Below are 72,089 nucleotides of genomic sequence, written 5' to 3' on the forward strand. Positions count from 1 at the left end.
TTTTCTTTAATATTATCCCAAGTGACATATATAGTTTTAAGTTTCTGTAGTGAATAACATATCTTTCTTTATTGTAAAGCGTTGTTAATAATTTTGAATGTTTCGATCCTGGTGGACACATATTTTCTGGAGCTAATGGTAGATCTGTATGTTTATCATGTAAGTATTCTTGGTATTCTAAATCAACTTCTAATATGTAGCCAGTTTCTGAATCATCTGGAATATTCATTATGTTTATGTAAGGTTGAACCCATTTAAAGTCTTTGTAAGGCATGTACTGACTCATAGCCCATCCATATAAATTATTTGCATCTAGATAATCTAAATACTTTGAAGGTTCGTCTTTGTTATAATTTTTCATATATTTATTATTTGCTTTTACATATCTCTTACTACATTGTGAAATTCCACCTCTTATAACTTTTTCTATCATTAATATTTTGTCATAGTCAGTTAACATTTCTAGTTTGATCTTAGTCATCTTTAACATTGAATCCCACGATAAACCAGGAGCAGTGAAATACCAAGCAGGATCTAAACCATATGCTTTTAAACACACATCTCTAAAACTTTCAAATACATCAGCTAATATTAATACATCTGTCTTGTTATAAAATTCTGTATATTCACCTAGATTTTTAATATTGAATAACTTCCAAACATTTTTCGCATGCTCATAATCTTCATCACTGATGTGGGTTTTAGTAAGTTTATTAAAGAACATTTCTTTTGAAGGTAGTTTTGTTTCTTCTAATCTTTCAATTGAGTCAATATAATCATATGGGTACACACCTTTTTTAATTACTAAATCTAATAAATCATTAGGGAAATACTTTGACGTTTCTCTATATTGTTCTTTTGTAAGGTTATTTTCTAGTTCTGCTAAACTCTTTGACATAAACCTAAATGAATCTAGAAATCGTAAATTAATTCCATTCTTTTTATCAACCTTCACATATTTTGAGTATGTTATATATTTTTCCTCATTATTTGCAATTAGTTTTATTTCATTCTTATCATAAGCAAGTTCTTTAACAAACAGGTGAGTATCATAACCACTTAAGTTGTGAATAAATACTGGAAAAAAATTAGGATTTCGATAGCTTAAGTTACAATAACTGTGAGCTGCACCTCTAAACTTTCCAGTTAAATGATCATGATCTCTTACTTTTGCTTTATTTTTATTTATATTCTTTAAACATTTTCCTAATTCATGTTTCCATTCTTCTAACTTTTCAATCATGCTATCATTATCTTTAGCGAATTGTATTTTCTTATTTAACATATTTATTTGTTTTTCAATTGCTGGTGGTAAATCATTCAAGTTTGTCTCACATATATGACAACTATTGGAATTATTATATATCTCGTTCTCATCTTTAGTTAGGTTATTCATTTCAACTTTTTTGTTATATATTTTCTTTATTTCTATTGCTTCTTGTTTTAACTTCTCCACAAACACCTTTGCAGCATCTAAACCAATATAACTAACAGGACGTTTATACACACCATTTGAGTATTTGATGTAATAACAGAAACTCATTGGTAAATGCTTCTGATACTTCACAGTTTTAGAACAATTATGGTCTACTTCTATTTTACATAACAAACATTCAAAATCGGCATATATCACAAATGGTACTCTAAATGATCTATTATAATTTTGGAACTGTATTTGATTATCATATGGTTTTCGAAGTTCTATTCTAACAGATTCATGCTCCTTACAATATAGCTCATGTTCTTGTAATTGCATCTCATTTCTAAAACGTCTTGTTAAACACCTATCACAGAAGTATAATTTTTCAGTATGTTTTGTTACTTGACTTCTTATTAATCTCGATAAATCCTTTATCCAACAAAAATGACTATTATTTTCATCTTTTACATATAATAAATTAACGTGTTTGTCCTGCTTATTTTTTGTAATTTGAAGTGGGTATATATTATATTCATCATCATAACTTTTTACGTTAATGGATATGCTACTTCTCTTTTCAAACTTTACTATATCTTTTAATTGTACAGGAAATACAATACCATTAAAATATTTATTTTGTAATTCATCCACGATTTCTGTATAGTGTGAAGGTCGTTGAGGATCTTTTTCTGCTGGTTTTAAATAACTTGCAATAGAATATAAAAAACATTTATTACCTTTATTTTGAACATTAATTACTGCTTTCTTGTCTTTAATTGGTTTAGGAAGGTCAATGTAGGAAGAAGCTCGTAATGGTACATATTTATTTAGTCTGATTTCTAAATGTTTAATTTGATGTAATGTCCATCCTGATCCCCTACCTTGAAATTCCTCCATCTCTCTACATAGTTTTTGTTTAGCATGGGTTATATATTCATCTAAGTCAGTTGATTGTAATATTCTTTCATTCATAGTTTTAAAATTGCGTTCTTGTACTTCTTTATCTTTAATATAATCACAAATGAATACAAGGTTGACTTTTAATGGGTGGTGCTTTAATTCTTCCTTGATTTTGTTAATAACTACTTTCCCACTTATATTTAAAAACTTCACTGGATCATTATATCCTCCTACGTTTTCAATTGTGATAGTTTGTAATCGTTTCTGCATTGCTGTTTCCTTTGTTTCTACTTTAATTGGTATTCGTTGAGGTTTCGATTCTTCAAAAACATCTTGTTTAAATGGGAATATGTTTCTAATTTGTGATCTGTTTTGTTCATCTTCATATTTTTAATACGGTCAATAAGTTCAGCCTTTCTTAATTTAGAATAACCTTTTATTCCTTTCCTTTTACAATGGTTTTTTAATTCATCAACTTTCATTGTGTATATAACTTTCAATTCATCTGGTTCATTTTGATATTGTTCGATTTTTTGATTAATTCACTCTTATTTAAAGAACTATAGTTACGGATTTTCTTGACTTTACATATTAGTTTTAGTTTTGTAATCGACATCTCCCTCATCTCCTCACCAGTAAAATTAACATTATTTATACTCATCTTATATGAAAAAATACTTTATCGTTTATTTATATATTTACCAAATTTTTTAGTTCATTTTCATAATATTTTTTCATGTTATATATACCAACATTAGAATGCTTATTTTTCCTAACACAACTGCTAATACTTGTACACTCCTGCCATTGTCTACATATATTAGTGTGTTGTGTTAGTATAGGGCTTTTATGGGATTACCCCTTCAAAGTCATTATTAATATGATAAAAATTAAATCATTTTCATAAACTCACTCATCATCATAATTATCATTCACCTTCTTATACTATTTACCTTTTATGAAATAATCATAAAAGATAACATTTATAATATTATATTACTTTTATTTATTTAATTATTATGCAAATTATTAAACCATAACCATTTAACGAACACTTTATTACCTTTTATGAAATAACATTTATAATATTATATTACTTTTATTTATTTTTTTAATTACTATGCAATTATTAAACCCTAACCATTTAATAAACACTTTATTACCTTTTATGAAATAACATTTATAATATTATATTACTTTTATTTATTTAATTATTATGCAATTATTAAACCCTAACCATTTAATAAACAATTTATACCTTTTATGAAATAATCATAAAATATAACATTTATAATATTACATTACTCTTATTTATCCAACTATTATGTGAATTATCAAACCCTAACCATTTAACAAACAGTTTATTACCTTTCTTTCTCAATATTTTTTCAACCAAATACTCATCCTTATATTTAGTTTTCAATAATTCTGGTTCATAAAATCTTCCTCTAACTTCTTCATTGTTTAAATCTTTAATTTTATATGTTGGTGGATTAGATGGTATAACCTCATTAATAACAAACACTTCTGCTGACCAATTTGGTGTATAACCTTTTTCAAACAAACCTTTAATTTTACTTATACGAACATAATCACCAATCTTATACTTTAACTTAACAGACTTATATTCTTTCTTATACACTTTTTTCAATATCACATGCTCATTTTTCTTATTCACTTCTACAGGTTTCACACCAATTGTTCTATGTACTTTGTTATTAGATTCATCAACTATACCTTGCAATATTTTTAACCACTTATAATTACCTTGAACAGAAAATTTTTTCCACATATTTTGTTTAAGTGTTTTGTTAAATCTTTCAACAACAGAAGCTTTTTTACCACTATATGTTGAGTAATGATTGATATTGTTTTTTCCCATCAAATCTTCAAATTCTTTATTATAAAACTCTTTACCTTGATCAGTTTGTAAATTATTAGGTTTTCTTACTTTTAACACTGATTCAAATACTTCTGTAACATTCTTCCCACTCTTATCTTTAACAGGAACAGCAAATGCATATTTTGAAAACACATCTATAATCGTTAGCAAATACTTATAACCTTTATTTAATTTTGAAACACCTTTTAACACACCACTATCCATTTCCACAAGATCTGCTTGCCATAAATCATCTATACCTTTAACAATAACACTTAACCTAGGATAATTTTTTCTAGATGGTTTATGAATTTCTTCTATAATGTCTTCTCTAATACCTTCACCTTCATATAGTCAATCGGGGTTTTTAATGACTTGAGATTTATTAGTACCACATACAACACATATACCTTTCTTAACATATCTCCCATTCTTTGTTTGTTCTATTCTAATGTTATCTATTTTTGTATCTGTTGATTTCTTACACTTAACACAATACATCATACTATTTATTATATGGGAAATTATTAACCTCAATCTATAATTCAAACACTATATCAACTAACAACATAATTCTAAAGATCGGCCTAATTCAAACTATAATTCAAGCGTATGTTTGTTTGATGCTGTTGTCGATATTTGATGATTAATACTATAATTAACGGGTGTCGATATTTGATGATTAATACTATAATTAACGGGTGTCGGTATTTGATGATTAATACTATAATTAATGCTGTTGTTGATTAATACTATAATTAATGCTGTTGTTGGTATTTGTTGATTAATACTATAATTGATCATGAACTTCAATCTATAATTCAATCTATAATCAATCTATATAATAACTTCTACAATTCAAACACTGTTCATCTATATAATTTAATCAATATAACATTCTATAACTTAGTCTATAATTCAAACAATAATTCAATCTATATAACAATTTATAATTCATCTGTATAATTCAATTTAGAATGTTGTTATATAGATTGAATTAAAATGTTGTTATATAGATTGAATTAGAATGTTGTTATATAGATTGAATTAAAATGTTGTTATATATATTGAATTAGAATGTTGTTATATAGATTGAATATAGCAAATGGTTTTATGAAAGCTCTCTTTCTATATACATAATAACTTGCAATGGTTGCTTTTCTTCCATAGCTGAATTCTTATTTGCTTGAAACATAATTATATCACCCTTTTTAATGTTTACAGGTAAATTTTCAATCAAAGTATCACCTAAATATATCTCTAGAAAGTATTTATCCAAACTTAATTCCATGTGCATTATTTTCCCATTATAGAGAAATTTGTAACCATTAGAGATTAAATATTCTAAAGATTGGTTCCTTAACATTTTTAACTCTCAATCGACATATTAGAGGTATAGTTTCTTTCTGCATAATCAATTTAGTAGTATCCATCCTAATCTTTTGAAAATCATCTTTCTTTATATACGTGTCTTGTAATGTTTTTAATACATCTTCAAATTTGTTTCTATCACCTTCCAATTGACTATTAACATTACTATTTATTAAATCTAGCTGTTGTAAAGTTACAACATCATGTTGGTCAATTGCATCACCTACATTAACAAGTCTTTTGTTTTTGAAATCAACCCATGCCATATTATTTGATATAAAAACTTCACTTACATGATTGAGGTTTGTAGTCCTCCTTTTAGTATTACCAAAGATGTCCATATTTATTATATAACAATTCAAATTATTTAACAGCAAGTAAAACAGTTATACGAACTCCACCAAAATCAATCAAATCACCATTCTCATCTTTAATTGAAACTTTGAAATTATTAAATTTATTGTGATGTATTGGGAAAAATATCTTTTCATTAGGTTCATATATAATTGGTTCTCTAAACTCTGCATTTGTTCTAAATGTTGCAATTAAGTCTGTTTTGTTGTGTGTTGTATCATTGTGTTTTAAATCATACCTTCTGCTAAATCACGGTGAATATTTATAGTATCAAACGGATGAAACTTTGGTGGCTTATCTCCAACATGTTCTATATTATTAGTTAACTTTTTCTCACTAAAACCTAATACAGTATTAATGGTATCTAAGGTTATATCACAAACCTCACTAAATATTTTAACTCTCTTTCTCTTCCTGTCTTCCGTAATTTCAAAAGTATCTTTGAATTCATCAGTGTAGAATGGAAGGTTTGGTTTAATATATTCTTCTAATTCTTTTAAACTATATTGACCAGGTTGAACTATGGCTTGTCTTGTAACTTCAGGTTCTTCAGTGCAAAACGTTAATTTATTATTTTTTCTGTAATGTTTGGAGTTAAGTATGTTGTGTAAAATCCTGCAGCAGCTACTTCTAAATCGTTTTCAAATGGATAATGCAATGACATGTTTCATACAGATGAATAACCATTTAAATTAAATACCTTCATTTATTATATAATAAATAACTAATATGGATAATTGGGATATTAAAGTAAGGTTAACAGAAGAAACAGCGAAGAGAGAGAGGAATGGAGAGTTGTTACCTGATGATATAAGATGTTTAATAGTTGGGCCTAGTGGTTGTGGTAAAACGACGTTAATGATTGATAATTTTTTTTAGCACCTAAATGGTTAAAATATGCAAATGTTTATATCTATTCTAAAAGTTTAAATCAACCTAAATACCAACACTTAATACAACTTTTTCGAGATATAGAACGTAATATTAAAGACACAATAGCAATAATAAAAGGAAACAATGAATAGATTATTCCATTAGATGAATGTGAGGACTATTCTGTGGTAGTATTTGATGATTTCATATTAGAAGAACAAAACCACGTTAGAGAATATTTTACTCGAGATCGCCATAAGGGTTTGAACTGTTTCTATCTTGGACAAACATATTCTAAAGTGCCAAAACAATTAATTAGGGACAACTTAAACTTTCTTTGTATATTTAGACAGGACAATGTAAATTTAAAACATATATATGATGAATTTGTTGCATCTGATATGTCGTTTGAAAAATTACAATTATTATGTAGCAAGTGTTGGAGTGAAGAACATGGTTTCTTAACAATAGATATGACTAGGAAGGTGAATAATGGTAAATATAGAAATAAAATTAAAGAATTTCTAAAAGTGTAAACTAAACGTATATGAATGCAGGTGAACGTATATACTATGTTATGTTATGTTATGTTATGTTATGTTATGTTATGTTATGTTATGTTATGTTTTTATTTTTTCTTTATATAATAAATGGATGTTAATAAAGCTAAGAAGTATATTAAGTTAAAAGAAGAACTTATTAAAAGATTTAAGGAAATTAAACAAAGTAATCGAAGTAAGTATGAAAAATTTAAAGAACAAGATCAGCCTGTTATTGATGCAATTAAAGATTTAGGGCAAGATATATCAAAAGTAGCAGAAGAAAATAAAAATCTAATTCAAGAGTTAGTTCCAGTTGTGTATAAAAGTGTGAGAGTGGATTCAAGCTTATTAGAAACACCACGTATGTATGATAGTCCTATAAATGAAAGTGATACGCCTATAAAAGAAGAAATAAAACACATGAAAAAACAAATTAAATATAAAGTAGAAGGAATAGAATCTTTAGCAACAACTCATTTTGGTCAGATTGCTTCAAGATATTATGCAACTAGAGATGATAAAAGTTTTGGAATACAACCATATGATGAAGATGGGAAAATTATACATATGATAGGAAATGCGGAAGTTAAAATTCATGGTGATGATTTAGTTATTAATAATCGACATTATACAGGAACAGAAGGTTTATGGGAATTATTGACAAAACATAATCCAACAAATTATAATGATGATGATCTAGAAAAATATAAACAAATAGTAATTGATTCTAGTGTTGCATTTCATAATAATGATCCAAGTACAAGAAAACAAAAATCTAGTAAAGGTAAAAAATATAAAGAAATTATCAAACCTATTTGGGATGAATATATAAAACCAACAACACCTTCAAAAAGACACCAAAATCTGGAGAAGGAATAAAGGTATATAACGAATTATCAAAAGAATATATATGGATGGATGATGTGAGAAAATTGATTGATCGCTTGATTGTTATTGATGGGGAAGAAAAATCTGGAAATGATAACTTTTAAAATGAAAAAGTAGGTATTATGGATATGATTAATTCAAAAACTCATACAATTTATACCTAATGATCCAAAAGGTATAGGTTATTTGATAAAGATATTGAATACGCTGCCACCAAAATTTTGGAATAGTGAAAAGTATGGAAAAGGATTAGTAAATGATTTGATTAATAAACTTCCATTTGAGTTGCATATTCCAGGATTTAGATTTTGCGGGCCTGGGACTAAGTTACAGGAAAGATTAGAAAGAGGTGATGAAGGTATTAACAAATTAGATGAGGCTTGTAAAGAACATGATATATACTATAGGGATAATAAAGATACAGAATCAAGACATATTGCAGATAAGGAATTAGAAAATAAAGCTTGGGAAAGAGTTTTTGCTAAAGATGCTAATTTAATAACTGAAAAACTACCTGCTCTTGGAACTGCTTTAGTGATGAATACAAAAGTAAGATTTGGCTTAGGTTTATAAGTAACAAAAGTAAGATTTGGTTTAGGTTTATAAGTATTTTTAGATTTAGTTTTATATGTACTTTTTATGGAAATTTTTCATAATAAGCTTTTAATTATATAATAAATATGCAGTTAAAAGGTTTTACATTTACGATTCCTAATCAGGAACTTAAACAATTAAATATAGATCACATTTTAACTAACAAACAACTCAAACAAAAGGAAGCAAAACTAAGTAAAGGACAATGTATGTCTCTATCTCTTTCTATACCACAACTTAAGAAAATAAACAAAGAAATGAAGGTAAATGATAATAAAGTTCATTATGGTGGTTTTATATTTACTATTCCAACGATTTTAGCTTTAATAGGTGCTCTAGGTTCTGTTGCTGGAGGTGCGGCTGCTATTGCTAAGACAGTAGATGATGCAAAAAAGAATAAAATGGAATTAGAGGAACAAAAGCAACATAACTTAGCAATGGAAGAAAAACAAGGTGGTAAGATTTCAAAAAACGTAAACTCCAAAACAGTAAAGAAAAAGAAGAAATTAAACCTTTAAGTAATTTAGATCTAATACAACTTGTTAAAAAACTTAAGATAAGAAACTTTAGAGGTGTATTTATGAGTGACGAATTGCCTAAACAACCAAGGAAGAATGAGTGTGGTATTGTTAATTTTGATACGTCTAAAAATATAGGAACGCATTGGATTTGTTATTGGAAAAAAGGAAATAGAAAGTATGTGTTTGATTCATTTGGAGGTAATCCGCCAAAAACACTCGTAAAATTTCTTGGTCATAATATAGAATACAATAGCAACCGTATACAACATTTTAACGAGGTAATTTGTGGACATTTATGCATTGCAGTGTTAAAAATTTTTACAGATGGGTATAGTTTTTCAGAAATTATTAGTCGGGTGAATAGGAATGAGGATATTTGGACAAGTTATATTTGAGTTTTTATGGGTTTATTTTATGGGCTTAATTCATAAAACGATTACAAATATTTTTTTATAATAAATATGGATAAGATAGAATCATATGAATTACAATCCTTTAAACCTAATCAAAAAACAATCGAGAATTTAAATAAGCCAAACAGGTCTATTGAATTTGATATTGACGTGGGTGATGGCTTTATACATCCTTATTATGCTGATATTTATGTAACTTTTGAAATTAGAGGTAGAGACGCTGATGGAGAATATACTACTGGTCAAAATATTAGACTTATTAATAATTTCTTCCCACGTTTGTTTTCTCAAATTCAAGTTAGTAAGCATAGATAGATATTAGATATTATAGATTATCCTGGTTTAACTTCAACAGCTGTAAACACATGTACAATTTCAAAACCAGAGGCAAATCACTATGATGAATGTGGATGGGAAGGAATTACGTGGGCAAGAACAGATGAAGAAATAGTGTTTTTGCTAAGACTTTTGCCAGGATTTTGTTCAGATTTTAAAGATATTATGTGGAAAGGAGGTTTGAAATATACATTTAAAAGAAGTGGTTCTGATGATAACGCATTTGCTATTTGGAAAACAAAAAAGCAGGATGGAACATATGAGAATGATCAACCACATCCAGGTAAAATTAAGATTACAAATATGGAGTTAAGAATGCCTATTGTTAATTATGAACCTAACTATGCCACCTTGTTAAGATCTAATATGTTAAAAGAAGGTAAGATTCCTATTTCATTCAACACGTATCAATGTTTGCAGAAATCAGTTAGTGGAAAGTATTTAGAATTCGATTTAACCACACAATTTAACTCAAGTGAATTTGATATGCCTAATTTTGTGATTGCCTTTTTCCAAACTGATAGAAATGATAATCAAGAAAGAGATTCAAGCTATTTTGATCATTGTAAAGTTCAGAATATCCATTTTCGTAATTCTAGAAATGAATCTTTCCCATTAGAATCTTTAAACTTAGATTTTGCAAAACATAAGTATTTGAAAGTTTATGAAATGTATACGGTATATAAGCGAGCTACAATTGGAAATACTGAGATGTTTTATTACCCGAAGGAGTTTTTAAAAAATAGGCAATGTTCGTAATTAACACAAGCAAGCATAAATCAGTAACTGTAAGTGATAGAACTAATTTGAAACTGACTGTTAATTTTGAAAGCGATGTACCAGATAAAAACAATTTGCTATGTTGTTATGATTGGTAAGAAAAATTTAGAGTATGATGTTGAGAAAGAAAAAATAATTGAGAAGATATAAATCAATTAAATGTTTATTAGATTTGTTTAGTTTGTAAGTGTTTTTATGATAATATCATAAAAACTTATTTAATAATATGACTATTCCGGATAACATTCCACGTGAGAATTTAATTGTGTTAATTGAAGATACTATATTAAATCTTGAGAAGTTATTAATGAAAAACAAAAAGAAGTTTAAGAGAATAAAATGTGTTTATACTACTCTTATTACGTTATCAATTCTATTATCAGCTTCTACAGGGTTCATCAATGTATTTATTCCTGTTACAGTGTATTCAATTATTACAACTGCATTTGCTTCGGCTTCTGCTGTTATCACTGGTCTATCAACACGGTTTAATATAGCTTCAAAGAAAGAATATTATAAAAATGTGGTGAATCGAATTGGGCTATTTAAAGATGAGCTTAATGTAATTAAGCTCATGAATGGTGAATTAACAGATGAAAATGTAAGAGATATTGTTAACAGAATCAATGACATACTTAACGAAATTCGAGAATATTAGAAACTGATTTTTAAAAAGTTTTAATATAATAAATACGATGGCGAGTCATATTGAACTTTTAAATAAACTTAGAAGTCTTGAACAAAAACAGGTTATTGGATTAAGAGAATTAGAATTAAATACAGAATATAAGATTGTGAAAATGGAAAAGATTAAAACTAAGTTTGGAAAGAGCATTTTAGTTGAATGTGAAGAGTTTAAGGTATTTCTTCCACCTAGATTTACAAAACACTTAACAGATAAAATGATTGATGAGATCGTTAAAGATGGAATAAAAATCAAATATACTGGTTTAAAAGATAATTATCCAACTGTTGAGTTCTGTATGTAAATTTCAAATGATGATCGGTTTTGTGAATCCAAAAAATGATCAAAAATATGTTGTCAGAAGTAAAAAATGGAGTGAATAGAATGGATCCTCAAAAGAAATTTATACTTACTAATAACTTTAATGTAATTGTGAAAAATGTGCAAACCGAAGTTCAAGTTGTTTTTGATATTAACGGCTGTCTATTCAGTTTGAATTATGATCAGTGGACAGAGTTTAAGAAGTCATTGTTTCCTATAGAGAACGAGGTTAGCAGAAGATTCCATTATCAATATCCGAACTTGTAACAATCAATATACAAATTTGTAAGTATTATGTAATTATGTAGAATTTAGTTAACTTTTATGGTAAAATTATAAAAGTGTTTTGTAATTTTATTTCACTAAATTTAGTGATTTTTATAACTAGATTTAGTGATTTTTTTGCTTTTGTAACCAAATTTAGTGATTTTGTAACTAGATTTAGTGATTTTTTGTAACTAGATTTAGTGATTTTTTTGTAACTAGATTTAGTGATAGAATGCATTAGAAGTTATTATGAGTAAGATAGAAGTTATTTGAGATGTGATAGAAGTTATTTGGGGGATAAAAAGTGTTAAAAATTATTAGGGGGTAGATTAGAAGATATTTGGAAGCAGGGGTGTGCTATGTTATTGAGGGGTGGGGGTGAAATTGCGCTAGAACATACATTTATCCCCTACTATCGAGGATTGAGCAATATAATATTATACTACAATAATAGATCTATATTATAAAATTGAAAGTGACTATTTTTGTGACTACTAATCTCTTGAACCACCTGACCGATCTCGATCAAATTTTCAAAATAGATGAAGTTTGAGCCTGGGAGTGTTTTCATCATTTCACTTTGACGGAGCATCGTAGGGGAGGAGGAGGGAGGAAGATATACAAAAATCAATATAAATAGAAATGAAAGTGATAAGTTTGTGACTAAACAATTTTTGAAGCGATCTCAATCAAATTTTTAACATGTATAAGGTTCGGCATAATATATAATATATAAGAAAACTTAATTACTTTTGAAACACCTGATCAATCTTGATCAAATGTTCAACATAGATGAAGTTAAGGCCTGGAGAGATTTTTATAATTTTACTTTGATGGTGCAACGTAGGGGAGGGGCAGGAGGGGGATACATGTAAAAAATAAAAACATCCCAGACAACACGTACGTGTACGACACATGTGCCCTATCCATGCATAAGCCGTACATGTGCACATGTGCATTTGTGTGGATGATAAATACATACATAACCCGTGCATAAGCCGTACATGTGAATTTGCGTGGATGAAGCACACATGCATAACTCGTGTATGTGCACATGTGCATTTGCGTGGGTTATGCACACGTACATATCAGTGACTAAGTCGTGCATGTGCACATGTGCATTTGCATGGATAAAGCTCACATTTATATAACCCGTGCCTAAGCCGTTACGTGCACATGTGCATTTGCGTGGATGAAGCACACGTACAAAACCCGTGCTTAAGCCGTTATGTTCACATGTGCATTTGCATGGATGAAGCACACATTTATATAACCCGTGCTTAAGCCGTTATGAACACATGTGCATTTGCATGGATGCAGCGCACGTACGTAACCCGTGCTTAAGCCGTTATGTGCACATGTGCATATGCATGGATGAAGCACACATTTATATAACCCGTGTTCAAGCCGTTATGTACGCATGTGCATTTGAATGGATACAGCGCACGTACGTAACCCGTGCTTAAGCCGTTATGTGCACATGTGCATTTGCATGGATGAAGCACACATTTATATAATCCGTGCTTAAGCCGTCATGAACACATGTGCATTTGCATGGATGCAGCGCACGTACGTAACCCGTGCTTAAACCGTTATGTGCACATGTGCATATGCATGGGTGAAGCACACATTTATATAACCCGTGTTCAAGCCGTTATGTACGCATGTGCATTTGAATGGATGCAGCGCACGTACATAACCCATGCTTGAGCCGTGTATGTACATATGTGCATTTGCGTAGATGAAGCACATTTAAATTACCGGTGCTTAAGCCGTTGTGTGCACATGTGCATTTGCACGGCTAGCGCACGTGTGTTTGAGACGTCCATAATACCGTGCAAGTGTATACTTTTACTTTCATTCTTTTACTCTCACTCTCATCAACAATATAAAGTAACCTCCACTTTTGGTAGGTGTCATTTTCCTTCAAGCGGTGTTATAGAGACTTTTCGACGAGTGACAGCTGAATGACTTTATAAACTTCATAACGTCCTCTGAGCTAAGATACAAGATGAACAGGTGGCAGCACTGTACCGTTGTAACTACTGTCAGACAGTTCATAGGTATATAAAATTATTTTCGTGACCGATTACAGCAGAATATGTTGCGTTATTTGTTACTTGGCAAACATGTCAAAGATACTACTTAAAGCTTTGCTCGTTGCAAATAATAGACTCCAAAAGTAAAATTCTCACTGACAATTATTAGTTACTTGTGAAATACTTTGAAGGTGATGTCTTTGGTGTTATAGATGGTGTTACTGCGTAAGGCACCATATATATATAAACTCTTTTCTCCGTTGCATCTCGAATATGCTTTTACATCACCTCTGCACTACGAGGAAATCACATGTGTCCTACATGTAAGTAATCTGGATACTGCGTGTAAATCATCTGTCCTACATGTAAATCCCCTTTTTACTGCGTGTAAATCATCTTTGTCCTACATGTAAATCACCTGGGTACTGCGTGTCAATCACCTGTGTGCTACGTGTAAATCACCTCTGTCGTACATGTAAATCATCTGGGTACTGCGTGTAAATCACCTATGTGCTACGTGTAAATCACCTCTGTTCTACATGTAAATCACCTGGTTACTGCGTGTAAATCACCTGTGTGCTACATGTAAATCACCGCTATCCTACATGTAAATCACCTGTGTGCTACGTGTAAATCGAATATGTGGTACTTATAAATCACCTGCGCAGTAGGTGTAAATCACTTGTGCAGGACGTGTACGTGTGCATTGAACATGTCCTGTGGACGTGAAGATGTTGAATAGGACTTGTGACGTATATGTGCATCACATGTACAGGCGTGCATTTATACAGATGATGCACATGTTGCATCCGTGCAATTGTACATGTACTATACAGGTACTGTACGTGCATTGTGCTGTTTGGGATGTGACTGTCTTTGTAACTTCATCACTCTTGAGCAAGCAGATCGATCTCAATCAAATTTTCAACATAAGTGAGGTTCGGACTTAGGGTGTTTTTTGTCATATTACTTTCACGGTAGAACTTAGAGGAGGAGGAGTGGAGGGGAAGTGAAAAAAAATGAAACTTAATAACTCTTGAACCACCCAACCGATCTCGATCAAATTTTCAACATAGATGAGGTTCGGAGCTCAGATTGGTTTCTGCTATATCACTTTGATAGTGTAGCTTAGGGGAGGGGGAGGGGAGAGATATCTAAAATGATCGAAAATGGCCGATATTAGAGTGGAATCTATAGTTTAGGGGGTCGATGAGATAAGGAGTGACACTTCCGATGCTGTTTAAATCCAAATTCAGCCCCGTAGCTTCGGGAGAAGGAGAGTAGAGAAATATAAAAATAATCGAAAATGATTGATTCTCAGAGAGCGATATACTAATAGTAAAAAGTAACTGACTAACGAAATATATATATTAGTTTAACCCAACGAAGTGGGTAATTGATGCTAGTAATCCATATTGGAGTATGACTTGGAGTATGATGCCATTATTTTGTATTTCTAATACAGGTCGAAAGTATTCATATAAATTGAGTTTATACCAGACATAGACAGTTGAGTGATTTTCAGTTTTCATTAAGAGGTTTGATTATAATTATTATTATTTTTTTTAATTTTCTCTCTTTTTGGTCAGTATTGCTAAACACATCATCATCATCATCATAGCCATTCTGCCATTATTGGCAGGTTACTTGCTGTAACAGAGAAAGTTCGACGTTCGGTAGGCCTCAGCTAGTCTCCGTCTTGACGTAACAATTTTCTGTTTTAATACCTTCTTTCAACTACAGTCTCCTTCGCTCCCATTCCATCTACAATACCCGCCAGCACGTCCCTCATAATACAGTTGTTCCTCAGCCAATATCCTAACCAGTTTCTCTTCCTCCTCTTTAACAATATCTAAAATTCTTCTTTTTTCCCTACTGTGTGAGCGTGTGGCCCCCCTCACTACCATTCCATTTTAATTTTCCCAGTTCTTCTTGGCTGAATTGGAATAAGGCTCCATGCACTGTACGCCGACGCAAACTGTGTTATAGTTTTATCTTTTTCTATGAGTTGGCAGTCTTGTGAGTGGTGACTTGTACTTCCTGTTCACCGAACAAAAGGGATGTGATGTGGTCGTGACGTTATCAAATATAGTACGATCGAATCAAACTTAATCGAAGAATATTTTTATTATTTTTAATATTTTAATTGTTACATGTTAATGGTGAACTCATTTAACGCCTTACGATATATATATATTCCTTGTAAAGAATACTTCTTATGGATATTTTTAATATAATCTTCTGTCGTGACTGGCGCAGACTTACTGACGCTTAGTCTGAAAGGCGCGAGGGTGTGCTTGGTGATGATGGCTGCATAGACTGTCCTGCATATGTTGCGTCCATCGAAAAATCTAAGATTTCCTTAACCATCGTTGAAAATGTCCTGAATTTAGTTGTGTGAAAACGAAGTAAATTTTCACGAAACCAATGAACGTATGCTAAAACATCGCCTGATATCGAAAACAATGAAAACCCACGATTTATGAGCAAGGAATCCATGCAGGTAAAGTTGATTACGTTCACAGTTGAGGAGCAATAACCAGAACGGAGCCTAAATCATGACCATTGGACGGACAACGATAATCAATAAGAAATTTCGTTACTGGGAATTACTACATGACCCCCTCCAAATCCATCAATTTACAGTGCAGTAAAGTGTAGTGCGAATAAATAGCATGTGTTGAATGTTAATGCATCGTGTAATGTAAATTCTAGCCGGCATCTACAGTGCGTTATTTTCTTCAAAGAAAGAAAGAAATCAATCATTCATTATTACTTCTTCGTATAAATTCTAAATGAGTATAAATATGGGCTTATAGTGTGTTAGTACATGTTGAGTAAATTTCTCAATAAAATGTAATGTTATACACGTAAGTATTATACATTACCTGTGTTAATTGAATAAAAGTTACATATTGTACATGTTTTGTTTGCAATTATCTTTACTGTATTTACTACTCGAATCACTACTGGAATGGTGGATATTATATCTGACCACTTGTGTCTATACTGTTGATGTCAGCAGGCGTGGCGAGGACGGTGGGCACCCGAAGTCGCAACCTCAATTGAAAGTTATATTGTTTCGAGATCCAACTTGGAGGTTTGCGCATTCTTCACTTTGGTATTGTCAGCTGTGGAGCGAATGTCCTTTTCCCACCAACTACTAGAATCCACCATAAGTAAGGTGTACCGAACAAGAGTCAAACCCAGTGGGGTCATAAGAACTACTTATCCCGAACAGGAATACAAACCCTACCGGTTATAAAAATGGCGCTCCGAAACAGAGACAGAACTCCTGCACCGTACATGCAAAAAGTAGTGATTCGTGTATAGAAACGTAAAGGTACAAGGTAAGTTTCTGACTCGTATTTAGAATTTTTACATAATTGTGAAAAATGGATGCAAGTAACGTTAAGTCATTGTTAGATGCAATTAAAGCTGAAATGCAAATGTTGCATGAGTCAATAGAAACTAAAAGTGCTGCTTCTAATAAAGAAATGCACAATTTACGCGAATCTTTAGAAAATAAAATAGCAAAAAGTACTGCATCTTTAGAAAACAAAATAGAAAAAAGTAATGAGTCTCTAGAAAATAAAATACTTGAAGTGAATCTTTAGAAAATAAGATAGCTGAAGTCAGCGACCAAACCAATAAAGTGCGTGAGTCTTTAGAAAATAAGATGTTAGAAATATCAGAGGTAACAAAAAAGCAGATCGACGATAAACTTGAGGTGCAATTAGAAATAATCAGAAAAACATGTGTAGGTAGATATGAACAAATATCCAAAGAAATTGACGAGAAATGTGAAAAGGTAAATGATAAATGTGAGAAAATATGGGGGAAAACAGTACAGAATTATCAAGGAGTCGAGAACATTACGGTCGATTTAGGTAAATGTGAAGAAAAGGTGGACCGAGCATTCGAGAAATTTGAAGCAATTGTGGAATCGGTAAATAAAATTGAAGGTAATTTAGAAAACAAAGAAAAAATGATAGTGGGATTAAATGTTACAACTCATAAGTTAGAAAGAAATGTTGCAATATTGCACAGTAGGGTTGATACTCTGACACAGAACACTATCCCTCCCGGTATTGATGTAATCAATATGAATCAGAACATTGCTTTAATAAGCGATAGGTTGTCAGGTTTAGAAATAAAGGTAGATGAAACCCAAACGAAGTTAACCTCATTAACTGAACATGCTAGCAGAGAGGGGAGTGAACGTAGTTTGCGTAGATCAAGTATATCCGGTGACGATAGGAGTAGCCATAAGTTAAAATACAGTAGTAAGGAAGAATTTAGTAATGCCAACCAAACGGATTGTAGTTCTTCGACAGCAAGTAAGACAACAAAATTAAAGAAGCGAATTAAAGTAAGAAAATCAGACAGGGATGTCGTAAAAAGGGCTAAACGACGAATTTTGCGTCATGGTGACATCGAAATGTTCCCAAAGTTTTCAGGTTTAGAAGATGATGAGTCACCAACTTCTTTTTTAGAGCAGTTTAAGATTGCAGCGCACGCTGTAGATGTACCTGAATCCCAATATTTAGATATATTAGGGTTTGTTTTTACCGGTAACACTCGCGAGTGGTACAACTCAAAATTAGGTACATTTCGTTCATTTAAAGATTTCACTAAAGAATTTAAAGCTCAATTTGCTTCTGAGCAAGTCACTGCAAGTAAACGTAGGGTGTTGCAATCGCAAGCGTTTAACCCAAAAACTGATGGTACTGTCACCGACTTTGTTCACAAAAGATTCAATAAGATACGTGGTTTGTCACCTGATATACCGGATACTTTCATTGTGAACACGATTAAAAAGTTGATCCCTATCTCTTACCGAGGACAATTAGCATTGTTTCCAAATTTAGATTTCAGTTCATTTTTAACCGCTATACAAAATCTTGAAGCACTGTATTATGATAACCGAAATATTAATGATAGGAACAACTTTCATGGTAGAACTGTACGTGTCAATCAGGTAGATGAAGTGCCTGGGAATTATGAAAATTTTAATAAAAGGTGAAATTATGGCAATTAAAACCGCAAAAATTCAGGTAAAGGTAAGTTTGACGGACCCAAAAGGAAGGGAAGTCCGAATAAGAGAAAGTTCCATTGGAACAAAGGTAAGAATAGGTATGCTAGAAATAATGATCGCAGCGAGGGCCAAGGTAATAATCGTACTAATTACGAAGATGATCACGAGTATGAAAATTCAAATCAAAACGAAAGAGTGAACTTTGTAAATAGTAACCATGATGAACGTATGAACCGAATACAGCCAATGCCCACATATACTCAATCTGCACCACAATTTCCGTATTATAGTCCAAGGGTTATGTTTCCACAAAATAAAGATCAAAATTTAAACTAAAAGTGCTCTCCAACGCGAGTGCGGTTGGCAGAGTTGGTAATGTAAATGGTAATTTTGGTACTGAAAGTCAAAATGCACTCAAAAATGATTCGCAATGCGAGCTTGTTGTAATTGGAAAGAACGTAGTTAATGTTGTAAGCTGGGACACCGATTCATCTGAAAGCAGTGATGAAGAACAAAAATTTAATAGTCAATCTAGGTCAGCTGAGATAAAGGTACAGATTTTAAATCAACCAATAGTAACCTTGTGTGACTCTGGAGCATCAGTTAGCCTTTTGTCTTTAGAGACATGGAAACGAGTAGCGTCTATTATTTCCCATCCTCACTTGCGACCAGCTCCACATATTTTGTTGGTGGATTTTTCAGGTAAGAAAAAGAAACAGGTGCAAGGTGAAACAATAATGTATATTGAAATAGGGAAAGTTAGTTTTGACGTACGTGTGTTAGTTGTCTCTGACTTAAATACTGAGTGCTTGTTGGGTAGAAATTTCCTTACTCAATCCAAGGCAAAGATAGATTTTGGTGATAACTCTATTACGGTTGAAAAGGAAGGAGAAATCGTTAACGTATCTATGCTACGTTGTCAAGTTGACAATACTAAGGTTACGAAAATTCTGACTAAAGATGATGTACAGAAAAAGGTAAATTTTGTGTCTCAGTTTGGTATTGAAACTAAAATGAATGTTACTAGCGACAGTGATGATGAATCGGAAATTTTATTTGAGATTGGAAAAGTGAATGTAGAATGTCCCATAGTAAATAATTTGGTAAGTGAAAAGCAAAAATTAGAAAAAAGAACGGGTTAATCATGTTGTTCTTTCCGATCAAGCTTATAATAAAATTCGTAATTCTTGTAGTAATGAAAAGGAAATGAAAGTGTTAAATTTAGAAGTTGCTAATGAAGATAAATTTTTGTTTGATTACTATTCACAACAAATGTCAGAAATTGATTGTGAGATCAAAAAATCGCATTACAAATCGTTAAATAGAGCTGCAGTCTGTAATACATTTGATAGTAAAATAGAAAGTGAATTTGTTTCGATTGCAGAAATACGGGAAAAGGTTAGGGAAGCTCAATTGTCTGATTTTGAGAAAGAGAAATTGTTCAAATTGTTGTTGAAACATAGGAAAATCTTTAAAAATATTCCCGGACGTTGTACCAAATTTGAGTATGAAATTGAGGTAGACACTGACCAACCTTTAGTTAAAAAGCAGTATACATTACCATATAAATTCAAAGAACATATTGATTCGCAAATTGATTAGTGGTTACAATGTGGTGTAATAGAATCTTGTGTATCAATCCATTCACACCCAATCTTCTGCGTGCCGAAGAAAAATACTAGTAAAATGCGAGTAGTAGTGGATCTGACAGTTTTGAACAAGCACGTAAAAATAAAACAATTAAAGGTAAACAAAATTGATGATTTGTGGTTAAAGTTTCAGGGTGCAAAGTACGTATCAAATATTGATTTAGTAGGAAGTTATACACAAGTTCCAATTTCTGAAAATATTAGAGATTACACAGCATTCTCGTGGAATGGTAAAATGTATAGATTTACATCTATCCCTTTTGGATACGCAAACGGAGGCGTAGGATTAATGGCTTGTCTTTTGGTTGTGTTAGGTCATGCATTGTTTGATAAATTAGTTACGTATATTGATGACATTTCTGTACCAACTTTTTCTTTTGATGAACAGTTAGAAATTTTGAATTTATTGTTTACGAAATTAGAAGAAGCTAATATGACTGTAAATTTAAAGAAATCCTCATTTTGCAATACGAGCTTTCAATTTCTTGGTTTCGTAGTCACACCTGAAGGCGTGAAAAAGGATCCGTCGTATGTAGAAACAATTCGAACATTGCCTCGTCCCAAAAATGTAAAGGAACTTAAGCGAGTGCTAGGTTTGTTCGAGTGGTGTTCTAAATTCGTATATCATTTCGCTCATCAAGCCAATCCATTGTTTGAACCTCTGAAAAAGAATAAAAGGTGGATTTGGACTGACGAATGTGAGCAAAGTTTTGTTAAGTGGAAAGAATCATTATCAGAAGAGGTGCTGTTAAATCATCCGCTGTTAGATCACGATTTTTGTTTAGTGACAGATAGTTCCTTGGTAGCAGTGGGAAGTATATTATTCCAAGAAGTTTATGGTGAAAAACACATAATTGGTTTTTACAGTAAAACTCTGAATAGTGCACAGCGAAATTTTACTATCACGGAGTTAGAGGCGTATGCAATCGTTACAGCCATACGTAAATTGGGACATTATTATACGGCCATCACGTGAAAGTTTACACAGATCATAACTCACTAGTGTTTTTGAATAAAATTCGCCATTGGAACTCTCGTTTGGCTCGGTGGAGTCTCGAACTACATGGGTTAATTTAGAAATAAAGCACATTTCAGGGAGTGAAAATGTTGCCAGTGATGCATTGTCCAGGATAGTTTTAGCCCATCCTAGTGAAATTTTGAACACAAACAACTTAGAAGTTCTCCCATCATTTTTCAGAAACCTCACATCAGTAGAGTTAACCGAAAAACAAAAAGAGCATCCTCAGTACAGTAAAATTATTAAATTTTTAGAGAAACCAAACGATCCCTATAGTAAGATGCAAAATAGAAATGTAGAGAAATTCTACAAACTAGAAAACGGTATATTGTTGTATAAGAACTTCCATTTCCCTAATAGTTGGAGAATTTGCATCCCACCATCTTTAGTAAATCTGGTAATTGAAGAAATGCATAACAACCGTGGACATTTGGAGGAAGCATATGTAAGTCGAACGCTTTAGTATGGTACTAATCACAAGCCAGAAGAACTCTGCATATGGCCCAGTTTTCTTTATCATCTCTGACGAGTATGATCATTTCTAATTCATTTTCGTACTCATTGATAACTAAATTGCATCAAAGTGTTGCAAATCACTCATTTTCTGCTCCAAATGATATTTGATTCTTAAATCTGCGCCTTAGCTTGTCTTTTAACAATTCACTTACATGAAGGAGGTTAATGCCAGCAGCCCGCCCCATTTTTCCCACACTGACCTAACAATAACTCGAGCTTACTACGACACACTGGCCCGCCAGACTGATCATCACTCAGCACCTATAACGAGGAATTTAACTGCTAGTTGCAAATCACTCATCTTCTGCTCCAACTGATATTGATTCTTAAATCTGCGCCTTAGTTTGTCTTTTAAAAATTCACTTACATGAAGGAGGTTGATGCAAGCAGCCCGCCCCATTTTTCCCACACTGACCTAAAAATAACTCGAGCTTACTACGACACACTGGCCCGCCAGACTGATCATCACTCAGCACCTATAACGAGGAATTTAACTGCTAGTGTTTCGAAGGATAGATGGCGTTGTCGGCGGAAAACGAGTTTTACACGGGAATGACTTCTCATACAGTGTTCAGTACTTAGTCCTATATATGTATACCAAGTTTTATACCGATTATCGCGTTCTAACCGAAACATGTCCCTTGTTAGAAAAAATCATATGACTAGTTATATAAAATACAGTCAACGAATTTTAATTTTTGTAACCTGCAAATTGTTTAAAACCTAGAAGTATATCATAATAAATGAAAATAAAGTAATTTCTCATACTCTTCTTATAATTTGGAAAATAAAATAAAGAAATGGAAATAAATTCCTTCTCGGAAATTGATATGCAAGAGAACAACCCGGGAATATTCCCGTTTTTTATTTTCCTTTCCACCCTAAATATTCCCTCTGCCTATCACTACTCTTGAATGAGTTGACATTGGTAAAAGTTAACATTTTACAAATAGAATAAACGAAAAAAATTACTAGTGCAATTTAATTTACGGTGGAAAACAAAAATGATATCAAAACAAAAGTACAAAGAAAACACACCAAACACTTTTCGTTCATTGCAATGCATATCATTATTATTATTATTATTATTATTATTATAGTAATAATAATAATTAATAATAATAATAATAATAATAATAATAATAATAATAATATATAAAGTCAGCGGTAGCTCATGCCTTCAAAATGTATACAACAGTGGCTTAAAACACATTATAAATTTCCAATGGTCTTTGTCAGGTCGGGCTTTTTCTTTGTGAAGAAGAAGAAGAAGAAGAAGAAGAAGAACTAATTCTTTCAATAAGCAAGTATTCTGTATCATATTAAACCCTGATCGTATATTTGATTGCAACTACCGTCTATAATTGCCGGGAGAGTATCCATGAAATATCGAGTAGAGTGGCCGTTATGGCGAGTGCATCGTGCTTTGTGTGTCCTTTGATGACGAGTGTGTGAGAGTTGTGTGGGGTTTTCTATACATATTTACTAAACTTACACACTTTTTCTTTCCTTTACACGTTCATACATTCCCTTCTTTTTTTACACTTTTTCCCAGTCATTTTACACTCCTCCATTTTCTCTACCTCTTGTTCTGTTGAACTTGGTCTTCAGCCCCCTTTATCTGTTCGAAATTCTCTCCTTATTCTGATCTTTTCCTATTGTACCATTCTGATTCTTTCCAAAAAATCACAGAAGAAACAATTAAAGAGAAAGCGCAGGAAAAGTGGTATGAAGAAGTAGTCAAGAAGAGAAGTTTGAAAGAAATATACACATATAAAAGGCGTTATGAGAAAATAAATTATATGAACAATGATTTGCGAAGCATTTTTATTTTCAAAGCCAGGTCAGGGAGCTTTGAAACAGGGGTAAGATTGAAAAAATTTAAAGAAGTGAAAGAAAAATGTCAATTATGTTTTAAAGAAGATGAAACTTATTGTTAAAATGTGAAGAAACCCTAAAAATCAGGGAAAAATGGAAATGGGTCGATGAAATGAAAAAGGAAGGAAATTTGGTTAAATTAACTTGGAGGCTACGCTTTAATGTAAATGAAAGGGAACTAAATGAGAAAGAAATAAAAAGAAAACAAAGAACTTCTTGAATTTTGGTGGAAAAAGAAAATGGGAAACTTTAAATGAAAAAAGGGCAGTACTTACTTTCTCTTTTTTTTTCTTTTTTTCAAGAACTAAACTTCCGAAGAGAAGGAAGGAAAATACCTTGAACCTGAACGTGAGCCTGAAATTTGACTTTTTCCCGATTGCGACACTTCTTTTTTCACATATTTTCGCTTTATCATACTTACTACTTTCTATCTGTTTTATGACTTTGTACACATCTTGTTACTTTTTTTATCATTTTTCAACTGTTCTAATCTTTACATTTTACACGTTTAATTACCTTTCAAAATTGCCGATATTCTTGTTCAATACAGTGATAATGATATTATGCAAAACTTTTGTAATGCTTACTACAAACCAACAATCAATTGCAGAGAGAGCAATTGTGGTTGATGAAGAAGAATAAGAGGAAGAAGAAGAAGATTGGAAATATAAACTTGCTTTTGTGAACGTACTTGTAAATCATTTCATTAACACTGGCAACGTGTAAATCATTTCATTAACCAAAAAAATATAAGGGGAGTATAAGAATAGTGTTAAATTCTTATTATATTTCAATTCACAATGGCTGGTAAGGCGTCTGTTAAGTTGGAATTGATGTGCAAAGAAGAAATTGCTTATGACTTATCTAGTGATGATCCGCTCGAAGGGAGAGGGTGGACATACGAACTAATGAATGACAACAAAGAGTTAATATTACCTACAACGGAAGGAGAGGAAACAATTGACAAGGATACGGCTAGGTGCTCTATGGATGTGAAACTAAACGTTGATAGGGTGAAACCAGAATTAGCACTAGAAGAAGATCCTGAATTTGAAAGTAATATAGAAACGCTAAAAAAAATTGTGGTTCAGGAGACTTGCGCGTCGTATTCTAATGACTCCCAACAATTAACAACAAAAAGTTTAAATTCAGTTCGGCCAGAAAGGTAATGTTCAATTCTTCATTAACTAATTGGCTCAGATTGATAATACGGTTACATGGTTTCGGAAATTTTGTTGGTTAAAAGCAATACTTTACGAGAAATATTTAGGTATGGGAGATATCATGAACGTAAGTTAGTAGCCTACAATTTGGAAATGACATGGCACACATAGACAAGCTGTATACCAAAAAAATGATAACAAGATTGATACGATCCATACATTTCTTATGTAGTTCGTATCTTGGTAAAATAATTATTTCTTTATTATTGGTTACACATTTCTCACTAATTGTTGCACATATTTCAAATATGGGTGCTCGACGATATTGTTTTATTTATATAGAGACTTATGTAAAATAAATAATGAGAATGGTAATTATCCTAAAATTTTACAAATGTAAACCTGTAATGTATTATATTTGAACATAAACTATGGACGTTTGTGATTTTATTTTGATTTAGCTTGATTTTTCCGGCGGGCTCCGAAAAACATAAGTAAAATACAAGATAAAGAATATTTTAACCAACAATGGATGTTCATTATTTGTAGAAATCCAAACAACAGTCCATTTCATAGCTGCACTCATTTTTTTAAGGAAGTCGACTTTTTACATTCCCAGGAATCTTTTTTAGGGTATGGACCTGCATTTCTCAATATGGGATCACTTTAGGGGCTTGGTGTACGTACATAATATATGAATTATTGTAAAAACCACGCTAATCAGCATGTGCTAGATGGCCGGTAAAAATGAGATTGCTATGTAGATTAGGGCATTACGCAGAATGTGGGTAAACTAGGATAGCGCAAAATTCTGTATTTAGGATGACTTAAATGTCTTACGTGTTGAATGTGTTCTTGTACGTTCCTAAGTATTTTATAGGTAACATGCTGAAATGCTGTCTTTGCTTGTATATTTGTGTTCCAAAGTAACACAATACATTAGAGACGTAACTTCTTAATTATATGGATCCCTTCATTCCCAAACATTTTCATAGTTCCGTGTTATGATTTCCCACAATAAATTTTGATACTTCATTTCGCTTACAGTGGCACATCGGGCATTACTTTGCACAAAATATGAAGAGAGTTTCACAGTCCTCCGTCGGTAAAACCATGAACTGTATACAAGAAATTTCAACTACCTTCTACGATAGAACATGTAACTTTATTTTGGTGCTAATGTTAGGGTCAGCATCAGTTCTAATTACAGGGAGGGTTTGTTGTTGTAGTGGCGTGGAAAACAATCACTGTAAGGACCGTTAAATTTTAAAAGAATTTCCGTCAATGTTAAGTCAGTTTCGTTATATTATACAATGTAACTAATAACCGTTTGAACATTTTAATACAAATAAATTAGTTAAACGGCGGTTAAGCCCTACGGAGCGCCATTCTGTGCGTAATTATTTGACAACACAGGTTGTAATTCATTCATAAAAGATACAGATTAATGAATTGGATGCTAAAACCAACGGTGCTGACAATCTCTTACAGTTGAAGCTTGCAGGGTCCCTGACGATTCGAATGAATCGCTTCTACCATAAGACCTTACATAACACCCTAGTTGCATGCCTTCGGCATTCAAGTCATGACAAATCAGGGTTAATTTCCGAACCCCAATTGGGATGTCAACATTCAGGCCTTGAGGAGGCATTATAAGAAAATAAATATAATGAAAAGGACGACAAGAAATACACCCTGGGGGGAGATTAAATGCTACAACATCACATTTCAATTCATCAATCTTTTAATCATTAGTATTACTTCAGGCCCGCTCGTACCTACAAAATTGGTAGGTTTACAAATGTAACTTTTTAAAGAGCGCTAGCTAATACTTATGTGTGGCTTACTAGCAAATGCACTTATCTTTATCGAGAATAAAGTCACATCCGAGAGCATTTGTCACAATAGTGAAACACAAGATAAGAGTAATATTAACTTGTTCATTAAACATTATTGTTGTTCAGGGCCTACTCGTACGTAACAATCTTAATATATTCTCATAACATAAACCTTAATTTTACCATATACTGCCTAACTGACGTTGGCACTCCGTACTATCGATACATCATAATATCCGGTGTTTATCGTAGTAAAGAGTGAAATCGTAAACGGGCTTCCCTTTTTTTTCTCGAGATCGGTTTATGATTCCCGGCACAAGAATACAAGATTTATTTTCAAATATCAAAAAGAATAACATATAATTTACTTTCTCTAAATGCAAATCAAAACTCTAATTATTTTCTATAAATCCAAATCAAAACTAAATATTATATCAAAATCTAAAATCCGAACATCAATTTTATTACTATTATACTTTTCTCTAATTATGCCAAACATTAAAAATTAGAACAAATTTTTGAAATTTTAGTCAATTGCCGAATCTGCACATTAGCTGGGACCCAACCAGGCGTCAGACTGGTTTCATCACTTTAATTTTATAACGAAAGTAGGGATGTCCCTAGAGAATTAACTATATTTTAACCTTCAACTCTTCTTAACTTATAATATCCCTTTCTCTGAAGTTAATTAACTTCAGTTATCATTAGTCACATTGAATGCAAATTGACTTTTCATAGTAGACTGCATATATATATCGAACGACGGACAAATCAACAAGCAATTTTATCAAATTCAAGGTTATTGTCAAGTACTTTCAATATTATACTAAATTGTGTTTAACTTACAGTATTTTGACGGCGGCTTGATCTTACATTACAAATTTCGCATAATTTCTCATTATACAATCACAACATCAGATGAAAAAGTTCACTATCTTAAGAGCACATTTTCTTAATAACCCAAAATTTTAACTGTATGATTAATTTTAGCTATTACTAGTACTTCTCTTATTATGTTCGTAATTATATCTAATTGCCTAACATGTCTCTAAATGCTTGATTGTATGGGGACAGTTAATGTTAATATAAACATAAAGAAGAATGATTAAAAACTCAAGCAAAATTTGATAATAACATTTTATTGTGAAGTATGGTTCCCAATACAGGAAAGACCTGAAAAAAAATACAAAACTTAAAAATCCTAATAAGAATTCGATACTGAAAGTCCGCATCCAAAACGGGATAGCCATACTTTTCACAAGTGGTGCTTTATTATTACAATTTCAAAGTCGGTAATCGCGTTCTAAATCAATTACCTGTTTAAAATTTCCAATGCTGTCTTTCCTCTCCTTTCCACATTCATCTTTCATCTCCAAATACTGTAAGGAAACCATAAAACATGACATCTAAGTAAACGTACCTGATTGTAGAGCGATATTGATGGTTTGTTGGACTGGTGCGTCAGTGGCGGTGGGCACACACTTTGATTCTGAAAAGTAACCTTCGAAATTCGGGGAAATAATCAAACAAATAAACAATAATCCTTTTTTCATAATCTAAAAGTTTAAAAGTTGAAATTCGGTATTTCTGATTTCTCATCTCTTCTGGGGTTTAACCCGAGTTGGGGTGAAGTTCACGCTTTTTTTGTGCTAAGATTTTGATTTTCCATCTCTGCCGGTTACGCTTGTAAGCTATAATTTAGCACGGTTACGTGTACTTTTCCAGTTAGTTTGTTTAATTTCGGAACTTTTCTCCTTTTTACAGCGTATTTACTAAACTTCCACGTAATGACACGCCTTCCTTTGCGACGTTTAGATTTACGCTGCATTGCGATACCTGCCATAAATTTCTTTTTAGGTTTGCGCTTACTATTACCTTATTTTGCCATGTAGTTTACTATACAATGTTCGTACGTGTTTTCGCTTAAGCTTTTTAGTTGCTCTTCGGAGTCGATGTATACCTCTTCCGCATGTTTGACTCGAAATAACCTCGCCTACAGCTCGACTTTAATTTGCATGTAGTTCGTCTTTGACCGAGTTTAGTGCGTTCGGAATTACGCTTACCAAGGCACTTTCTTTTTATTCTCACCTTATTTCCTTCTGCACGTCTAATGTGTGGTTGTGCGTGCTGAGAATGCCCTGTACGTGGAGGTCGACGCACATTGTTTTCATCATGAGCAATCAACATGTCTACATTTTGTGTAGAACTACACTTAAACTTTCGCTTTTTACAATTTCGCAATTGGGAATAGCTTGAAAATTCAAACATTTCGGGAACTGAAAATTAATAAATGTTGCATCTGATGTACTGATATGATCACGTCTGCTCATTTTAATTCTACTGATTATGCTCCTCGAAATCGAGTTTACGTTAATAATGTATTACGAAAACTCAACTGGGTATCATTGGCCTTTTTTTTTCTTCTTAACTTTGGTGTTTCATTTCGGTTCCTTAACGGAAATATACTTTCGACTGCGTGTGCTTTATTTGAAGTGTTACGCTTGTTTACGGTAAACATTTCCGACCGATATATTATGTACGAGACCTTCTCTACGTAAAACAGAATTCGCTTGGCGGGTCTATTGTGAATTTTAAGTCGTTTCCTTCTACAATACTCAAAGCTGATAAAGTCGGAATGGATTTGCAGCACTAAAATGCTACTTACGTTAGACACACACTGTTACAAAGACAAATTTGAATTTGTTCATTCGCGCAAAACCATTTGCCTGTGACACAAAACCGACAACACTGTAAGTTCCTTATCACACAAAATCATCAATTGAACTCTCAAGTCTTCCCTGGCTTTTTCGAGAGGGCGGATACGCGCAACCTGAACGCTACCGCTTATCATGTGTGAAACATCGGTATTCCTTGCCGGCAAAACAATTACATTAGAAACAATTTTTTACAGGTACGCGTAACGATTCTTCTTTTTCGCTATCTCTACACTGCATATTTCCTTTTCCTGACTGCAATCGACTTTCTGGTTTATTTGGCACATATTTTTCACATCTTGGGCCGGCTTGAATTCAAGACAGTTTTTTTTCCGCCTTGCAATTTTTTATTTTGTTGGTTTGCCTACACTCGAACTGTGCCGTTCGCATGTATTCATAGAACACAGTGAGACCTTTCTTTCATTCCGCTACACTATTTTTAAACTCAGCAGTTACTGAATCAACATGATTGGCCGCGTTATCTAGTTCAGAGAGTACTTCAGTAAAGGAGTTATTGGCTACTTTGATATTATTACGTAAGCTGTCTCCTTTGGCATTCAATTCGCTGTTTCCTACGCTCCCAATTCCTTTCTGTTACAGGCTTTTGAAGTTCACCTACTGATTCATGTATTTTTTGTCCTAGGCATCCAATATTCATTACCATTTTTGAGCAATGGTTTCTAATTTTTTCTCTAATTCCTCTGTCAACATTGCTTGAAATTGTTCTAAAACAATAGCCTTCATATTGATATGAGTTACGAGCAACTAATTCAAAGTACAAAAATATAAATGTCTGAGTTTAATACGAAAATAAGAAACATGCACTTAAAATATGAAACACTAAGAATTTTGATATTACGACCATTAACAACCAATTCTTGTTTTTAGAACTCAGGTTTCACTTTGCGAAGTGCTTCAATATAAAATTAACACAGATATAAACTAGTACCATATATAAAATATATAAAATATTTTCTATAACTTTTCTAATAGGCTTTTATTCCATTTTGTACTAATACACAATAACACACTCAGGAAGGCCATGTGATAATATTTGAAAAACAGTATCACGTGACAGTTTCTACACAATAACTGTGTCTTCATCAGACTTCCACTCTTTCTGGTTGCTGGGAGTTGGTCATCACTTATATATACTGTCCGGAGATCAATTTTAATTAGGTTCCGCCCCTTCTTTAAAAAGTAACACTTGTCTGGCTTTCACTTTCACTTTTTACCTGCACACGTGTCCAATTAAAGGTTTACTTTTTCCGCTGGATGCGTCCTGTCCTCTAATTATCCTTATTTTCTTTGTTATTTTGTTTCTCTTTCTTTCTTCTTCCTTTTTATTCCTTCTTCTTTAAGCAGAATCTTCTCTCACTCCTTATTTATCGAGAATCTTGCATTCCAGTTCATCACCTTACGTCCTGCTTTCATAATCTCTCTGGCTTCCTTCCATTTTCTCACCAAAGTCCTGTTCCCTACCTCTATGACCTCTGCTCCTTCCCACCCTATCCTGTGGTTTGTTTCTTTCTGATGCTTGTATATCGCATTCTTGTCCATTTTCAATCTTACATCATCCTGGTGCTGCTTAATCCTTTTTTTGCATTTTTTTGTTTCTCTTATGTAAATTTTGTTACACTTCTCGCATCCTACTCTATATATTACTCCCCCTTGTTCTTTGTTCGATATTGCTTTTCTCTTTGTTCTTCTGACTAGTTCAATTATTCTGCTTCCTCTTTTCCTGTACGTCCAAATTCCTGCTTTCCGAAACATTCTCTATTTGTTCTCTGTTTGTTTGCACAGTTATTGTGTTGAAACTGTCACGTGATACTGTTTTCTTTTTATATATTATCACATAGCCTTGCTCAGTGTGTTATTGTGTATTAGTATTAAAACATTTACTCTTATTCATAAAAGCACATGAAGGTGCATAGTGTAAAACATGTATGTATGTGTGTATACTCAATCAGCTGTTTGCTATCCACTCACATCTACATGGAATTAAAAACCAACAATAAAATTTTTTATGAACTACATTAACCTCTGTTGCTCTCAAGGTCAAAACATATTTACTTAACTTACATGAAAAATCTACATTACTCAGTTCTTGTTTTTATCTATCACTCTGCTTTATTTTTAATTAATTGTGTTCGCCGAGGTTCTGATTGAAATTGACTGTCGACACTAGGCTAAGCAGATCCAAACTCAACACGTTATCAGTATAACTACTGTATTGTAAAAGCAGTTGTAGAAAAATGCTATAATTTAATCCGGAGAACGGTCGCCATGTGGTTGAAATCGTGTTTTTTGGTAGTTGTTAGATTCTTGTAAATATAATCGTAACCTTCACATTGATTTTCGGATTTTTCCCAAGATTTGTCACTTGTTTATTGCATTTATCCTAGCTTTGCTACGGCAGTGTGACGTAATATTGAGGTCTCAAATATTCAGTAATAACAAGAATAATATAAATAGTATAGGTAACAAATTTCGTATGAGGACACATTGTATTAAAGCCTGTAAAATAACCCGTAGCGTAAGCCACAAAATACAAAATAGTCGGGATTGGAGAGAAGTGTCAGGACCAACAGCGCATACCCTCTCGATACGTTCCTACAACTAGCTACATGTTATAACGGAAAGTTTCCCTACAACTAGCTAAATGTTATAAAGGAAAGTTAAATGTTATAACGGAAAGTTTCGAGGTAATTTTGGTGTAGAAAGTAGGGATTCTAAACTCACAAGAGCCGTAATTACAGTTGTTTTTAAGTAATGGTTGTGCTGTCTAAGCTACAGAAGATGTCGAAGGGGTTTCAGGAAAGGGGTTCCGTACCATCATGAGACACCTCTACAGCTATTCAAATTTAAACGAAAGATTTTAGCTAATATTTCGTGTAGAATATATTCTACTGTACGTTTTCAGGAAAGAAAACTGTAAGAAAAAAGAACTGAATATAATTGAAAACTGAAGCTTGTAATAAACTAACTTGTGAAGTTTGCAGATGTATTTAAAAAACCTTTGCTACAAAATTATATACACAGACCATAATTCAGTGAGCTCTGAAATCTAATCAAAATGATGTATAAGATTCAGTCTACAGAGCAATTATTGCTTAAAGAGTGGCATACACTATTTCTAGAATCGAGATAAGATGAGAAATGTTTACGATAGTTTTGGTCTCGTCTCGATTCTCATCTCCAAAGCATGACTATAGTGTGAGTTAACCTTGTCCCGTCTCGAATTAAAATGTTTCATCCCGATTTTGTTTGGTTTGTTTTAGAATCGAGATGAGAAATTCGTCTTTTCATGGGCAACATTACACAAAACCGAAATATATTTTTTTTGCCTAATATCACGTTTCTGCTTGTATTGGTACGACCAGAGCGATAATCAGTTTTTAATTTTTAAATATTCTTCGAGATAATTGTTATTATTATTAGTATTACTCCTGAAAATATGATAGTTCAAGTGCTGAAACAAACGAGTATTCAAATATTTGAATGTAATGAAGCGTGTGTTATCGCCGATCTATTTTCATCAAAATTCCTAAAGTAAAAAAAATGCTTGACGTGTATTTGATCGAAGAACCTCAAGCTTACTGGTCATGCCCCTAGACCACTGAACCACGATCACAACGCTGTAACTGATTCATCTTTAGTCTTGTTATTTTAAGTTTTTCGCCCTCAGCTTGGAAGGTGGTATGTTATTTTTAAATTCGTTTCAAAATGCCTTTCGTGTTCCTCTTATGGTGATATAAGTGAATTATCTTCGGTAAAGTTTCTATTAATACGCTGAGTTGTTCTTAAACGTTTGGATCGCAAGTTGGTGTTTTCTCCACACGAAACTACAGATAAGACAGATTTAATTCTAATTTGTGTCAAGACAGCCGACAATACCCGGTCATAGACTTATGTCCGCCACGATATAAATGATAGTTTAATTTGATATAGTGAAACAAACTACAGCAACTTATTTTGAGACAATAGTGAAATGGTACTCCATTTCATATTTAATAAAACATGTAATATAGCGTAACTTTATCATGTAATATAGCGAATGATTACATGCTTTCCTGCTACTTAATCATTATCTCCATTTACATTTCATTGTTTGTTAAATTTGTTACAGGCGCGATAAAATCTTTGCTATCCACGGAGAAGGGAGTACGTTTACTACATTAAATAAAGCCATTTCTCATTCTTATGAGGAATCTGATACTTCGACGCAGTTTGCCAAACGATATCATCGATCACGTTTGACAAAAAATATGGTGACACAGGAAAGTGAAAAGCGTCATACGTACCAAAATAGTGATAAACGCTCTAATCAAAGTTCAACTATGTCAAGTGGTGAGTTTGTGCATTCAGGTGAAAAATGTCACATTTGTGAAGTATGTGGAAAGGAATTTAGAGGATGTTCAAGCTTGGCTACGCACATGGTAATTCATACAGGAGGAAAACTACACACGTGCCAAGAGTGTGGTAAGGAATTTAATAAACGTTCACCTTTGGCTACACACATGTTAATCCACACAGGAGGAAAATCTTACACATGCCAAGAGTGTGGTAAGGAATTTAATAAACGTTCACCTTTGGCTACACACATGTTAATCCACACATTAGGAAAATCCTACACATGCCAAGAGTGTGGTAAGGCATTTACTCAACGTTATACTTTGGCTAACACATGTTAATCCACACAGGGGAAAAACCTCACACGTGTCAAGAGTGCGGTAAGGCATTTAATCATCGTTCAAATTTGGCTAAACACATGTTAATCCACACAGGAGAAAAACCTCACACGTGCCAAGAGTGTGGTAAGGCATTTACTCATCGTTCAAATTTGGCTAAACACATGTTAATCCACACAGGAGAAAAACCTCACACGTGCCAAGAGTGTGGTAAGGCATTTACTCATCGTTCACATTTGGCTACACACATGATAATGCACACAGGAGAAAAACGTCACACGTGCCATGAGTGTGGTAAGGCATTTACTGAACGTTCAACTTTGGCTACACACATGTTAATCCACAGAGGAGAAAAACCTCACACGTGCCAAGAGTGTGGTAAGGCATTTAATCATCGTTCAAATTTGGCTAAACACATGTTAATCCACAAAGGGGAGAAAACTCACACGTGCCAAGAGTGTGGTAAAGCATTTACTCATCGTTCACATTTGCCTAGACACATGTTAATCCACACAGGAGAAAAACCTCACACGTGCCAAGAGTGTGGTAAGGCATTTACTGAACGTTCAACTTTGGCTACACACATGTTAATGCACACAGGGGAAAAACCTCACACGTGCCAAGAGTGTGGTAAAGCATTTACTCATCGTTCGACTTTTGCTACACACATGTTAATCCACAGAGGAGAAAAACCTCACACGTGCCAAGATTGCGGTAGGGCATTTACCAAACGTACAGATTTGGCTAGACACATGTTAATCCACACAGGAGAAAGACCTCACACTTGCCAAAAGTGTGGTAAGGCATTTACTCAACGTTCAATTTTGAGTAGACACATGTTAATCCACACAGGAGAAAAACCTCACACGTGCCGAGACTGTGGTAAGGCATTTACTCGTCATTCAAGTTTGGCCAGACATACGTTAATGCACACAGGAGAAAAACCTCACACGTGCCAAGAGTGTGGTAAGGCATTTACTCAACGTTCAAATTTGGCTACACACATGTTAATCCACAAACGAGAAAAACCTCACTAGTGCCACGAGTGTGGTAAGGCATTTACTCAACGTTCAAATTTGGCTACACACATGTTATTCCACAAAGGAGAAAAATCTCACTTGTGCCATGAGTGTGGTTAGGCATATACTCAACGTTCAGATTTGGCTACACACATGTTAATCCACACAGGAGAAAAACCTCACATATGCCACGAGTGTGATAAGGCATTTACTGAACGTTCAACTTTGAACAGACATATGTTAATCCACTCAGGAGAAAAACCTCACTCTTTCCAAGAGTGAGATAATCTATTTAGTCAAGCTTCAAGTTTAGGTGCACATATGTTTGTCCACACAGAAGAAACTTACACGTACCAAGCGTGTGGTGTAGGATTTAGACTATGTTCAAGTGTGGCTACATTTATTTATTTCACACAGGAGAAAAAGATTAAACATGCCAAGAGTGTGGTAAGGCATTTAATCGAGGTTCCAGTTAGGCTGCACACATGTCAATCCTCAGAGGAACATAATATCACACATGCTACGAGTGTGATGGCGAATTTAAACATCGTGTAAGTTTGTTTACACACATGTTAATCCATACAGGAAAAAGAGGTCACGTATGCTAAGAGTGTGGTTAGAAGTTTAATCAAAGTTCAACTCTGGCTACGCATGTTAATATGCATTAGTATGCCCTGAGTGTGGTATGTCATTTGATAAACGATGAAATTTGGCTAGAGACATGTTAATCCACACAGAAGTGAAACATCACACATGTCAAGAGTGCTAAAGCATTTGATCTACGTTCGAAATTGGCTACACACATTTGAATTCAAACAGTAGCAAAATCTCACCTTGCAAAAATCCTGGAATAAAATTTATTCAACGTTCATACGTGCTGAGCCACACAGGATCAAAACCTTACACGTGAAAAGTGTGGAAGGCGATAGAGTCAACGCTAAAACCTTGAAATGCAGTTGAGCACAAGTCAACACCAAAGAGATGCAAAGAGCTTAGCAAGGCATTTATTCAAGGTTCACATATTGCAAACTAAATGATAATCCACAAAGGACAAAAATCTCACACATGCGGAGAGTTTATATGAGATGTTGCATTCTGTTGTAGGAATAGATATAATATAATTTACGCTGTTTTTTTTACGCGTGCTATGAAAACTGTACTATCCCAAATTGAGTGCTCGAGTAGAATAGTCGACAAAGGAATTTCATTTGTGTCTGACGTTATCCCATGTTTATTGTAGATCCATATCTAAGCCAAGTTATAGTCACCAAAATGAGCAACTTTGTCACCTTCTGACAACATCTGGAAATGATTCGTGGCATCTTTCAAGTAAACTTTGAGCACAGTTCCTATATGGTCTGCAGAAACACCCGACGAAGACTGTTTTTGAACAGACTTACCTCTGCTCAAATAGTTTCGCACTCACGTACGAGATCATTCTGTGCTCTGCTGCCCCATTAATTTTAATACTACAAACAATCCGCCTTTATGGTCTTGCGGTCTTATTTCTATGTAGAGAATTGGTTGAGAAACGACATTCCACTCTTCCTTATCGATATTTTCAGACATGTTTCGCTCACCACTAAACAGCCATATTTACTGCACAGTCTGTAAAATTGTTTGTAACACTTTGTACATTTTTGTAGTATAGTTTAAAGGAGGTTTTCTGTTCACTGCACTCTTGAGCAGCATTCTACTGTACATCACCACATTAAACGCAGAATATAAAACATCTGATTTGGCACACTTCTCTAGCGTGGGATCACGTTGTCCAAGTTACTCTCACTCTTTTCTTGCCATCTGAGTTTAACATTGTAAATTATTTTAATTGAGTGTTCTCTACCAATAAATCGTAACGATATTTCACTGCATCTCCAACTGTCAAACGCAGACTCTTGCCGTTGCCTTACTACTGGCTTCACAATGGAAATGATAAAGCATAGAGATAGCACAAATATTTTTCCCGAAGCAGTAGCTCGAACTTACACTTTTCTGCGGTTAGATGCCGTCTTTTTGTATTTTATGCATAGACGATCCTAAGTACATACAAAGATTTGTTACTGCCAAACTTAACATACAGATTTACAGTGTGGATAGCTTCATTATTCAAAATATATAAAAACAACTGTTGACCTTCTAACTAAAAGTTTCCCACATACCTTTAATTGTCCGATTACCTAGTCTTACTTTGGAGCTATACCAATGCATAACTTGTCCTTATTACAGTAATATATCGAAAAGTAAATATCACCTATATCAACAAACGCTTCCAAACTCAGCACCCTTTATTCATGCAATATATACTACCTCACTTTAGACCCCACACCAAATCGCTATCAGCATACTCCTTGTCCCTAATGTTTACGCTCTGCCAGTACACTTTACCCTCGTGAGATTCATTATTCTTAACCTTATAGTTTTAAGGTGAAAAAAAATCTTATGAATGGTAACATTTTTCCTCCTGGACCCAGGAACATTTTTGACTGATAAGATGTGAACTAGGATTTAAATTTGTATTATATTTACAATATTAAATACAAACACCAGACAGTGGATACGCTTTAAGCGAAACTATACATTTTTATTGAGGCAATACCTTTCTTGTTAAAATTAAGTTTGATAATTATGTGACTCTTTTATTGCTTAAATACCGGTACTGAAAATAAAATATTTATTAACTAGAAAGAACCAGGATTTCTCCTAATAGCGGTATATCCCCTTTTCAATTCTGCAGCAGTCTCCACACATCATTTTTGCGTGACTTAGGCAAATCCACTTACAGCACTTTTGGCAAAATATCTGGCCACATGTATTTATACATGTAACATCGTCCTCGCTTTCCTACTTGATTAGGTACAGAAGCATCTTCTAGAGTCAATCCGAAAAAGCTTGCTGTGTTCGCTAAATGTATAACATTACTATTAGTCGGTTCTGCATTTTAGAAGTGATAAAATCACGTTATTTGTCATCGTGTAGTATTTCTTTCTTCGTCATATTCAGTAGGTATCTGGTCTACTATGTCCACCCGACCTTTAGTATCGTTGTAAAATGTGACGATCCCTGGCATCCTGTTATCTCTGGAACTCTCATCTAATTTGACGTCATTGGGCATACTTGAGATCAGCACTAAATACAGATTTTTCTTAGATGCATACGAACCAGTGGTGCAGTTCTAATGAAAACCAAATACACTACTGTATTCTTTCCTCCGTTTGGCATTCACAAACGCGGGGGCAACTCTCTAGTTTTTACGAATTGTCCCTATAATAGTTAACTTACTGTCTCATTCCATTTATTTAACTAAATTGCAGCTTGTAAACCGATTATTGTAAAAAGGTCTCTTTGCAAGATGAACCATGAATCTGTTGATACAATCTCTTCACTACTTCTTCAGGTTTGTTATCTATCTGGAACGGGCCTTCTGGTTGTGTCCTCACATACACTTCTATATTTGTTGTGTAGTATAATGTTTCACCAACAAGAATAAAAATTTTAATTCCACATTTTGGAGGTCTTTTAGGCATATAAATACGAAATCCACATGTTCCCCGGAAACCGACAAGTGTCTCACCCAAAGTTGCTAACATACCAATTAAGAAAACTGTTGTTGCAGTTCTTTACAAATAACTCAAAAAAAAAAAAAAAAAAAGGTCACGAATTGGGGCACTGCCCAGTAATCACTTTCTGCTCAGTTTGGCTTCTCCGGTTCCCATCATCACATAGAGATGACCCTACCAAAAGACACATTCATTTGTCTGATTAACAATACGCATGTGTTAACTTCCGCTTCGCACCTCCCCTCATTCTCCGTCCTCGTTATCCCTTTACACATTTTTTTATTTTCTCTAATTGTATTGTATTGATATTGAATCAATCTGTCTATATTAAGTTGTGTGTTATATATGTTTACTTACATTATAATGCTAAGGATCAAAGTTCCATACGCCCATTTCTCTTTTTCTTTTTGATTTTTTGTTAGTTTTTATACCGTATAATTGTAAAATTTCGATAGAGCACTGATCTCCACTTACACTTTGTAAATAAATTCTTTTCTATCACTCACGTTACAGAGGGCGTAACCTTCTCATAGGTTGCTAGCCACTATGATTTGCCGGTAAAACGTAGTGCATTCACATACTTTCTCAGCTGGCGCACATGTAGTGAAGCGTAGCTGCAAAGTCTAGACTCTATTTATTGCAATCATGTGGGCGCACAGTGATGCTAATTCATTAACAAGAGACAGGTTGCAAGAAATTGAGAGTTTTCACGAGCGTAATTTGGCTGGAGTACACAAGTAGTATAATTTTTAATCACCATTATGATCATTTTCACTCTTATCCTGTTCTCATCACATAGTTTTGAATACTGTTTCAGTTCGGTTATTTTACCGCATATGATAATTGACGATGGAAAGTCTTTCATACATCCTTTGAAGATAAAATTGCCGGGGTGGCTCAGTTGTAAAACGTTTACCTCTGATGCATGGGGTCTCGGGTCCAAACCCTGCTCCCGCGAAGTTAACTTTGTGGTGGACAAACACCATGTGCTTGGGTTTCCTCGGAGTTTTCCAGTTTCCTCCCACTTTCTTCATTCCACAATTTCATTCATGCTCAGCATACACTGAACCAAGTTCCCAGAGTTCTCGTTCTCCGACCAGTGGCAACCACCAAGCATCATCAACGAGTTCACCACAATTAAGAAGCATACAAATGCACATAGCATCTGGAGCTCCGACTCTGACTCCAACCAGCTTATCCTCCTCTGCAGCCTGTCTACAGCTTGCTACAGCAAAACTACAATCCAAAGTACTTTAGTTCGAAGGTTTTACTTATCTAACTTTTCCAGTATCGGCAACGCAAAGATATTTCGAAAATGGTAGAAACAAAAAATGGATTCATCATTAAATTACAGTCGGCTAACTTCGCAAAATAATTCGTGACAATCCAGTTTCGAAATGTTCAGGAAAACTGACTTTAACTTCTCCCAACAACATCCGACACTAGCAACCTCAGCCACATACCATGTCAATAGTAGTACGAGGGGTCCCTCTATCTATAACACTTGATATATAGGCTGAACTTCCTGAAGTGGCATACACCTTTAAAAATGCATCCGTATTCGGAACAATCAGGGACCAACGTACATAGTTCGAATTCTCAGAACATCACAGGATACTATCAACGACCTTTTGTATAAACAAATCTTCATTTTCAAGAAGAGACGCCGATTTGAACAATCCTGCTCATTACGACCAATTCCTCTCCCAGGTAAACGCTGTCAAGAAAACAAAGTACATCCTACTAACAGCTGCAACCTTTGAACCTGTTATCCTACAAAGAGGTGCACACTTTTCCTTTTCCTATCGAAACTGTCCGAATCTGCAACAAGTTCCAATCTGCAACACTTAGTATCAATTCCCGCCTCCGACATATAGCTACAAGTGCAAGTCTCGGCTTGCTCCAGAAGAATTCAGGCCGAAACTTGTAGTACCACTATTGACTCATTATGTTCAAAATCGAAAAGGTGAGACTTCGAAAGACTAATAAATTTCCTTATATGCATAAACTATTAGCATTAGTCACCCACACTCTTCAAAACGCCCGTCTTTTGCACAACCATTAATATTAAAACACGTTCAGCACGCAGCTCGCAACATTCTTCACCTCGATTTTGATGACACTTACAGTGTTTCGTACGTGCACTTTCATGTATCTCCACCCGAAACAACTATTTAACTTCATAGTGGTCATGTATCTAGTTATTTGACTATGACTTTTATTTCTATTTCTGAACATTCTCTTGTACATACCTCATAAACTCATATTTTAACAACTATTACACGAGGAACAATTTGACACATTACTTATCAGTAAAACGCATCTCACTCCCAAACTTAATTGCAAATATACCGGCTATAAACTCATTCCACACGATATGAAGCTTCCGGCTCGATGCGCCACTAGCGGCGTTACAATACAACCTTACACATGTAATATTTTCCAGAAGTAGAAGCTTTGCTTTATATATACTAAAACACAAACAAAATATTTGCTGACAAGGGACATCACCCAATTGTCCGGCTCCGATTTCAATGAAATTTTTCTAGCTGATAGAGGACATATATGTATTATTATTGATGACAGAAATTTTTGCCATGGTGCATGTTTTCTATTTTTTTTTTTTATAATTTTTAAGAGTTGTGATGTGGTTATTAGAGATTACTGCAGAAGTCCCTTACTAACTGTTGTAAACTGAGCGTTAATGAAAGAACAACCATGTAGATATATATAAGGCCTAGGGGGAAATTGTATGGTAGGTATGACCTTGATGGCAGCCATGTTGAAATCCGCCATTTTGAATTAAGGTCAAGTTTTTAAAATGAAAATAGGATAATATGATACACAATTTCGGGCTAGAATTTACTCAGGAAGACAGTGGTGAAGTTAGTTTTGAGATACACTCATTTTGGGAAAAGTTACAGGCATTTAATTGTTCACTTACTACGTGCGAAAGTCCCTTACCTCCGCTTCTTACCCACGTATTAACGATAATAAGTGAAGAAAAGCTTTGGTAATACATATTATGCCTAGAGGGAAGAGATACGGTAAGGATATCCTTGACGGCAGCTATCTTGAAATTCGCCATTTTGAATTAAAGTGAAGTTTGAAAAATGAAAACCATAGCATGTGGCACCTCATTTTAATAGCAAATTTTCTCAAAAAGCCAATCGTATGCTTATTTTTGTTCTATAATTAACCAGTGTGAATTTAGGACTGCTTCTAATGAGCACCAAACGTCCATTATTTGATCTTTCAAATTGGCAACACTCCTATTTTTCACAGCATGTTTTAAGATTCCAACTGGCACTCTGCAATTGTTGCCATGGGTCATGTTTTCTAAATTTATTACATTTTTAAGAGTTGCGATTTGTCAGTTCGTGAATAGTGTTGGGATAAGCATCCAGCAATCTTTTTGAATTTTGAATACTTGCAATGTAATTATTTATTTTAAACGAGATTGCGGGAAATACGGTGAAAATTAGGAGTTTTGCCAATTTGAAAGATCGAATAATGGACGTTTGGTGCACATTAGAAGCAGTCCTAAATTCACACTGGTTAATTATAGAACAAAAATAAGCATACCATTGGCTTTTTGAGAAAATTTGTTATTAAAATGAGGTGTCACATGCTATGGTTTTCATTTTTCAAACTTCACTTTAATTCAAAATGGCGAATTTCAAGATGGCTGCCGTCAAGGATATCCTTACCGTATCACTTCCCTCTAGGCATAATATGTATTACCAAAGCTTTTCTTCACTTATTATCGTTAATACGTGGGTAAGAAGCGGAGGTAAGGGACTTTCGCACGTAGTAAGTGAAAATTAAATGCCTGTAACTTTTCCCAAAATGAGTGTATCTCAAAACTAACTTCTACATAGTCTTCCTGAGTAAATTCTAGCTCGAAATTATGTATCATGTTACCCTATTCCCATTTTAAAAAAACTTGACCTTAATTCAAAATGGCGGATTTCAACATGGCTGCCATCAAGGCCATACCTACCATACAATTTCCCCCTAGGCCTTATATGTATCTACATGGTTGTTCTTTCATTAACGCTCAGTTTACAACAGTTAGTAAGGGACTTCTGCAGTAATCTCTAATAACCACATCACAACTCTTAAAAATTATAAAAAAAAATAGAAAACATGCACCATGGCAAAAATTTCTGTCACCACAAATAATACATATATGTCCTCTATCAGCTAGAAAAATTTCATTGAAATCGGAGCCGGACAATTGGGTGATGTCCCTTGTGAGCAAAACAATATATTCACATAAAAATATTACATACGTCTTACAGTTTCGCCAACTAACATTTTGGCTTCATCAGACACTATGAGATACATGAGAAACGTGCAGTCTTACATACACACAAGAGCTGAGATATCTTGCTTCTGATTGGCTCCTGGCAGCAGCCAATCCACTTCAAGTATTCTAATTCGTAGTTCCCTATACCGAGGCTTCCTATCTGTTGTAAATTACACAAACACATCAAAAGGACGATCTTGGCACAACTAATCTAAACTAACAAATAATTGGCATAAATAATTAAATAATATTATAAATATATATAAATACACATAAATAAATAAATATATAAATAAACAGATAAACATACAATTACTCATACGCTTAAAAAGACGACACACACATAGAGTATATACTAGTGGTAGGCGCAGAAACCGGTTTCTTGGTTTCCGGTTTCCAAAAAACCTAAACCGGTTTTTCAAAATTTTCAAAAACCTGTTTTCACCGAAACCGGTTTGGATTTTTCAAAAAACGGTATCGGTTTTCTTCAGAACCCGGTTTCGGTTTTCTTCAATGTATAACTTATAGAATGTGTTATTTTTTAAAATGTCAACACTTCCATTGTACCCTGAAAAATGTATTAAATAAATATTGGCCACGTTTTTTAAATATTCAATTGGAACTGGGCCAATCCACACAAAATTTGGAATCGACCAGCAAAAATGGCACGATTCTAGCACTTGTGGTTTACGAGATCTCATTGTCAAAACGATTGGAGACAAACATATAAACTTTTCTTTGCACACAAACATATAAACCTAGCATTTTAATGTATAGATATTTATAGTCACAAGTGATCAATTTAATTGGGAGAATACTGAAATTAAACACTATGCCCTGTATGATAGGGTTGCGTAATATTATGTAGTAGATAGAAGAAATGGTAATACTAGTACAAAAAATTGCTTGATTTATTGTCTTCACGAATAAAGACAGACGGAGGCAATCCTACGGAGGCTCATCTACCGCCTTTTCAAAAATTACTGTGTATTGAATCTTTGAAACAGCTCTTTCTTAGTACCATCGTTGAATTAATCTACTATAGCGAACTTTTTGGCTTGTTTTAGAACTGGATACCGAAAATCCGGATAACTATTTACCAGTAAGAAATTGAAATATATATGTAGGCCTATTGGTCTTCATTTCCTGGACTCAGAGTACAAAATTATTGTGTAAATCAATTTTTTCAAGCGCTCTGAGCCCTCATTCACAAGCGGTTTTCGAGCTCGACACAACGTAATATTTGCGTTTAGTTTGCGATAATGAAAATAAGCATTAATATATAGCTTTTTTCAGTTTTGTATTGTGCTGATGTACCCACATTTTGCTTTGAATGGACACAAATCGCTACCACACAGTGGTCTCATGCAGTGACACACGTCGAAGCTTCAGATTCTTAAGGATGATTCTATTTCGTTCCTGTACAGTTATCGGAGAAATTTTGTGTCTTCTTTACAGGTCAAGTTGCTATGATCAAAAATACAAGAATTTTAAACCATCTAAAATGTTCTAATTTGGGGGTCATAAAAAGGGGTAAAAATGGACCTGAAAAGGTAGGAGGACAGTAGGTAGCAGCATGACGTCACGCTTGTTCCCCCTTCCTATCTTTCTCCATTGTATTTTTTTTAAGAACTGGGTGACGCCTACATATTTTTTCGAAGTCGGGACGGAGTCCCCCGCGTTTAGAATCTATACCCTAAGTTGCCGTTTATATATATATATATATATATATATATATATCAACGCACGAAATATTGATTTAGCCTCTCATCGTCAAACAGTTTTGAACAATGGAATAACAAGGCTCCCTCTACGCGGTATGTTCTACCTCATATAGGTATTATTTTCTTCCTTAGTGTGATTCTAAAAAAGTGAAGTGGATTCAATTTTAAAAATAGGAAAATTAAAAATAATAAATAAGTAAAATAAAAATATTAGGCCCATTGTAGTTTTAAACTGACTATGATATGCTATACCACCAGTTACAGTATCAGATTTAATTTCTTGGAGACACAATCGAAGGGTGGATACATTTTATTTGAGGGAGTTATACTGAAAAAGTTAATTTCACATTATTTGCGCAATATTAATATATACTACCAGTCTGGGGTGCAGGTATAGCCTACGGGTAGCGCCCGCCTCCTTGGCCCCCTTTGGCAATGGTACTTGTACCAGATTTGAATAACAACTCCAGGTAAGGAAAGTTCTATTAATATTTTATTTTGTTTAAAAGATATTAGCTTAAAACTGTTAACTTAAAACTAAAATATTGTTGTATTAAAAGATGTTTCGATGTGCACAATAGCTAACATTGTTAAAATATACTGGTAATTAAATGTACGAAAATGTCATTTTCTGTAATATATAAAACAAAATCCTAAACAACGTTTTTTATAACGTATAACGTCCTTAAATGTACTTTATTCTAATTTGAACGTTTTGGAACCTAAAAGTCTTAAGCCTAAAAAGTGTTGAGCTTTTGATAGTAAACATTTGCAGGTGCAACGATTGTCAAGGTCGCACTGAGCTAGCATTTAATATTCATTTCAGTGACCTGCAAGATAAAGTAGCAATTAAGTGTTAAGCAATTAAGGTGAAGCAAAGCACAATATGTCACGGAGTGAAGTGTGGAAATACTTTTAACGTGCCGTGACTAGCGAAGAAGTTAAATGTTTCTTGTGTAAAAAGTACTTAGATGCAAAGGAGGATTGACAAGTGTTTTGTTATCGCACTTGAGAACTAAACACATATCTTGTATTAATAAAGTGATTGCACGGAACACTCAATCAGAAGATGATGACGATCCTGGAATCTGTGGTTCTACAAAACACATCACGTTAAGGCTAGAAGATTTAAACACTTTTCTTTCTTATGTAATTTGATTCAAGGGATACATACCGTCGTGTGTTTTATCATGTAATATTTCATTTAATATTTAACTTTCGTTATTTTGGACATCCGTTTGGTCTAGTGGCTAACAAGCTTGCCTACGTCACGCGTGGATTCGGTTCCCGATGGGATACAGTTGAACGGAAAAAGTGGTTCAGATTCCATTATAATCAGTAAGTCCAAGTCTCCTTTAGTCATCATGGCATAACCGTGGGGCGGTAAACTGAAACAAACCAAAACTTTCGTTATTTTATTTTACCTTATAAGTGGCTTTAAGGGATAATGGGATGTACAGTAAAGGCAGTTTTTAAATTCGTGCTAAAAAAGTACCGGGCCCCTTCCTGGCTACCATATATATATATATATATATATATATATATATATATATATATATATATATATATATATATATATATATATATGTGTGTGTGTGTGCGGTTTAGTCAAATCTTGTAAAATTCCAGGCACTTCCATATTAAATAGAGTTGGGAAAACTTGTGCAAACACAAATCAAACAAATCTCATGAAAACATAGTATTTTCACATAATATTTATGTGAATAATAATATCAAAATAGCTGAATTTACCTCTTATAAGACAATGGATGCAGTTAAGTCACAGTACTTTCCACAAAGCTTCCTTCGATTTTTTTTCTTCTGCCTCGATTACTTTCCTAGCAACTTGAGAGGGAGGTGTTTCTTCCTTGTGATATCCAGCGCTTAACGTACGGGAGGGGTTGCGGACAATGGCGGACCATTATTATTTATTGTCATTAAAGATGACACACTTCCAACCGATAGCGCGTTTCCAGTTGGCGTGACAACATTATTCATTACACTGAAACTCCTCTCACACTCAGCATTGCTGACTGGTATCGTTTGCACACACTGCATTAGTACCTTCATTCTCCCCAAGACCTGCCTGCCTCCACTATCCTTAAAGTCGTGATAAGTTTGAATAGTTTCTCGAAAACATAAAGAAAACAATTCACACAATTCTTTCAAGTCTTGTTTGCTATAATCAACACTAATATTTTCCGGCCAGTACTCAGGGTAAATAATTTTCATCTTTTCGGAGTACACATTGTCCTTCTCAGTCAAGCACCTTCTGTTCATAGAACTGTCCTTCGTTAATTTCCGAAGCGTTGTTTTTACTGCCACTCATTTTTAAGGGAACTTCTTTAAAATATTTCTCTTTTATGGCTTTCTGTACTTCTCTCCAGTATATGCCTCCTCTCTCCTTATGGGCCTTAAACACTTCGATTGTTCTGTATATGAGCTTGTTTGCCTTCGGTAGGGCTATAGTATTTTCTTGCAAGGACTCTGAAAAACTAGAAAGCTCACACAAGACAGTAGAAGAAATAACTTCCTAGTTTCTCACTATCCGCTTCCCTCCTCCCCCAAGGACTTTATAGCTCAGCTATAGCCCCTGTTGAAAAACAAATAGAAAAAAGAAAAATACCAGCAGCGACCGGAGAGAAAAGAACCTTGTTTCTGCTATTTTCTCACTCCCCGGTTGCCCCAATAATGCACTTGAATTTTAAATTAATGTGAGCCACCGAGCTACCGAAACAGTGACAAAGGAAGTTAAAGTACGGTTTTTATCAACATTATTTCAGATGCGGAGAAAATTTTTAAAATAGCAACGAGAAAAGATCTCGGGCTGGGCCCCGGCAACCAAAAATTTACCCGGGCTCAGCCCCGGTGGGCCCCGGGAGGGCACTTCTGTATGGTACACTTTTGCCGTAAATTTCCATATGGGTGTACCATTCAGAAGTGTTCCTTACTGTACATAAAAGTTTGAGGCTTTTTATATTTTTATAGCCCTGTGCATACTAACTAGGGTTGCCAACAGCCCGTTATTATATATTGCGGTTATTTTTATTAAGGTCGGTGACCAGTACACACTATAAACTTCTTACCAGCCTCTTTATGACCACCATTTTGAAATATATAATCTAGAATAAAACGTTAAACATCCTAATTCTTGAACAGTGTCTTATTTGAAAATACAAATTTTCATTTTATTATACATTCGGTGATTTTTTTAAAAACCTAGGGCAGTTCTTTTCATGATTTTCATTTTGAATTTAACGTCCCTTTTAGCAGCGATGCTTATGAATGTTCTTTTCATTTATTTAACAAGAAATTTGATAATTAATTTTTTTGTGAAACATTGTTTTCCACAATAGATACAGACAGGGACGGATCCAGAACCAACTTCTGGGGGGCCAGGGTTGTCATACTGCTACTTTTAAAGGCTCCAAACTTTGGGATGGATTTTATTTATATATATATGATAAGAAAGTTTTCTCTTCTGGGGGGGGGGCGATCGCCCCGATCGCCCCCTTCCCTGGATCCGCCCCTGGATATAGAAGTGTTTAATTTGTCATAATTGTGCAGCATTAATATAGAGTGAGGATTTGTCCAAAATTGACACGTACAGATTAAGATAATATTTTTTCATCTCTCGACAATTTTAAAGAAGTAGCAGTTACTGGTAAATAGAAGAAAATGATCGATACGACTTCAAAACACAATGTATATATTACGCTTATAAGTGCATGTATTAAGGATATGCAGAATACGGGTCCTAATGCATTTTGGTGGTCGCTAACGCTTTCGCCTTCGGTGTGAGAGGTCCCGGGTTCGATTCCTGGTGGGGGCACTCGGTCGAAAAAGTGTAAAACGCTTTTTCATGCCAGCCACCCTGAGTGAGGTTTTCCTGGGTTTTCCTCATTCACACCAGGCAAATGCCAGGGTGGTACCTAACTTTAAGTCCCAGGCCACTTCCTTCCTTTCCCAATCCTTTTTTCCTTCTCTTTTCCCGGATTGTGTGATCGCCGAGGGACGTCATCCCTCAAAACGTGAAGGGTTAAATGGCCTTAAATGCCGGTAGGCCAGAAATGTAAATCCTAATGCATTTTCTCCAGGATAGTACATTTCCTTCCCATGGATGGGTTCGAAGAGAGAGACTTTTCACTTAGGCCTATATCACAGGAAATTTTGAGCGGGTGCCGGTAATTTTTTTTCAGAGTTGGTAACCATAATAATCACCCATTTTAATTTTACGAAAGAAGAAGCATATATGGGGATGATGGGTAACATTATATGTTTGAAAACAGTTGCGCGTATACCTTACCAAAAAATTATATCCTTACTTTCATGCCCACCTGCAACGGGAGTCAAGGAGGACATTGCCCCCTGGATTATCAAAATTTGTTCGATCCCTCAAAATACATATGAAAACAAATTGGCTTATTCACACACATTACTGTAGCAAACTTACGCCATGAGCGTAAGTAATTGTTTTACATGCAGTAGAACTTATATTGTGTGTTTCAAGGGGCTTTTATTTGCACTTTTGCTTGTATGTCAGCCTCCCTCCTTGGAGAAACACCGCGGGCGTTACTGCTTAAACTACTGGTGTTTAATATTGTGTGAGCAGTGATTTCATGGTATGGCCTGAAGATACTGCACCAGAACGAAGAAATTTCCGTGGGCATTTCTCTGATTGGGCTTAATTTCTGGGAAACCAGTATTTTAGTAGTACTGTACTACTTACACTCGTTGCTTATTCAGTTTGTCCGGGGAGACTCTTCAGAAATCGTCAATGTGTATGTGTGTGTGTATTTGGGCATATACCATCAGTTGTGAGGGGAACAAAGACGAGGGTCATTCAAATTGTTACAAGGCTCATTTTATTATAGAACGCTAGTCTCACAAAATTTTGTTTACACTATGCATGAAACACTCTCATGTGAATGCATTTGTCCCATCTACTTTTGGAAAATAGCATGGAATCAGTTTTCCGAAAGCTCGTTTCAGGTACCCATCGAAGACTTGTTGAGGCTTTGAGGTAGTGTTGGGTAAATTACTTGTAAAAATGTAACGCGCTATAAGTTACTTTACTTTCCCTTACTGCATATCGTTAACAGTAAGGGAACGTTACTTCCCCTAGAAAAGTAACTGTTACCCTACTTCGAAAGCAACACAAGTAACGCGTTACTTTTGTGCCCGGAACTTTGAATATAATCATATACAAAAAACATTCTTTTCATAAAATTTTTCCTACTACTACTACTACTACTACTACTACTACTATTATTATTATTATTATTATTATTATTATTATTATTATTATTATTATTATTATTATTATTATTATTATTATTATTATTATTATTATTATTAAAAATTCTGATTTTTCCCGATCGTAATAAATGTTTAGAACTGTAGGTTGATAATAGTAGCACTGCTATATCCCTTCATGCGGACAGTTTAGGCTTGCTCATCAGCGTTAATTATGGCACCCATCAAACATATCTACACTAATAGCAACAATAAACAATGCGCTATTATTGAAACGCTGTGCTGCACTTTTAAAAAAAAATTGTATGCGTAAACTGCAACTTTTGATCACTTTTTTACATTTATATATTTGTGCAACAGAAGGAGTGAGAAGCGTGTACAAAACGTGTGAGAAATGTGCACGACTTGCACCCTTGGAAGCTTCTGCACATTTCCCACACATTTTGTCACAATTGCACTCCTGTTGCACGCATATATATATATATATATGAAAAGAAGTAATTAAAAGTCGTTGCAGTTTACGCGTACATGATTTTTAGGGATTATCCCAAAAAATGATCAAAATATTGCGATCTTGGGCAAGAAGTTTAATTATGATTAAAAAAATGCATCAAAGGATTGCGATCTTGGCTAATAATTAATTTTCGGATCAGGGATCACAAAATTTTTGAACGGCCTCTAAATTGAGTTTTCGTATTTTTTTACGGAATAAGCACATCATACTGAGTTTAGAGATAGTTTGGGTTTAATTGGATTCAATTGGCTAAGGATAAAAGTCAAAGAAGAGCGCTTTTGAACGCGGCATTGAACCTCGGGTTCCATACGCCATAGAGTTAGTTAGTTAGTTATATGTAGTTCTCCAGATATAAGGCATACAAGAAAATTTTTGATTGAAGTATATTGGATCCTTTGGGCTAATTGGATCAGGGCCTACAAAACTTTTGAACGGCCCCTAAATCGAGTTTTCGTATTTTTTTACGGAATGAAAAAAATGAAATCTTTGAGTTTTACGTCTCAAGGTTATGCCGGTTAGGCTAAAGGAGACGGTGATGATGAGTAATGGATGAAATCGTGGAATGAAGAAAGTGGGAGGAAACGGGGAACCCCGAGAGAACCCACGCACACGGTTTTTTTCCACCACAAAGTTCACTTGGCGGGCTCCTGGGATCGAACCCGGGACCCCAAACACCAGAGGTCAACGCTCTACCAGTGAGCCACGGCGGCCCCCCTTTTACGGAATGAGCACATTATACTGAGTTAAGAGATAGTTTGGGTATGGCTATACTGCATGTAGTTCTCCAGATATAAGGCATAGAAGAAAATTTTTGATTGAAATATATTAGATCTTTTGGGCTAATTGGATCAGGGCCTACAAAACTTTTGAACGGCCCCTAAGTCGAGTTTTCGTCAGTGGTGTATTTAGAGGGGCTTCCAGGCTTAATCCCCCCCCCCCGAAATCTTACTTACTATAATATGTAACATCTTGCAGAATTTTCACATTTTCAGGCAAAGACCCCGAAACAAAATCGTAAATACGCCACTGTATATATTAACCGCGATTCTTAATTATTGATTTATAAGGATAATCATATCCTATAAAACATTTTAGAATATTTTTTACGTCAAAGATTTTACGTTTCGATGATTAACTTAAAACCTATTTATTCAAGTTGAAAGAGTATATAGTATAAAATCGCTATATTATTGTCACGATAACCAATCGACATATTACTTCACCTACTCCGAAACTTCCTACTTCACATACACTCTATATACATTTCGTTCTTTTAATCTCTTGAGAAAATGAAATCTTTTTTCTTACTTAATTGCATTTGAAACATTTTTTTCGTAGAAATTGCAACTTCCATATATATAAACAAATCTCCATAAGTATAATCAGAATAGCACTAAACAAGAATGAAGTATTGAAGAAAGTATTAATATAGTATTAGTAAGAGCACGTGTAAAGAAATTATTAACATTTGGACAATAGCTTTATCCGCAATGGTTGTGTGGGTACTGTTTCGGTATACTCTAGAAATAATAATAATAATTTAAAAAAAAAAACTTCAGATGTTTCTTGAAATATGTAGACGAACTAGTGCCTATTGATAAATATTTCCCGCCGGTACACTTCAGACATTTCACTTTTAAATTATTTCTCATCCTCAGCTTTTAAGAAAAAGTATTTTTTTGAAATATTTTCGTTAATCAAAGCTAGACTATCATTGCACTTGTAGTTCACTCACTGAATGTATTGATTTAGAGCTGTAAAAATCTACTTCAAAATCTTCCAGGTGCTTGGCTTGCAAACAGTACACGTGATTTCCCTAAGGTTATACTCCCCTTCTGAAACCAGCAAGTGGCCCTAAGATCTTATCTGTTTCTTTGTGTGTCCGTGACTATTGGTCACTGACAGTTCATGCTCCATTGGTCCATTCTAAGAGATTTACAACAGGAAAGAAAATAAAGATTAGTTTCCGGAAAACAATACATATAATAGTTACTCGTCCGAAATGTAACGCAAAAGAAACTAAAGCAAACTAGGTATATTCCTTAGAAATTTTTAACCCGTTACAGTTACAGCTACTTTGGAAAAAAGGGCTTGGCGGAATAAGGATGTGAAAGCTCCCCCAAACATATCTGCACCAAATTTACAGTATCGATTAACATTTATGAGAAACTCGGTTTCCAAAAGTTTCAGCCCCCCAAGCGCTTTTGGAGGGGTGTTAGGAGGGGGAAGGAAAATTGAATTTTTTTCTCTCTCCTAAACGGCTCAACTGATTTGCATGAAAAAAAGATGTTAGGTGTTCTCAGCAAGAGAAAAGTCGGAAAATTTTTTTTTAATATTTGAGGTTGAAAATTGGTATTTTTTTTTAAATCTTCAAAAAAAATAGTAGAAGAGTAACTGGGACACACACAATTTTTTGCCAGCTGTTTCTTGAGAGGGTCCCTAACAACATATATTGTTTTCATTTTGTTCGCAAGTGTACCTCATAGTGGAAAAAGGCAAAATGTACATAGGTCAGCATCTATGTGGTATACGTATGATACACACTGTACACCACTAGGATAACCAATACCTTTGAATGGGGGAGGAGATGAAGTTGCTATAACATTGGAATCTTATGATAACAAGTATTTTTTGTCTTAACGGTAATTTGTCTCTGAGGATGAAGGGGATTCTCGACCATGTTCACACCTCCTTTGGCTACACCACTGCTGTACATCAACTGAAATTATACATCCCCGCATTTTGTGTTAATTGTGCACATAATCAATGTTCTGTAATACATATAGATCTTTCTTTAGCAATTGTTCTTGTTTTTTTTCATGTGTTATTCAGCTATTCATGTGTTTAGTTTCTTTCGATGGTACTACTGTATATGTGTGTTTAATATGATCAAATAAAGAATGAATAGAAAGAAATTAATCCTCATCACTGATTCCGTCCAATATTGGAACAATTTCGGTTTTCGTGAACAGAACTGTTGACTGCTGTTCTCACGTTGCTGCTATTTTGTATTATTTATCATATGCGAGGTACTTATCGAAAATCATTCGACCCGAACGAAAGAAGTTCCACATTCTGACTGTTTGTACTTCTAGTAAGTTATATTGGTTTATCACACACAATATTTTCTAGACCGATACTTCGGTCAGAATCATAGTGCATTCTCCAAAGTAGGGTCACGATGGCTTAGTGATAAAGCGCTTACTTCTTGTGCGAGATGGACCTCGTTCGATCCCAGGTTATAAAAGTTCGTGGTGGATACCATCGTACCAGTGAGTCTTCTCGAGATTATCTGTTTTCACTTACAGTCTCATTTCACGAATTATTTTCCAATAATTAGCTTCCATCTATTACCTGTCTGTATTATTGGATCGGATTTGAGTTTAGCATTCCTTCGGTAGGAAAGTTATATGAGCTATGGAGCTATGAATTAACGTGAGATTCAAACCGCTTGCGTTCCTGCCGGGAATCGAAACCCGGTCTTCTATGCCAAAGTCCCGTATGCTACCCACATAGCCGTGAGTGATTTCTCTGTCTTCATTAGCCTAGAAGGCATAATATTTAAACGTTTTGGATTTCATATAATTTCAGTTTTTGCTCGATAGCCAATTCTGTACTGAGACAAAGTAGATCAATCAAATATACTTATCTTTCCTTTTCGAATTCTAACGAGGTTCTTGTATTTGGACCACGTTCTAAGACTTTTGTTAGTTGAAACATCGTCTTTAGTTTTAGTTAGTTTAATCGTATGTCATTATACTCAACGTTTAATAAAATATCTCAGGATTTCTTCAATTTCTTTGGGGTGACCATTGCCTCCGCCCTGTACCACATCGAGTTGTGTATTAATGGAAACTACGGCTAAAAATAATAAACATTCCCTTTCCCCCAACTTTGATCCGACATTTTGTTCTCGAGTTATATTTTTTTTTTCTTTTTGCATCTTCCGACAGATTTTTGGCTGGTCATAGTACCGAAAAGAAGTATTTGTACACCCAGATTGGTCTATACCTTTTGTCTTATCTTGGTGTCAGGAATCTGCTCCCAAACGTTGTCAGTGTTGTTTTGAAACACTGTATATTTCTATCCTGTATACTTCTATCCTGTTTCTGATTAGCTCCTGTCTGCAAAGCACCTTCCAGATTTCCCAAAACAAACCAAAAGTGAACTACATCCACTGCATCGTCCCCCTCCCCTATGCTTTCTTGTTGTATAGTACTTATTAAATATTTATATTGTAGTTGACAGAAATTGAAAATATTGATTAAAATATCTGGCTAAAATGCTAGTAGAGGAATTCTCTCTTTAGTGCAGAAATTCCCTCCTTGTATCTTACCGCCATTTTAGGCGAGAAGGGATTAGGCAGAATGTGAATTCCCATCTCACCTAAAATAGCTGACATTCTTCTCTTGGAGATATCAGTGACTGATAAATCGTTAGGCGAGATGGAATGGAATCTGCTTTTTAATGGAGGATATTTTTCCTTCTCTGATAACTTACTACAAGGATGCTGGTGACCAGAACGCCATCCAGTTTCCCACCACCCTAATTTCAAGACAGCGGAAGTACGAACAAATCTCCTGAGGCAAATTTGTCAATACAACTGTTACATGCATACCCACTTAGTGGCTTGATGAGTCAAATAGTAATACACTAAAAAGTTTCCATGCTTATATTCATAATTTCTTTGCTTTTGTCTTTAAAATAAGTTTATATTTAATTTGTTCATAGAATTACATTGTGATTTTCCTTAAACATAATATTGTGTCATTTTCTTTGTTAACAGTACCTTTGTGGAAGCTTCCTATTCGGATAGTTCTGAAGATTCTCCTGGACTTTCAGACTGTGTTGAGGCCACAAATATGTCAGAAGATACTACTGTGAAACTTTCCTGTGAAACTGTCACCAATGACGAAACGCGTGATGATGTAATTAGAGTTCCTCAAACACACAATAAAAAGCGAACGTATAAACAAAAATCAATAGTAAAGTATCTTTAAAATAGCCGGCCGTGCACACCAGAACATGAAGAACAGATTGCGAAAATTCGGGAGTTAATGTCCTTTCTTGAACCAGATTATAGCGTACCGTCTAGGCGGACACTATGGAGACGCTTGCAGCTTTTTTTATTCTGAACTGAAAAAGAGAGTACAACAGAGGCTACAGGAAGCAGAAGTAGTTGCTTTAACGACAGATATATGGACGTCTCGAGCAGCAGGTTCTTACATTACAGTGACATGTCATGCTCTGTATACGAATTTCTGTACAGAAGATTTTGTTCTCAAGACAATTGAACTAGAAGAACGACATACAGCTGAAATTGTAGCTAATGCTATTAAACTGTGTATGGAGGAATGGTGCAAAAAAGACAAATTAGTTGCATTAGTTCACGACAATGCATCGAATATGATTAATGCTGGACGTTTGTTGCCGGTTTACAATGTATCATGTTTGGCACATACATTGCCGCGATCCATACTGACCAGTTTAGAGAAAAGCGAGGTAACAAATATAATTTCAATCTGTAGCAAAGTGGTAGGGCACTTCAAACATAGCACCACTGCTTCAGTCGCGCTTGAAAAGAAACAAGAAATTCTGAAGTTATCAAAGGATCGCCTTATTCAATATACAAAGACTCGCTGGAACAGTGTATATTCGATGATCGAATGGTTGCTGGAACAAAGAGAAGCAATAATTGCAGTGTTCTCTGATAGAAATGTCACTAAACATAAGTATATTCGATGATCGAACGGTTGCTGGAACAAAGAGAAGCAATAATTGCAGTGTTCTCTGATAGAAATGTCACTAAACATTAACTGAAGACAAGTGGCAAATCATGGAAGATATCGTTCGAGTACTGAAGCCACTACAAATGGCTACAACAGTTATGTGTGATCAAAAGTGTTCCATTTATTTTGCTTTACCATTAGGCTATTGTCTTATTTCTAACCACCTGTCGGAATGTTCTTCAGATTCTGAAATTGTTAAGAACTTGAAATCTTCAATATCAGTTGACTTAGGAAAGCGTCTTCAGCTCGATGCATTATGTGATTCTGAATCGTCAGATTTTTTGTCAAATAGTGTTCTGAAATGTTACCTCTTAGCAACATTCTTGGACCCAAAGTACAAATCATTACCATTTCTGAATTTTAAAATGCAAACAAAGATCCATAGATTGGTTCATGATATGCTCGTAGAATCTGAAGGATCAGAAGATGATTTATCACAGCAATCGTCCGATGGGTCATCAGCATTAGACTATTTGCTTGGAATATTTCCATCGTGTTCAAAAAGTCCTAATGTAACAGATGAGCTTACTCTTTATAAATCAGATCAGTGTCTTTCGCAAAGTGGCAACAGCCTTGAATGGTGGAAACTTAACGAACATCGGCTTCAAAAATTAGCATGTCTTGCTAAAAAATTCATGGTGATTCCAGCAACTCCAGTCGAATCTGAACGAGTATTTTCACTTGCTAGTAATATCGTTACTGCCAGTAGATCTAGACTTCTCCCTGAAAATGCAGATATATTAATATTTTTGAACAAAAATCTAAAAACTCTCGCTTGCAAACCGCAATAGGTTGGCACAAGTTGCACTGGTGAATTACATTTTAAATTAAAAGCGCTTAAAATGCAATATGCAAACACGATTTCACAATCAAACTCAACTCGTAAAATTTATGTTTAGTGAAAGTTTGATAGTTACCAATCAATACCATTTTGTTTCCTTTCGGCATATTTTCTTATGTTTCTTTTCTTGTTTTGAATTGATAGAATTCACTAGTGTTTATCTAATAAAAGTCGTTGTCCTTAGGGTTTAATTTATGTAGGTTTAGTTACTGGCGATGAAATTAAGGTGATTATATTCAGAAAATAAAACAGATGTAGGTTTATTTGCAAACAAAAACTTTAAAATATTGTATTGTGCAAGTTCCGTCAACAATCCAGTTAAACCTCACTAAAAAATAAGTAAATGAATAAATAAATAAAATAAAAAATACGGTGAGTTTCGCTAAATGTGAGGTAAACTTTTAAGGTTACACACATGTAATTTGAACCTCTCGTTTAAAATAAATAAATACGTATTTCAGCGTTCTTTGATTTTAGCTACGTAGAAGGGATTAAAAAAGTCAGAATGGTTCGCTAAGATATTCTCCATACGTGGTATCGTGGAGCCATTTGCTAGTACCTTCATACTTCTTTATGCGTTTAAATTTGCTGCTCGAATTATCTCCTAACCTACATGCTCTTAAACAAGTAGAAAGAAAGTACGAAATAAATTACAAAACTATTTAGAAGCTTCAAAACCGGTTTTATTTGTCTGCAAATTGTGGAGTTTTGTGTTGAAAGATACAAGAGTTGTATTATTTTGTTTTTAAATGTTTATATATACTGTTGGTATACTTTATAAGTTTATTAGGAAGATACATACGTAATAGATATATACTTCAATTCAAACTTTCTACATCTAGAATCAAAGCAAGATAAAAGAACACGCGTTGACATTGACAAAATTTGTGAACTCGAAATACATCAAGTTTCTAGAACTCGAAATACATCAAGTTTTTTCATTACAAAGAAATGAAGTTGTTATTTCATTTTATGAAAAAGTTTCTTTCTAAATATTAATGCTGTGCTATGTAATTATTTATTTTATTTTCAAAAATACTTCACACAGAAAAAATACACTACAAGAAATTGATAATTATACACAAGTAGTGTCCAACAACCAGATTTCTTAATAAATTTTACAGCCACTCACGAAGATACAATATGAAGGTCTGTAAGTCATTTTTAGACAACTGAGCTTTTGTTCTAAAAATGCACTGTTAATGAAAACAAGAACTGCTTCTTTACATATAATGTTTTTGTTTGCATGCAAATTTATGAACACAAGCCTGGGAATGTCATTATTTGAAATAATGTATAAATTACATAAACTTGCCAAAATTCACCAAAAGAGAAAACTGAAATACATCTCACAGATTCATGGATATATCATACCTTTATTCTTCTTAACATTAGATCAAAAATAGCAAAAGCGTCTCTTCTCTGTTACAAGTTTCAATAACAATATAACATTACTAATATTACTCTTATTGTAATATTATTACAATATTAGGTTTGGTTCAATTCTCTGTTCCTTCTTGTCACTGGAAAAAAGCACACTACACACTAGACAGAAGACACAGTGAAAGGCACATCTTCTTCATTCGGTCTTCGGGAAGTATCAGTGTTGCTAACCAGAAAATTCAAAAGCAGCGGGTAGAGGGAAAAGAAGTAAAACAATTAAAAGGAAATGGAAAATTAAAGAAAAGTATAGCTATTGAAGTATCTGCTTATTGCACCTTGGTGTTTTTGACTTGTGTGTCTGAGATGAAAATATATTGATATAATTGTTTCCTAATCGCTAAAATATGACATTCATTAGGGTCGATTGCACCATTCTCTGATAAAGATAAATTATCGGAATGATCCAACCTTGTCGCAGTAGTAGATCTCATCTTACACAAAATTATTTGCGACATGACACACATGACCTTGCGACCAGTGTTACCTTATCTGACGATTAAAAGATATCAGGATAGTGTAGAATTGGCCCTATAATGTGCAAATGTTCGAATGGTGTGAAATTATCAAAAATAGTTTGTAACTGTCAAGCTAATTTATGTTTGAAATAACGGGCAAACCAAAAGTTTGGGCACGGTAGAGTAACTGGAGAAGAACACTTCTAATCAAAAATGTGCAAAAAAAAGTATTCAATATGTTTCGAGAAGCTATCCGATTATATCAAACGCAACACTCTACCTCCATCTTCTGGAAGGGAGTGGCGGGCATTGATTTTTCAAATGGAAACTCCAATATTTTATTGAAGATTCGGAGACTACATCGCAAATATTGTAAGGTATAATCAAAACTTTCTCGTCGATGTGTGATATCGCGCTGTAATCGGCGAAATTAGATACTCCCCTCTTCGTTCATGAGCTTGATATTAGCTCCGACCATCTGTACACGGTGCAGTATTTTGGGAAATACGCGTCGGATCAACAAAGTTATTCAATGGTACCAAGCACGATAACGCATCCTACCGCTAAGTAGGGTTAGCTGAGACATTTGAAATGGAAGCTTTTATTTCTTATTGCAGAGTCGGATTCTGCGCACAAACCTGTATAAGATTTAGTCGAAACATCATTGTCGCTGTGTGACGTGGCGCCTTAATGGCGAAATCAGGAGAACTTCCTATATGAATTTTAATTAACTTCAATGCTGTGGACATTGTGAAATAAGTATATATGCGACCAAAAAAGAAAATAAAATGTGTTACTATTGGGTTTGTTAGGGTGTTTATCGTTCCTTTTTCCGCAGTGGGACGCGAGAGAGTGGACCTACAGTTGAAAGTGGGATCCGAACCTCTATTAGGTTTAGGAACCGAGGTGTTCCCCATGAACAATTGCCGACGAAGATCGTCCGACCGTCGCCGGTTATTGGGTGGCAGCAGCGAAAAGGGTGAGCTAGTGCTGGTTCAAAAGCGGCTGCCTATTTGTCAGCTTGGCAGCGGACACCGTCACGGCCCCGCCGCTGTTCAGGAACGGCAGCTATGAGACAGACGGTTGTCTTCGGCCCAGCAGTGGCAGGACATCGTCCCCCGAAGCGACGGCATCATGAAGATTTTCGCCATCGTTTCGGTTGACTTGTACGAGTAGTCTCACGATACTGCTCGCGGTCTCGCATAGTTTTAGATAGTTGATATTATCGAATGCTTTCTTTTCTTCTTCTTGTTATTATTATTATTATGGCATGTTATATTATCTGCTAGTAGTAGTAGTAGTATCAGTAGTAATAGGAATTATAGCATTAGTTGTAGTAGTAATAGTACTTGAACTAGTAATAGCTGTAGTAGTAGTAATAAATCTACCATTAGTAGTAATAGTTGTACTAGTAGTAGTATTGTAGTAGTACTAATAGCAGTAGTAGTGGTAGTAGTAGTAGTCTGTTGTAGTATTTTTTCTTTTTATTTTTAATCCTTTCATCCTTTAATTTTTAAATGTGTATAATGTGTCATCAAGAAATTGATCACATCGGACCCTAGACAAGATTTGATTATGCCGTTCAAATATAATTTCAAAACTAAAGGAGTTACTATTAAAGAGCATTGTGTGAACAGAGTGCACATTTCAATACGTATGTATGGCACCACCTTAATTTCGAGGCATTGAGGCCTCTTAAGTACGTTGATCGACCTTTTGTTCGGGATAGACATGACGAACATTATAGGCGTAACCTGTAATTTCCGCATTATAGTGGAGTATTTGTACAAGAAGTGATACCTGTGTGTGTGTGTATGTGCGTATTCATTTCATTATTGTTTTCTCTTCTCACATGCAATGTATGGATGTGTGAATTATAACACGTTTAGTGACACATGACATAGGATTGCAACATTGGGATGCATTGCTCGTTCGTTCATTCACACGCTAAAGCGACGTTCACTTGAACGATTCGTTTATAAGTGGCAGGTCCTTAACGGTGACGGAACTGTTAGTAACAATTGTCGGTCTAACAGCAAAATGTTTTTCTTTTTTATCCTAAACAGATAATTTACTTTCGCCGATTATAGCGCCATATTATGCATCGACGGAAAAGTGTTGATGAAACCTTACATAACTTGGGCCGCAGAATCCAAATCTGCAATCAGAAATTAGGGTTTCCATTTGAAATTGAAATTTCAAAGTTGACCCAACCCCAGCCGCAGAGAGTGGGTCTAGAAATTCAAGTTTGATTTCGCCAGATAGTTTTTTAATATTACTAAACACGTGTTTTTTGTTTTTCGATTCAAGGTTAAGTTCTTGAGTTATTCCACCGTGTCTAGACTTTTGATTCATTCTGTATATATATATATATATATATATATATATATATATATATATATATATATATATATATATATATATATAAACTAACTGCGTTTTAAGTTGAAGTACTCTGAAAATATAGAATTCTTTTAGGCACCACCCGAATTGTCTCGTTCCTGTCGACCCTAGAGAGGAATGGGACAGACTGAAATGATATTCAGAAATAATGCAAAGTGCGAGAAATACAGTATATCATATTGCTATACTGAAAGTGATTAAACAACATTGTGTACTACGCTATCATCCTTCTAAATATTTCAGTTTGAGAATAAGAATAATAGTTCTGCCAATAAAGGTAAGCAGGCATGAGTGACAATAATTTTGCTTTTTTTTATTAAATCCAAAAATAGGGTTAAAGCCGAAAATTAGAATTAAAAAGAAAAGAAAATACGCCAACAAAGCAATGCACACGTTATCGTAGTCGAGTTCGACTTTTCTGGGACAGTATACAGCGAATATGAAATTAATTGAATTACAAGAGGACAAGAATAATCTCTATTCTAAAGGTTACTGTTTAATTGATGTTATATGCATAAAGGTTAAGGCAAAACGAATACGAAGACTGCACACGTACTGTTACCTTACCCATGACAGGATAAGTTAATTTTAGAACTATATTTTGAAGCTCAACCGAACTAGTATCTTGCTGTTTACGAGAAACAAATTTAGAACATCCGACTTTGTTACGCATCCTTTTCACTTCGCATCCACTGCTCTAAACATTTTAGACAATTCCTACATAATACACTACACACTTTTTGATGTAAAATTTAAGAAGTATATTATTACTGTTTTCAACATTCACATTAATGTTTCCCCATCCTATTTCGTTCATTGATAGATCTACATCACTAACAGAATTAGTAAAGGATATATGAACACAGTGTTCTCGAGAGAAAATACTGTCTTCGATTGAGGACTCTGAATTTGTATCAACCTTCCTATTACTTGTTGTAAATGAATTCTAATACCGAAATCTCTTTCGGTTTAGCTTTGCAAAGTCTTCTTATTTGGTTTCATCTTTTCTGCAGTGTCTGTTAGTATTCTTGTTCGACCACTACTCTTTTTCCCACGGTTGGTTTTATTAAGAGGGGTAGGCAGCCTTCGGATAAGGAGGGATATTCTGAGTGGTTACTAACGTAGTGGAAGATATTGCTCCAAAATATAACAAATGTAGTTTCTTGGATAGCTAATGTAAGCGTGCTTTTCGGCAGAAGCTCTGATGATCCATAGTCCATACCCTCATATGTGCCAGCAACATTCCGTGCGGTAAGGTTGTCTATAATTTTCGTTGGTGAGACGGTGCGTTTCTGTTCAACGAGGAATTTGGACGGTCATTTACTGAAGATATCAGGTATTAGTCTTCTGTAAAAGGAACACTGTTGAAAGGGTATTTTACAGCCTTTTAAAAAAAAAATTCAGATACGATATTCTATTGTGTCGTAGCACAGGGGTATACCCGTCCTATAAACTCATCAATAGAACGAGGAGAAATAGTTTTTTCCCGGATTATTAATCAGCCAGTCATTGTACACCCGATTGTAATGGGTCTTCAGAGGTCCACAAACCGAAACTTCCAACAGTTGCATTTTGTGACCTGAATTCGAAGAAAACGTACATAACACGCCTTTTGGTAAGCATTCTCTACTTCAACGATATTTACGTGGTTTCATGGTGTTAGAGGAGCAATATGATTGGATTTTCTTTCGAATATTTTGAAATTTGGTTAATGTGTTCTAAAAAAACACCAAATATCTCAGCAATCATCCATCCAGTGATCCTTGCTAATGTCAAGCTATGAGGTGGTATTTTCTTCAGGAAGAAATCATTGTACCCTACTCTCGAATGTAGAAAAACTGGAGGAATGCTATTCCTTACTGCATTGAAGGTACATAGGACTGTCACTTGTTCAGCACGTTCCGCTCAAGTTACCTGTCCGACTTGTTTCTGTCCTCGCGAAGCTATCACACGTGGCGTTGTGTGTACGGTACGAAATCCAGTTAGATCAGAGTTAAAAGTACACTTCAGAGTGAAGTTACATTTCTCATATGCTAACTTCAAATTGTTCAAAAAGTCTGCTTATTGAAGCTGGTACTTCTTGATAAACTTTTGATTCCAGAGATCGCAGTGATAACTGAGGGGGATGCTCCATAAAGCCATTAAGGCAGCCATATCCCGCACTTTTGTGCACAGTTTAAGATTCCGGCATATTCTTCTTCAAGGCATTTTCGTATGCGTGAGTCAAAGTTCGTCTGCGCCTCGTTCTAAGCACATAGTTCATCTTACTTGCACTAAGGAGAGTTTCCCACAAAAAGATTTTCTTGAAATATTACAGCATCTCTATTTGAGTCTTCCTTGTACTTTTTAATATGTCTAGCAAAGGCTGATTTCGATATGTTGTGTTCTCTTGCTACCTTTCGTATACTCTTCTTTTTCTCTATTACTATCTTTACGGCTTGCAGAATATCACTGTTTGCTGTTTGTATGTAGTCTAGGTTTATCTTCTTCCACTTCGTGGCATTTTTCTGAAACACATGTGAAAAATACTAAATAAATATAGCCTTAGCCAAGCTGAAACACATGAGTTATAATAAAGCTACCTAATGTTTTCACACTTGTGAGTAGAAAGGAGTGGGACAGTGTCCCAATCCTCCTCAATTCATCATGCCATAATCCTCCCTGTATACCCACTTTTACTACTGTCACTATAAAGCCACGAACTCTGGCATTAGAATCATAAAAAATGTTTTAAATATACTTTCAATACCTAACTCTCTACTCTTATATTAATTTCTCTACTACCTCTTCATATTGTCAAATATTTTTATAATATACATCTCACATAATAGTTATCAGCGGTGAAGGAAAATTTATCTTTGTTTCTAAAACCTTGTGCACGTTCAGAACCTGGTAGCAATGCTCATTAAATGTTGCCACCAGATCTGCTAGCAACCACTATGACTTTACACAAATCACGAGAGATATATATCACCGTCCCACATCTCCAACTTTAACACACCTCACACTTTTTCCCTATATTTTTGTTGGCTCCCTGATACGGAATTTTATAAAAATTTCATTATTTGAAAGTGCCAAGGGGGTACATATTTGAGCAAAATTTTACTTTCGGTTTCACAGCGACTTCAGTCTTGTGATAAAAGTATAAAACAAAGAACTCAATGTTGCTTCAAGACACAAATTACCTATAAAACACCATTTAGAAATAACATCATAAGTGAAATTATAACGTAAAGGTATGGCGCATGTTTGTTTTAGCTAACTACCCGCTCGAGGGTTATGCCTTCCACGGGGGAAAGAGAAGTCACGGGTACTGCGAGAAAGGAGTTAGACATGGTCTAAGGGATTTTCAACAATTTATAATAACTTTATGTCATAAAAACGTAAGTAAATAGAACATTACGGTCTTTACAATCGTAATCATAATGACGGTGGAGAAAAGAAATTGTACAATGAATGATAGACATCATGATGAAAGTATTTGGATTTACATTTCATCATATTGCGTTGATGAGTGAAATATCTATGAGATGTGTTGCATTTGGACGAGACAAACTATAAGATATTCTAAAATGACGGATATAGGTTATTCTTCTCCCTTGGGGGCTGCTTAAAGCATTAATCAAAGGAAGTGGGAAACTCTGTTAGTGACAAAGGAATTATTGTGTAGAATATGATTGTATGATATTGTGCGGAGGGTGATAGAGAAGATACTTTCTGATTAGCGGAAGATCTTGATGATTCCGTGGTAAGGAATAATGATACATTGTAAAGAGGAGGAAGAGGTAGAATGACTGATGCTGTGAACGATATAAAAATTGATATGGGCGTTGGTGGAATCGGAGAGAAGTGGATGATGAGGACTGAGCATTCCGGACGTATTTGAGGCAAAGTTTTTCTACATGGAACCAAATGTATGGAAAAGTCACGCGAGCATAGAGCTCTGGAGCAGAGCTTGGGAGTTTGATGTGGTATAGAATTCTGAGTGTGTGATGTTCGAGAACCTTATGTTTTTGATAAAAGCGGGTAGCTGCCGAAACCTAACGGTATGGCCGTTACTAAGCACAGGTCGAAGAATGACTATATAAGTGCTTAAGAGTAGCTTTGTAGAAATACTCCAGGTTGTGCGAGTAAGTCGTTTTAATAGATTGAGTCGACTATATGCCTTTTTGTTGATGTCCTGGACATAGTATTCCATCTGAGGTATCTATCTATGGTGTGTCTTAAGTATTAACGGTTTTGGAGATTCTAAGACGATTGTCGTTAACAGTGATGGAAGTAAGTGTGAATTACTGTGAAATCTGGAGCGTTTCTTAGGAGGGAGAAATACTATAGTTTCGGTTTTAGCAGCATTGGATTTCAGTCGCCGTTTATTGCACCACAGAACAAAAGTGTGTATTATTGGTTGTAAGGCATTGTTTACTTAGTGAATAATACGGCAAATTGCAAGAAAAGTTGTATTATCAGCGTATGGAAATAACTGAATATTTTGTGGGGGAAGAGGCATGTCAACAACATAAAGTAGATATAAAGAGGGTGAAAGTAAAGAGCCTTAGATATGCGTGAGTGCATAAATATTGTTTGATATGACTGTTGATTAATGTATTCGTAAGTACGGTGGCCAAACAAGAAATTGTAAATAAAACGGATATATGCGATTAGAAGGCGAAAATGTAGCAGTTTTGAAATCAAACCCTAACGCTACACGTCAAAAAATGCCTTCTCTAAATTAAAGAGTACCAGACAGGATGGCTTGGTGGTATTATACTTCTTATGGATGCAGTTGAGGAGACGCAGAAGCTGATCGTTGATGCTAATTTGTGGGCGGGAGCCTGCTTGATGGTGTGGTAATGATGGTAATGAGAAAGATAAATATGAAGTCATTTGAGGATATTTTTTTTCTAGGATTTTGGTGAAGATTCTGTTGAGCTGTATCGGACGGTATTCTTGATTTTAAAAAACAAGAGAAATTTGGATGATTTCTAAGATTGAGCAGTATAGGTAAACTTTATCTTACATGTCGATAGATGTTATTGATTTCAGGGTCATTATAACATTTATGATAGATGACATTAGTGATTTGCGTGGTAGAAATGAAGGTAGTGAGTGCTTTGTGAGTAAATATGTTGGGTTGAAGATGAATATGTGGTGAATTGAAGTTGAAATGGTCTACAGGATAATAATTAAAATGCTAAGTGAATGATAGAGGTGTGCAAATCTCCTATAATTAGGAAGCAAAGGTTTTAGCTTCTTCTTGGTCTCTGTGCAATTCCTGATCGTGATGTAAGAAAGGATAAGAGGTTTGGGTAAATTTACCAGCTAATGCGTTGAAACGCATCTAATATTGCGAAGGGTGTGATATGGCAGAAATTGTGTTTCAAATTTTAATCCATTGTCGTAAATTATATACTTTAAGATAATTAAACACTGTTCGGTGGAGGGCTCTATGATGCTAAAGACTTTCGTGGTTGCCAGTGCAAACGTATTCTGTATAGATTTGACGTGAGTGTTTAACTAGACGAAAGTAGCGCGGAGGAATTTTAGGATGATGAGGTGATATATATGCGGCTTTAGAGATTAACTGCTCAATTGCGAGTTGAATGATTGGTGATAAAGATTAGAGTTTATTAACCCTTAGAATACCAAGCTTACAATGTTAGGTAAAGTGAGTTATTTTGACCCATTCCTGCTTCTTGTAAAAAAATATATATATCAAGTTTCATTCAGGAAGTTAAATTTTCTAACGTACAATGAAAAGGGCAATGTACCTGATCGTTCTTTATATTACAGTACATTTTATACGCAGTATACACTGTCAGTGGTGACTCGTGATTCTTTCAAACAATACTTGAATTATAGTACGGTAACACTAGAAATTTATACATAGAAATACGCTGTCTTTGTTAGAAATAAATTCTGTCACACATTGTATTTTGATTACACCTGACAGTCCTTACAGAGCGGTTTGCTGATGCAGTGCGCTTTGAAAGCAAGCATGTGACAGATTACATACTTTTGAGGAGTGAAGAATCACGTGGCTTGCGGAATGGTTAATGGAGGAATACCTAAAACATTTTCCCACTACCTCTCTTTGATATTGTAGCATTTCTTTATAAAACATTCATTTTCAGTAAAAGGAGGATAAGTCGCTGACATTGTATGACTTTAGTAAGTTTAGTAGCGATCTACATTCCAGAAGATCTAGATTGTAGATGAAAATACTGTGGGCGAGAGATCATGTGATCACTATGTCAGGAGTAGTGTTAGAACAAGAACGGATTGATTTTGGTAATGGGTGAATGAAGCCTGTAGTGGAGGCAGTGATAAAATTGTTAAAAGCAATTTCTCTTGGTCTGAGCGGCTATGGATGTTAATATTGGAAGAGATCAGGTAATGTTGGAAATTATTAGAAATATATTGGAATGGGAGGGGAATAGGACGACCTGGTAGAACATACATGAATGTCATTGTGACACATAAAGATTTGTAATAAATAGTTATGATTAGATGTTCTGGAATATTAGATGGAGAGTCAACACTATACCATTTGTATACCAGTTAAAAAGTGACATTAGTGATAGTTTGTTGATATTTACTAGGGATATAGTTATGAAGAGGCTGGAAGTGTGGGAAGAGGAATTTAATATGAAAGTGAAGAAAATATTAATGAAAAAGGAAAGGCGGTTAGGGTGGAAGTCAAATCAGGAGGAGGACATTGACAAAAAGGTGGTAATAATAGGTGATGTGACGTTGTCGGATGATGAGAAGAAAGTGTTGAGTTTAGGCTATAAGTTTAAAGTGAAAGAACAAAGATTGGACGCAGAAGAGGTTATATTCTCGGTAGAGCAAGCCATAGTTCAAGTTCAGGACAAGGAGATAAGGGATAAGATAAGGAGAAAGGCTAAGATGATTGTGGAAAGGAACATAAAGAAGCCAAAGGGAAACCTTTCAAAACACGAGTACAGTGTGTTGAAGGATATAAAGAAGCGAAAAGACATATGTGTGCAACAAGTGGACAAAGGTGGTGCCATTGTGGTGATGGAAAAACAATTATACAAAGAAACATTGAATGATATCCGTGATGATACTTACGAGGTGATAGGTGAAAGATCTGTGTGTGAGAAAATTAAAGAAAAAGTTTTAGTATCACTAACAAAAGCAGGTTTTGAAAGAGGTCTTAATAAAGAAGTTAGGATACCGGTAATGAAAGGTTTTCCAAAAGTTCATAAGGAGGAGGTAATACTGAGACTATTTATAGATTGCAGAGGAAATATATTTGAACCATTGGAGGAGAAGTTAAGGAAGGTTGTGGAAATGTTAAGGAAGCAACAAGACAGTAGCAGTGTGAAAAACTCGGTTGAGTTAAGAAGAAGGTTGGAGGAAGTAGGACAGAGCAATGCTAAAACCATCATTTTTAGTGTCGATGTGAAGGCTATGTTTCCAAGTCTAAGAAGAAACAGAATTGTTAAAGTCATCACTGAATTGATGAAGGATAGGAAGATCAATGCTTGGAGTGGAGAACGACTGAAGGAGGCCCTGAAGACTATATGGAATAACAGTTATTGTGTTATAGATGATAATTTATTGAAAATCAAGGAAGGACTAAGCATAGGTTCTAGGTTGAGTCCAGTGCTAGCAGAAATTACTATGAACGACTGGGAGAAGAAAGTAAGGATGAAAGGAAGTGACAGATTAGTGTTTTTTGCTAGATATGTTGACGATTGCTTGGGGATTTGGAAAGGAACTGTAAGGTAATTCGAAAAGTTTGTAAAGAAATTGAGGATATAGAGAAAGGCATACAACTGGAGCTAGGGGTAGAAAAGGAACAGGCTATAGTTTTCCTGCATATGAGAATAATGAGGAAACAAGGAGTGATATACACAGAGTGGTATCAAAAAAGTTGCTCGTCAGGAAACTATTGTCACGCCCGAAGTGATGTAAATTACTCGACCAAGAGGAATTTCATCATTAACATGGAGAATAGAATTAAGCAAATAACCAGTGAAAGAGACAAAGCGGAACAGAGTATACAGTCATTCCATAAGCAGTTGGAGAATAATGGATACGATAGAAAGAGGCTAAAATACAGAAGGAGATGGGAGAAGATAAACGAAAAAATAAATAAGCCGAGAAGGAGAGCAAAGTGAAGGAGGAATAGAAGAAAGAAGAAAAATGTGGTGGGGGATAGAAAGTTTGGGAGAAGAAACAGAAATCATTAAAAGAATGCCCAAAAAGATATATAAGGGGGGCATTTCAACTTACAGAAAAGGGAGCAAGAGGCTTCTGGATGTAATAAGGGAAAAAAGAAGGAAGAAGACAGAAGAAGAACACGGGGTAATGATGGAGAAAAAAGGATTTTTGAAATTCAGTGCGGTGAGTGTGATATGTGTTATATTGGGGAAACTGGAAAAAGACTAAGAGAGCGTATAAGACAACATAAGGATGACGTTAGGCTAGAAAGAAACAAAAATGTGGTCTACAAACACGTAAGGGACACGGGACATTCAGTTAATTGGACTGAAGTAAAAATTTTAGGCTCGGAAGAAAGAAGCATAGTTAGGAAATGGAAGGAGGCACGCTTTATAGAAATGGAGGGTAATAAAGCTATGAACTGGAACTCAGGACTGATCATCAACCAACAGTGAAATAGGTTGTTGAAGAAGCTTAAAGTATAAGATATGAATACACATATCTATTATATTGTGGTATATATATTGATTGTCTCACACGTGTTTATGCATTTATTAGTTCATATTAGTTATCTCTATATACGTGTGTGTATATATGTATATATGTTATAGTATATGTATTTATATATAGATATATATGTGGTTGTATAGTATATGTGTAAATACTAGGGATAGGCAAAACCGGTTTCTATAAAAACCGAAAACCGGTTTCTAAAAAAACAGAAAACCGAAAAACCGGTTCGGTTTCTCCAAAAATCGGTTCGGTTTGTCACCGAAACTGGGTCCGATTAACTCCAAAAACCGGTTCGTTTTTTCACCGGAACCGGTCTCGGTTTTCTTTAAAAACCGGTTCGATTTTCACTGGGCCGGTTCGTTTTTTTACCAAAACCGGTTTCGGTTTTTTACCAAAACCGGTTTCGTTTTTTTCGGAAATCGGTTTCGGTTTTTTCAGGAATCTGTTTCGGTTTTTGTTCAAAAACCGGTTCGGTTTTCTCTCCAAGCCCGGTTTCTGTTTTCTCCAAAAGCGGTTCGGATTTAGGCGAAACTGGTCTCAAGTTTCTTCAAACCCAGTTTCGTTTCTCACCAGAGTGGAGTTTTGTTGTTCTCCGTAAACCGGATCCGTTTACAACAAAAGCAGTTTTTTTAAAAGATATTGGTTTTTAAGCTTTTTATGTGTTCTTCAAGTTATGTTAAAAAAACATGCCTCAAAAAGGCATATAGTTTGAGATAAGTGTTACTACGAGTAGAATCCAACCCGCGGCTACAGATAGGCGTTATGTATGCTAGCTTTAGCCTTCGGTTCACTGATCAGGAATATTAATTGCACTACCTAAAATAAATATACAATTAATATTTTATATAATATAAACAATTTAATTTATTAGACAGTATATACTACATGGATATGTCACTTCAAGTTATCGGGTAAACAGAAAGCTAAAATGCAGTATATGTTGGTTTGAGTTGGCTTCCGCCAAGTGAATCATTTTTTTATAAAAAAATATGAGAATTCTTTGCACTTTGAAAAAATCAAAGTGTAATACAGTATCCATTACTGAACGAACCCTTTTGTTAACCAACAAATAAAGAGTTGAAATGATGGAGGCAAGTACAGTTGGAAGGAAGTTTGACAGAGATATTGCCTTTCACCAACTTCTACAGGGTTTTCAAACCAACACCGACAACGTTTGGGAGATGACTCCTGACACCAAGATGAGACGAATAGTAGACCAACCTGGGTTCACAAATGCTTCCTTTCGGAGTTATAGGCTGCCGAAAACATGAAAAAATGAACTTTAAAGGTCCATAGCTCCTAAACTATGGGACGTCCTGTATTCGGGTCAAGACTTCACTTAGGAACTAATATGTGGCCTATCCAAATATCCATGTTTCAGA

The 72,089-nt window shown here is 34.6% G+C and overlaps 2 protein-coding genes across 2 annotated transcripts; both read left to right on the forward strand.

Annotated features, from left to right (window-relative positions):
• Positions 1-24,479: 24,479 nt before the first annotated feature.
• LOC145675983 (uncharacterized) lies at positions 24,480-39,649 on the forward strand. Its single transcript, XM_081746812.1, has 2 exons — positions 24,480-25,450; positions 34,130-39,649. The coding sequence occupies exons 1-2, from the start codon at positions 25,086-25,088 to the stop codon at positions 34,692-34,694; spliced, it is 930 nt and encodes a 309-aa protein (XP_081602938.1). The 5' UTR covers positions 24,480-25,085; the 3' UTR covers positions 34,695-39,649.
• A 28,964-nt stretch (positions 39,650-68,613) lies between these two features.
• LOC145675351 (uncharacterized) lies at positions 68,614-69,759 on the forward strand. Its single transcript, XM_081745753.1, has one exon. The coding sequence runs from the start codon at positions 68,614-68,616 to the stop codon at positions 69,757-69,759; it is 1,146 nt and encodes a 381-aa protein (XP_081601879.1).
• The last annotated feature ends 2,330 nt before the right edge of the window (positions 69,760-72,089 follow it).

This window comes from Thermobia domestica, chromosome 18 (assembly GCF_964235325.1).
Source record: "Thermobia domestica chromosome 18, izTheDome1.hap1.1, whole genome shotgun sequence".
NCBI lineage: Eukaryota > Metazoa > Arthropoda > Insecta > Zygentoma > Lepismatidae > Thermobia > Thermobia domestica.

Coding starts and splice junctions, on each gene's coding strand:
- LOC145675983 (XM_081746812.1), top strand. CDS start 25,086: ATGGCTGGTAAGGCGTCTGTTAAGTTGGAATTGATGTGCAAAGAAGAA. Junction 25,451..34,129: donor AATTCAGTTCGGCCAGAAAG/GTAATGTTCAAT, acceptor AATTTGTTACAG/GCGCGATAAAATCTTTGCTA.
- LOC145675351 (XM_081745753.1), top strand. CDS start 68,614: ATGAAGAGGCTGGAAGTGTGGGAAGAGGAATTTAATATGAAAGTGAAG.